General features: G+C 47.9%; 4 protein-coding genes across 8 annotated transcripts in view; 1 reads left to right on the top strand and 3 right to left on the bottom strand.

Annotated features, from left to right (window-relative positions):
- The window catches only part of ripor2 (RHO family interacting cell polarization regulator 2), a 46313-nt gene extending 38570 nt beyond the window's left edge, over positions 1-7743 (bottom strand). Inside the window, 1 exon segment of the mRNA XM_047019609.1 lies at positions 7377-7743. Within this exon segment, the coding sequence (XP_046875565.1) occupies positions 7377-7455 (79 nt within the window). The 5' untranslated portion in view covers positions 7456-7743.
- A 15678-nt stretch (positions 7744-23421) lies between these two features.
- si:dkeyp-120h9.1 (Y+L amino acid transporter 2-like) lies at positions 23422-36485 on the bottom strand. Of its 3 annotated transcripts, none has more exons than XM_047019048.1 (13): positions 36416-36485; positions 33392-33815; positions 32846-33021; positions 32481-32623; positions 29657-29782; positions 29283-29427; positions 29012-29135; positions 27948-28051; positions 27486-27582; positions 27224-27373; positions 26914-27097; positions 26629-26770; positions 23422-26115 (listed from the first exon to the last, which is right to left on the bottom strand). In XM_047019048.1, the coding sequence occupies exons 2-12, from the start codon at positions 33515-33517 to the stop codon at positions 26676-26678; spliced, it is 1470 nt and encodes a 489-aa protein (XP_046875004.1). In that variant the 5' UTR covers positions 33518-33815; positions 36416-36485; the 3' UTR covers positions 23422-26115; positions 26629-26675. The 3 variants fall into 3 exon arrangements, with proteins under 3 accessions (XP_046875004.1, XP_046875005.1, XP_046875003.1); XM_047019049.1 differs by having other exon boundaries at positions 23422-24467; XM_047019047.1 differs by lacking the exon at positions 23422-26115 and having other exon boundaries at positions 26538-26770.
- Positions 36486-38442: 1957 nt separating this feature from the next.
- stmn2b (stathmin 2b) lies at positions 38443-47041 on the top strand. 2 transcript variants are annotated; one of them, XM_047019050.1, is made up of 5 exons: positions 38443-38580; positions 43383-43478; positions 43904-44076; positions 44429-44620; positions 44860-47041. In XM_047019050.1, the coding sequence occupies exons 1-5, from the start codon at positions 38562-38564 to the stop codon at positions 44917-44919; spliced, it is 540 nt and encodes a 179-aa protein (XP_046875006.1). In that variant the 5' UTR covers positions 38443-38561; the 3' UTR covers positions 44920-47041. The 2 variants fall into 2 exon arrangements, with proteins under 2 accessions (XP_046875006.1, XP_046875007.1); XM_047019051.1 differs by lacking the exon at positions 38443-38580 and having other exon boundaries at positions 43396-43478; positions 43901-44076.
- A 1887-nt stretch (positions 47042-48928) lies between these two features.
- Positions 48929-51127, bottom strand: hey1 (hes-related family bHLH transcription factor with YRPW motif 1). 2 transcript variants are annotated; one of them, XM_047019837.1, is made up of 5 exons: positions 50945-51127; positions 50660-50735; positions 50457-50540; positions 50234-50318; positions 48929-49874 (listed from the first exon to the last, which is right to left on the bottom strand). In XM_047019837.1, the coding sequence occupies exons 1-5, from the start codon at positions 51028-51030 to the stop codon at positions 49162-49164; spliced, it is 1044 nt and encodes a 347-aa protein (XP_046875793.1). In that variant the 5' UTR covers positions 51031-51127; the 3' UTR covers positions 48929-49161. The 2 variants fall into 2 exon arrangements, with proteins under 2 accessions (XP_046875793.1, XP_046875794.1); XM_047019838.1 differs by having other exon boundaries at positions 50234-50315.
- Between the last annotated feature and the right edge of the window lie 19854 nt (positions 51128-70981).

Raw genomic sequence — 70981 nt, 5'->3', positions numbered from 1 at the left:
ACTGTCATCAGCAGCCCCCGACCAGCAGCTATATTTACTGGAGAGCCAACAAATGCACGCGCGTGCGCACACACACACACACAGGCATCCAGACACCCACCCACATACACACACACACACACACAAACACACAAACTCACACTTAAAGGAGCCTTAAACCAAATTCGAAAGTACAGGCAGTTCAGCTGAATTTGCAAGTAAACTGATCATGATAGACAAGCGTTGAAAGGATTTTGACTAATCCTGCTGACAGACGTCCTCCAGTCCTGCAGTCAACACCTGTCATTGTCATTTCATACATTCATACATGCGTACATACTGTACACGTATACAGTGTATCTGAGTTGAACAGAAGTTGCCACCACAGTTATGGCCCTGCAATATGAATGGGTTAGCCACAACAAAAATAAACAAGCATGTTTTTCCAGGATCTGTAGCGACACCTGCTAAAAGCCAAACAGTCTATACAGTCCGAATGATGAGGAGGAACACAGGGCGGAACCAGGTTCTGTGTGAGAGATGAAGGTGGAGGGGAACAGAATGAATGCGACCCCGTCTGATGATGTCACTGACCTCCATGAAGTGTCCCCGCCCCTCCAGACCAGCCTCTGGTTGCCATGGCAAGAGTCCTCCTGTTCTTGACGTAACATGGCATTTACTGGATCTCTCCCCGCCCCCCCCCCCCCCTCCTCGTCTTCTCCTCGCAGCTGATTTGCCCAGCAGGACGAGGGTGAGTGGGACACTGTCAGCCAGCAGACAGCTCAGGCCACACCCACTGGGCCCTCTAACCCTTTCCTGCATCTTTGTTCTTGTGGAGCCCTTTTCTGACCACTTACACAGGAAAGGGCCTCTCACAAAGGTCACATGGCTGGGAGGCCGTTAGGTCAGAGGCTTAGTGGACGAACAGGCACAGCTGAGAGCGGGATTGTGGGTGTGTGTGTGACAGAGAGAGAGAGAGAGTAGAGAGAGGTAGAGAGAGAGAATGTGTGTGAGAAAGTGAGATAAAAAAGAAAGAAAGATAAGTGCGGTGTGTGTTTGAGGGTACTAGCTCTTGGTCACAGTGGGGTGTTCAAAAACAATTGATTTAATACGGAGGGGAGAGAAAAAATGAATGTCGTGTCTTACCAGTTCATAATTCGATTGGTATTTCTAAAACCATCATTAGGCTTCTTTATTTATTTTGCAGCGTTGGGGGGTCCAAAACCTTTTTCCTCTCAACATCTCGACCACACAAAGACACACAGGATATATTTTCACTTGTGGGTTGCAGTCAGACAGCTCCTATTAGACGTGAGCCAATTACAGGCTGGCTTCGCCTGTGGCACATTTGCCTCGGTTGTTATTAAAAGACTGCTGCAGGTAAGTTCTGCCTCCAGGCCTTTCTCCCACTCCCTCCCTCTCTCTCTCTTCCCCCCCCCCCCCCTCTCTCTCTCTCTCTCTCTCCCCCCCCCCCCTCTCTCTTTCTCTCTCTTTTTCTCTCTGTCCCTCTCTCTCTCTTGCTCTCTTTCTCTCACACACTTTGGTTCACCTTCTCCACGTGTTTGGCATGATCTCATCACCCACCAGCTGAACACAGTTACACATCCCCAAACACAAAAAGCTGCTCAACTACAGCCCAAAAATGCTGACTACACCGCATGTCTAAGGTTCAACCAAATGAGTCGAGAAAGCAACTCGGCATCGAACAACTCGATGCCGAGTTGTGGTCAGCTAAAGAGTTCACCTAGTCAGTGTTTTTTTTTCGGTGAACATCATATAACAGATAACGAAACAAATGGATTTATCACAAGCGCTTACATCCCAGCGAACGATGTGCTGTTTGGCTTTGTATTCATCTCTTTCCCTGCGTTCTCACTCCTTTAGCAGAAGGGCAAACAGCCTCTAGTTTGCTGGGACACTTGGCTAAAACCAATAGGAAGTAGGTCAATGAATATGACGGTCTTGAGCCGCAAGACAAAAAAGCAGAGTAAGAGACAGGATCCCTGGGGGTTACTACACAGCTCTCCCTTTGCCCTGCGCTCTAACAAACACCGCAGTCACATTCTTCTAAATGCCCTTCATCTGAAAGGAGACTCTGTGTGTGTCTGTGTTGTTTGGACGTGTGAGGAAAAGTAAAGAAGCTGATTGTGTGTGCAGTTTGAATGTGTCAACGTGTGCAGGCGTGAGTGTGCAGGCGTACACGTCAGCAATGTTTGTAGTTTTCTGGTGTGGGAATGGAGTGTGTGCGTGTGTGTGTGTGTGTGTGTGTGTGTAAATGTAGGGGCTCTTATTCTCTTCAGCCTAGGCAGGGAAAGTTTGTCCTGGTTTGAAGTGACCAGATCTTGACCTTCACTCCCACCACATGGCACAAATGTACACACGCACATACACACACCCATATTGTCTTGTTCTCTCATGTCCCCTCTTGTCTCCTCACCATATACGCTCTCCGTTTTTTGTGTTCTACAGAGCGCAAGCCACAGGGAAATCATTATTTTGACTCAGACTCAAAGTATCTTGACTACAGCATGTCGGAATATTGATATAATTAGCTTTTTTTTTACCATCACCATGACAATCATGACACACCATTGACAGGACATTGAGGCACCATTGTTGTGTGGCAGTATCTGGCTAGCACTGGTACTAGCTGTCCCATACACAGAGTGGGTAATTGTTTGACTGGTTGACAGACAGCCCAAACATTGGCCTGATTCTTTCCCTGGGCAGAAGGAGACCCTTGGAAGAGCACATTGTGATGATGGGCCGGGTTTTGTTACACTGGGAGTCAATAGAGTTAACTATCATGGAGCTCCTATTTGAAACGTTCAACGCCGTTAGCTACATTGTATAGTTAGCATCCACGAAATATACAGGCCTTGTTCTGAACTCTTCTAGCCGCTGCTGTGTTGATACGGTTTGTGCAGTCGCTGTATAACATGACATCTTTCAAAACCACTGTTCAACAAACACTTGGCTTTGTTTCCCTGTGTCAGTCAACCTAACACATTTATTTACAGTTTGAATCTCACGTGTTCCACTTTGATAACATTGTCTGTACCACTGTTTTAGATAACAGTCAGTAATTGACATTATACACGGAATGTGTTCTCTTCTTTTATTTGAATGAATACACAAAAAACCCAGCTGTCAAACGGTGGCCCCATGAAGATAAATCATCTTTTACCCCCCCACATCCTTCTGCCCAAAACCCCCCAAATCACTACAGCTGGAGTCTCCCCTCTGCAACACTGTATGCCCGTGGTCTCCATTACGGCTCCAACGAGGATACAGTTTCCTGGGTGGCTGCACGGGGGCATGTCTAGACAAGAGGCAGAGTAAATGGATTTGTGTAACTAGACCTCTCTTCCTGCATTGCATTTTTTTGCCCCCCCCCCCCCCTCATGTTTTGCTGTACTGCTTTAGGCTTGATACAAACTAGCCATTTTGCTTCTTCTGGTTCGGGGGGGGGGGGGGGGGGGCGGAGTTCCATGTCCTTTGTTTCACCCTAGACGCTGGAGATGAAAACAGTTGTTGTGCTGTAGCTAAGATAATATAAGGCACCACCATAGCTTGCAATGGAATAAATGATTTGCCTGTGGGCAAACGTGACAATCTCAACTACAAAGAGACAGTGCCTCGTCTCTCTCCGGCCCGTAAATGTGATTTACTGTACACCTCGGAACTGGAAACCCTAGCCCTTACCTCACCCTGAACCCCTGCCTCACCTGAATGAAAGGCAGATTTAAGATGTCTCGGAACGTGTGGGATTCCTGACATATTGAGCTCATTGTGCCATGGCTGCTGTGCCACACGACTCCATGTACTAGGTGTGGATCTGCTGAGGTTGTGCTGATTGAGTCATGGGCCTCTGGTGAGTGGAGGCCCCTGCAGAGTGGTGGTTTCGGGCCCACATGAACATGCTAAATCAACGCTAAGCTAATCACAGTGGAGCTCAACTGCCTGTGTGTCAGAAGCTCTTCGAGTGAAAGTACTACAGTAAATACTGTTGAATATTGAAAGACTTTCATTTGATAGGTTGATATTTTATTTGGTGTGAGGCCTGAGGAACATTTGGAATTGACAGTGAAAGGTAACTTATTTTAAAGTATATGAAATCTGTAAAGCTGGACTTTGAAAACGCACACAATGCTATTAAAATGATTGCCTGGCAATTGTCCAACTGTGCAAAGTGCCTGTCAAAGGGAGTTTGTTTGTGAAAGCATTTCCCAGCCCAAGTTCTTGTGGCAAGACTGTAGAAGTGACTGAGGCCTGGTGGGTCAAAGCACTTAATGCTTTCAGGAAAATAAGTCTGCCTCATAACCTGTGTTGCAGAAAGACCCACTGTACTGTAATTTGAGAGTCGGTGTTGACTGAAATCATGTTTTGTGAGGGGTGCCTTAAACCCTCCTAGCCAGGTATAGTGGTGTCACTGTACAAGAACGTCTCACAAAGTTTTTAAAGCAGAGGGCCTTCAGTAGGCTCTCAAAACCTACCTGACCCAGTTAGGCAAACACTGGTTTATTTAAACATCTCCTTCAAACACCAAGTCCCCATTCCCAGCATGCCGGCTCGCACTTCTACTCTGCCACTTCCTGACAGTAAACCCTGTCTACAGTCCTCTCTCTCTACACACACATACACACACACACACACACACACACACACACACACACACACACACACACACACACACACACACACACACACACGTACACAGAGAGTGGTAACAGAAAATAAGCCTTTGAATAACTTATCAAGCTCACTTGCAAATGAGTGTAAAAAAAAAACACAGCCCAAGAAAAAATTCTGAAAAAGACTAAAAGAGTCCATTGTGTTTATGTTCGTCTCAATAAAGCTTGTTGTGCGTTTGGTCTTCTCCTGTTTCCAATTCCGTGTTTGGATATGCTTGATTGAATTAGGATAATGATTCATAAGTTTTTTCCTCCAAAAGATTCTTGAGCTCTGAGGAGAGTAGAGGCTATTTTATGGAGCTACTTAATACTGTAAAGGAAGCAAAAAGGAGGCCTGTGAGATTGGAGGGATTTGGCTAGGGTGAGGGGAGGGCGGCTTTTGACTCGGAAGACAAAGACAGAGAACGTTTTTGAAGGAGTTTTTTCTGGTCTGTTCGTTGTGATTATTGCGAAGAATTGCCTTTAAGTTACTTTGACCTTAACCTCCACTGAAGTGTGAATGACACAAACTTGAATTTATCAAATGGGAAATATGATATAAAAAATTCACTGTCATATGAAGGTGGAAACTGTCACACTTCCAAATATAGAAACAAATCGTTTTGCACGCCATTTTGCCCCCAATTATATTGAGTCCAAAACAGCATAAGCGACCTTAAAAAGGTGACAAATCTGTGCGCCCCTCTCTACCCACTACCTGTAGTGTGGCTAACGCCAGTGTTATGCCAATTCTGCAGCATCACAGCATGCTAAGCAAACACACAAGAAAGTACCACCTTAGTCATTATTTAGCTGCTCTCGAAACAACAGAAGCAGCAGGCCAGGCATGATGATTCGAGTGCTGAGAGACTGATCCATCCATCACCTCGGATTGATGAGGTGATCCGACACCACGCCCCCTCATCTCCCCAGGCCCCCCTTCCCTTCTCTCCCTTTGTCACTGTATGCCAGACTTCTCTCCTACACACACCAACACACACCCATACTCACCCACACACACATCACAAACACACCACACAGACAGAAAGGTCTCACTGGTTCTTATATAGCTCCAGGTCATGACATAGAGCATCCCCAGACCTTATACACTCACTTCTCCTTTCAAACAGACAACTTTTAAAGAACCAACAAAACAACAAACTGGACTGTGTGTCAAGGGAGGCAGGGACAGCAATGGGATTCAAGGTTTCCGATATCCAGCTGACAATGATACAGTACAAACTAGACAATGGCTCTATTGGAAAAAGAAGCAAGCACTTTACCAGTAAACAGGTCGATATGAAAATATTATCCTTTGACCCTAAATTAACCAATCAATATCCAAAGTGCTGAACATTCATTCTGAAGAACTAGTGCGCCCTCTAATCCGAAGAACCAATTAAAAATGTCTAGAGCCTCATAAAGAATCCCTACAGAAACCTTCAATGGCGGTTATCTATACTCATAAACACGTTGTGCGCTCTGATTGGTGGTTTTGTTGCAGAGAGAAAGGAAGGCCAGGCACAGGCTTGTACACCACTGGCTGTGGTTCCCTGCCTACTCAGAAGGAAAGGCAAATGACCATGCGCTCATTGGAAATGGGTCAACTGGGATATTACCATACATTACTAACATGGTGCAACATCTAGCTAGTCATACAACAGTATTTCCATAGTTGTAGCTGCTGCACTAGGCCTTGGAGGAGTATATACCATTGTTTTACATATAGTACATAGCACATGAGTACATGGCTTGGTGGTCTTTATTTTGATTTTGTTTCTGCCACTTCATTTTATGAATCATATATACTCTTTGAGCTGCTTTGAATACTGTTTATCAAGTGCTTCAGTTGGAGATATATTTAGTCAAGTCTTCTAGAACGGAAATGATTTCCCAATCCACCAGTCATTTCCCCCTCTCTTTATGAACATTTAAATGCCCTCGGAAATCGTTCTGGTCATAATTCTATTTTGCCGTCACCCAGTAAAAGCCCAGTTGAACCCACTTTATGATTAAATGTTATTTTTTTGGAGTAGCAAAACAGGAAAATGAATTATAAGTTGATCGAATCTCCTGTGGTCCGTAATGTCTGGTTAAACATCTGACTGTTACACAAGAACGCCCACACTAGACCGAGGCGAGGTTCCCTGCCGTTCTAAAAAAGGGTCAAAGTTAGAAATCGATAGAGAAAAAAATGAGACTGAGAAAAGAAACCAAAGGCCACAAATTTCACCAACTGCGTGAAATCGTATTCATGTCAGACAACATTTGGATTTGAAAACATGTCGATTCTAAATGGAAGTCCAATAATAGAAAGTCACCAAAGCTTTCGTTGCTAAAACGTTGCGTGCATGCACACAATGATTGAACTCCACTTAGATTACTGGCACACAACCCGGAGAGGATGTGACCTTGTCAAAAGTAAATGCCTGTTAAATGTCAAAACCCAGAAACCCCTAGCCATTGAATGTGCATGTGTGTGTGTACACCCATAACAAGCCCACCCACTCATGCCCCCCCCCCCCTCCCCATACAGGCAGAGCAGTTGCGCCTTGGGTCCAAATCTAAAATAGCCCTCCCTCTGTCCGCTAAAACCCCAAACAGAACTTCTAAAGAACCACAACCAAACAAGCGGTCTGTCCACACACCTGTCCTCCGCTCCAACCCCACCTCCCCCACCTCCCCCACCCGCCGCCCCGCGTCGCCGCCCCACCCTCTTCCTACCGTCATTGTAGAACACGTCCTCCGCCTCGTCGCGCATCGCTTCATCGAGGTCATCCTCGCCGATGTCGGCCATGGCCATGGCTTCTCTTCCCCGGCCCCCCCTCCGCCCCCTCTAGTTGTGCGGCGCGGCGTGGGGCTAGTCTGAGCGAGGGACTGGGCTGTAAAATGGAACCAGCACTGGCTTCTTCCTCCAGGCACCGGGGCTCCAGCTATCCCTGTCAGCTGAGTGAGTTCCAGCACAGACAGCTTCTCTTCTGCTCACTGCACCAGGGTGAGTGTGTGTACGTGTGTAGGGGGATGGCTATGCGAGGGAGTGTATATGTGTGCGTGTGTGTGTGTGTCGGTCTATGTGCGGACGAGAGTGAGCGAGTGTGTGGGAGAGTGGACTCCAACCAACCACCTCCGGCTACTTTCATCCACAGCGATGATTTCATAATTTCCTGTGTGAAACTGACGAGTGTGTTGGAGCTGGAGTGCTCTTGTGTGAGTGTGGGGTTAGTGCATGGGGGAGGAGTTTTGGGTTAGTGTGTGTGTGTGTGCGCGTGTGCGTGCGCGCGGTCAGGAAAAAATGCTGTCCACAGTGAGTCAGCCCAAGTAGCAGGGTGGTTAACAGGAATAATTAGCTTCTTTATTTTGAGCCAGAGGGACATGAGGAGAGGTGGTATGTGTGTGTGTGTGTGCTGGCGTCTGTGTTTGTGTGTGCGTGAGGTGGTAAGAGGTGTGAGGCTGTCTCTGCTTGGCGTTCCTTCACAGCTCGCTGGGAACCCTGGGATTGCTCGCTCCTCTGTCTCTGTATCCCCTCAGCACAGATAAGATAGCCCGGTGGTGGTGGGTGAACGGAGGCAGCCTTTCCTGTGCCTCAGTCACAAGAGGAACCAACGGGGTTCAAATCCGGTGAGCCGGCACCAGACTACCCACCAAGCTAAAGCTAGTTTTCAGTTTTCAACATCAATGAATTGGACTGAGAAATTGTTCGCCTACCGAAAGTAGAAAGCCTACTGTTTTTAAGTTTGGGGTCCTAACCTTTCAGTTTTAACGAAAGACCATGTGGACCCAACAAGCTAAAGCCTGGGTCTTGGTTCCCTTAACTGAAACCCCCTCCAGGTGTAACATTTACCTAAAGGTTGAACAAGAGAAAGTCAAAAAGGACCCCTGGAGTCTTAAAGATGAGAGCTTCCTCTTCATCCTCTTCCTCTGCTACCTGCAGCTCTCTCCGTGTCAGGTGGTACGTGGACTCCCATGGGGGACTGGTACCCAATCCAATGCCTGACCCAAAATAGAATCTGGGCTCGTTTTTTCCTATCTTTTGCTTTGTCCGACTTTCTGGATCCAGTGAGCACCTTCTAAGGAGGAAACCCAGCGGAATAGTCCCGGTGACAAAACTCATTATCGAGGAGGCCAGCCCAGACAAAACCAAGACGAGAAGCAGGCAATAAACGAAAGTAAAACACGCCCCCGATAAACGGATAAGAATAGATGCACCAAATAAACGCACTCGTTTATTTGAAGTGAAAAGGTCAATGCGTTTTTAGTTTTTTTAGAATCTGTGACGCTAATCCAGCTTTATCATCCATTTTTGGTTTGACGACATCTGTGTATCGGCTGTGAATGTGTGTACATGGAGTGTCTCCCGTTCACTAATCGGATGTTTATCTGTGCAAGTTGGGTGTATGTGTGCTTGTGTTTACGCACTTCACGTTGGGTGGCTACATGTCTGCTCATGGTTCATTGTGTGTGCTCATTGAAGTGTGGACTGCGCCATGTCTTGGTGTGTCCTATGAACAGGACACTGGCCCCTCTTGGTGTGTCCTATGAACAGGACACTGGCCCCTCTTGGTGTGTCCTATGAACAGGACACTGGCCCCTCTTGGTGTGTCCTATGAACAGGACACTGGCCCCTCTTGGTGTGTCCTATGAACAGGACACTGGCCCCTCTTGGTGTGTCCTATGAACAGGACACTGGCCCCTCTTGGTGTGTCCTATGAACAGGACACTGGCCCCTCTTGGTGTGTCCTATGAACAGGACACTGGCCCCTCTTGGTGTGTCCTATGAACAGGACACTGGCCCCTCTTGGTGTGTCCTATGAACAGGACACTGGCCCCTCTTGGTGTGTCCTATGAACAGGACACTGGCCCCTCTTGGTGTGTCCTATGAACAGGACACTGGCCCCTCTTGGTGTGTCCTATGAACAGGACACTGGCCCCTCTTGGTGTGTCCTATGAACAGGACACTGGCCCCTCTTGGTGTGTCCTATGAACAGGACACTGGCCCCTCTTGGTGTGTCCTATGAACAGGACACTGGCCCCTCTTGGTGTGTCCTATGAACAGGACACTGGCCCCTCTTGGTGTGTCCTATGAACAGGACACTGGCCCCTCTTGGTGTGTCCTATGAACAGGACACTGGCCCCTCTTGGTGTGTCCTATGAACAGGACACTGGCCCCTCTTGGTGTGTCCTATGAACAGGACACTGGCCCCTCTTGGTGTGTCCTATGAACAGGACACTGGCCCCTCTTGGTGTGTCCTATGAACAGGACACTGGCCCCTCTTGGTGTGTCCTATGAACAGGACACTGGCCCCTCTTGGTGTGTCCTATGAACAGGACACTGGCCCCTCTTGGTGTGTCCTATGAACAGGACACTGGCCCCTCTTGGTGTGTCCTATGAACAGGACACTGGCCCCTCTTGGTGTGTCCTATGAACAGGACACTGGCCCCTCTTGGTGTGTCCTATGAACAGGACACTGGCCCCTCTTGGTGTGTCCTATGAACAGGACACTGGCCCCTCTTGGTGTGTCCTATGAACAGGACACTGGCCCCTCTTGGTGTGTCCTATGAACAGGACACTGGCCCCTCTTGGTGTGTCCTATGAACAGGACACTGGCCCCTCTTGGTGTGTCCTATGAACAGGACACTGGCCCCTCTTGGTGTGTCCTATGAACAGGACACTGGCCCCTCTTGGTGTGTCCTATGAACAGGACACTGGCCCCTCTTGGTGTGTCCTATGAACAGGACACTGGCCCCTCTTGGTGTGTCCTATGAACAGGACACTGGCCCCTCTTGGTGTGTCCTATGAACAGGACACTGGCCCCTCTTGGTGTGTCCTATGAACAGGACACTGGCCCCTCTTGGTGTGTCCTATGAACAGGACACTGGCCCCTCTTGGTGTGTCCTATGAACAGGACACTGGCCCCTCTTGGTGTGTCCTATGAACAGGACACTGGCCCCTCTTGGTGTGTCCTATGAACAGGACACTGGCCCCTCTTGGTGTGTCCTATGAACAGGACACTGGCCCCTCTTGGTGTGTCCTATGAACAGGACACTGGCCCCTCTTGGTGTGTCCTATGAACAGGACACTGGCCCCTCTTGGTGTGTCCTATGAACAGGACACTGGCCCCTCTTGGTGTGTCCTATGAACAGGACACTGGCCCCTCTTGGTGTGTCCTATGAACAGGACACTGGCCCCTCTTGGTGTGTCCTATGAACAGGACACTGGCCCCTCTTGGTGTGTCCTATGAACAGGACACTGGCCCCTCTTGGTGTGTCCTATGAACAGGACACTGGCCCCTCTTGGTGTGTCCTATGAACAGGACACTGGCCCCTCTTGGTGTGTCCTATGAACAGGACACTGGCCCCTCTTGGTGTGTCCTATGAACAGGACACTGGCCCCTCTTGGTGTGTCCTATGAACAGGACACTGGCCCCTCTTGGTGTGTCCTATGAACAGGACACTGGCCCCTCTTGGTGTGTCCTATGAACAGGACACTGGCCCCTCTTGGTGTGTCCTATGAACAGGACACTGGCCCCTCTTGGTGTGTCCTATGAACAGGACACTGGCCCCTCTTGGTGTGTCCTATGAACAGGACACTGGCCCCTCTTGGTGTGTCCTATGAACAGGACACTGGCCCCTCTTGGTGTGTCCTATGAACAGGACACTGGCCCCTCTTGGTGTGTCCTATGAACAGGACACTGGCCCCTCTTGGTGTGTCCTATGAACAGGACACTGGCCCCTCTTGGTGTGTCCTATGAACAGGACACTGGCCTCTTGGCCTGCGTTCGGGATCCTGGGAGGTGCATCTGGAGTTCCAGACATGAATAATAGAGGTCCTACAGGAAACAGGAGCCTTAAGACACACACACGCACACACACACACAGTCAAAAGGGTCAGTTAGACTGTTTACAACAGCAGACAGCTCAGTAAACTGCTTCAGAGATGAGTGTTGGTGAAGACAAAAGCAGACAGTTGATGTACTGAAATTGTGAAGAACCACAAAATATTCTCCTTTGAAGCTATGAGGGAATATTTATTGCTCCAAAAATCTTTTGGAGATACATATTTGGAAGGTTCCATGAACGATTTGAGTTTCAGGAACCAGCGAGGGAGTCGGCTGGTTGAGAAGAGGTTTAGGCGTGGGCTGTGGTCGTCAAGTGGTTGTCAGGCAATGTAACCACAACGTTGGGTTACTCTTATCATAGAGCCTCGATGGACGCGGTGATTATCAAAGCCATCCTTCAGACAAGACACTTAAACACACGCACACACACACACACAACTACACACACTCTCGCCAACACGTCCTACTCCTCCCATCTGCTTACTGTAATATCACATATCCTGTGTTTTGTTTGTGCGTCCATCAAATATTTTCTGGAATTAAAGACAACATGACAGATGAAGAAGAGTAGGTGTATGACTCACGTCAGAAGTTAAAAAAAAACTCATTTACAAGCTCTGAAGCCAACAAACTAAGGTCATGTTTGCTGTGAATCCACTCTGGAATCTCAATGACTGGATACATTGTTACACAGAGAAAGCCCCCCTACCGTAGGAGACAAAAACACACTTTTACACACTCACATAAACACACACACATTAACACACACACATAAACACAAAGAGGGAATACAAACAGTCACTTGGACATGCACACCCTCACGTAAAACAAATTGTTGCGCCCCCATTAACACGCTGTGCTAGAGTACAAACACGGCACTACTAAACTGCTATGCAACAGTCCAGCAGCTTGCAACAATACTGCCAGAGCACGCACACACACACACACACACACACACAAATAGCACAATTGGACCTGCTCGTACAATAGATTTTTTTGAATGGTCTTCAACAATGGCAGTCTTTGTCATGAAACAAGCCAGACGATAGTGTTCCACACAGCTGAATAGGGGTTTCAGCATCCTACATTTGGCATTCTGTTCCTAACAATGTAGATCAGTGTGCTAGCTGTCACTGCACGCTGAAATATAGCTTATTAGCATGGATGCTAGCACAGCTAATTAGCATGAATGCAAATCTAGGCCTTGTGAATTACTAGCAAGGACGCTACCACAGCTTGTTAACATGAAGTGAATTATTTGCTAGCTTTGTTATGGAAACCATTTATCAACACAGCCACTAATAGGCTTCGGATACATTGCATCTGCACAAATGTGAATGCCGGGAGCACTGTGGAAACACTCGGGGTTAGCGTCATTCCGGAAGGTACTGGAGTTGTGAAAGAACACCACTAATGTAACATGGCAGCACAATCTGTTCACAAGTGAAACACGTGTGAACTTCAAATGAGGAAGGAAGGGCGGAGAAACTTGAAGTTGTCTTGAACGAAAGCTTTCACTCAAGTCAAAGTCTTTTGATGTTCTCAACAGTGAGCTGTACCAAAGAGAGAGGGTTGCCATCTCAGTTCGACGGTCAAAGTTGGGAGGAGGTGCCGGAGAAGTGAGGGAAAAATAGACACGGTGGGAAACAGCCGGAGAGATATGAGAGAGGGGGGATTGAGAGAAAGAGGGAGAGAGAGTCATGTGCCAGCAGTAGGTAAAGTGGGCGACCGCACCTCATTTACTGACTGCCACCTGACCCCACTGCCAAGACACCCCCAGTGAATTTGTCCACAGAGCTTTGTAAAACACACACACAGACATCTCCGTCTTCTACACAATGAGAGATATGATTGCATAAAGGTTTGCCTGGTTTCTGTGGTAACCGTAATGAGGCTATTGCTGGGTTTAAAGCATTTGATTTCCCGCTCTGACTCATTCTGAGGGGTGAGGGTGAAAAGGTGGGAAGCTGTGTGTGTGTGTGTGTGTGTGTGTGTGTGTGTGTGTGTGTGTGTGTGTAGGGGTCAACAAATTGAGTCACGAGACACAGACAGTCATCCTTTAGTGCAGATACCTTTAGGATAGCACTGCTGTACATTCAATTACACATGCATGCACGTCACAGTAGATGTCAAGTGGCACACTAGCCACGGTAGACATAAAACGAGCGACATAATCTGGACCACAGAGAACAGATACTGGTTGCCACTCTCTCTGTTCTTGTTCCTCTCCCCGTGAGGGAACAGAGTGGGGTGGCTGTTAGATGCCAGCTGTGCTGACTGGCCCAGCTCCGGTCAGCACGTGTTGGGGTCCACACCTGGAGAGTCACGTGCAACCAGGGTGCACCGCACCCTCTTCTGTCCCTACATGTTCTCGAGCTTCTGGTTCGATGAAAGACCTCGGAAGATTTATTTGTTGATGAGGTTTTCAAAGGCAGCCGGTTGGTGGACGCTGCTTCGTGAAAGTCATGGCGCACTTTTACAAACATTGCCCCTCGAGATTTGGGGGGAAATTGGTTGAAGGCTATACTTCCACCTCATCAAAAGTCCTTCCACCTTTTCCACCATATTTCTTCAGATTCAGATTATTTCTATTCGGGGGAACAATGTATCATTGATCGATATAAAATGAGGTAGTGACAGAGATTGTCAAAGCCTCTTCTAGGACTCTGCCCCCTGGTAGTGTAGGCTGTATGGGGGGTTTTCCTCCTCCCTAAAGAGGTCCCCACGGTGATATGCAGATCAGGATAGGGTGGGGTGACACCCTAACAGATGTGACGGCCACAACTTCCCCTCTACCAAGCCTCTGCTGATGTTGACACACCTGCTAACTCCAGGGTCAACGCTACCGCTAATGGTGGGCCACCGCTAATGCAACCGCGGATGCGTTTGCTAACCCGACTGCTCATGCTAATGAGACCATGGGTTCAAATGCCAATTGCGATTATGCTATATGCAGTTTATGCTACTGCTAGATATGTGGTTGCTGTGCCACCACGTCCGCAGCTGCCTGGGGAACAAGAAAGTGCATGAGCCATGACAAATGAAAAAGAGGGTGGCTGTGGTACAAAGGTTAAAGAGGGGACAGGAAGGGTAGCATCGAGGGAGACATTCAGGGTGCCTCTCAGTAGTTACAATACCAAATGATTCTTTGTAAATCTGATCATGTTATCGAAACCAGTGTTTTTTTGAATCATGCAGCTAGTTGATCTTGCCTCATCCTGACCCTTGTCACGGGGGAAAGGACACAAGGGAAGGAAGTTTATGTGCACAATTGAGACACACCCATTCTCGATGTTGTATTATTAGCCACAGAAGCACCCTGGAACCGAAACGCGTGTGGGAACCAGGATGTTCTGCAGAGTTCAGTTCCTAGAACAGCTCCAGTGGAACGGAACAGGAGGTTGGGCAACGAGACAGAGATGGGCAGGGCACAGAGATGGCCCCAACCGAGTGGCAAGTGTTGCACCGTGACCAGCATTCAATATCTCTGCTTTAGCGAAGTCGAGGCACCACTTCCACAATTGCAATAACGGATGTCTCAATGAGCATAGGGGTGGGGAACATATTGGGTGCCTGAGGATGACAGAACTGTGGTTCCTGTCACACTCCAGGTGATGCTCCACTGCTCCCCCTACTACTGTCTCCATCGCCTCTCCCCAACCCAGAAGCCTGATGAATGAATCACAGTAGCAAGAGACAGCTTGTGTGTGTGTGTGTGGTTTGGCAGGGTGTGGAGGTCTGCGGTACACGCGTGTGTGTGTTCTTATAGGGTGTGTATGGCTGTCTTGATATATGCGTGTTTGATTGGGCCTTTGTGTGTGGGTGTATGTGTGTGGTCTAGTAGGGTGTGTGTTGCCCTACGTCTGTGTTGGGGATTGTGTGGTTGTGTGTGGTGCGTGTGTCCATGTGGGAGTATGGATATCATTTGGGGGGGTGTCACAGTGCTTTCTCTGTCTGCCCACCAGTCAAGAAAGATCACATCTGGTTTAGCTGCTCAACTATCCCCAGTTCACCCACGGTGACCCACATTTGAGCCATGTTTCAATGCGACTGTCGATATCCATTTGACATCATAAAAGCTCACTCCACTGAGTCCAGAAATGTTAGTCTGGTGGAAACCTGGACAGGGTTTGCTTTTCCAAAGGTTCACCAAAGGCTGCTCACTTTCTCTTTTTCATGGTTTTCCCAGAATGGAGAGCGAGAGAGAGAGAGAGAGAGAGAGAGAGAGAGAGAGAGAGAGAGAGAGAGAGAGAGAGAGAGAGAGAGAGAGAGAGAGAGAGAGAGAGAGAGAGAGAGAGAGAGAGAGAGAAAGAGGTTCTCACACAGAGTTCCAGAGTTTGAGACAAGGAGTATTTTCCGGTTCATCAGCATGTGAATGTTTCTTCCCACTGGTGGTGTGTGGGATTCACCCTCGACTCATTCACCAGTGTGCTTACAAACACACACATACACATGCATGCGCGCACACACACACACACACACTGCATGGGCAGCTTGGCAGTCAGTCTGAAGGGAACCACTCCATAAAGCCACATCCTGTCTGTCATGAAGACCATGAGGCCTAAGTCCTCCAAAGAAGCCGTCAATGAGAGCTACCAAGCAAAACCTGGCAACCCGGCCTAGATTCTGGCAAACCAGACTAAACCCACTGACATGAAACCATGAGAGCCCACCTTTTAGAAAAAGAAAGAAAACGTTATTCTACTCTGAAGCTACAATGCCAGATGAACCCCTTGAATTTATGTTCACCTGCCAATATGAGTGATACTACACAGGAAGAAATCCAAATGAACCGAAAGGATTAAAATGTTTAATTAATGGACTTTTATTTTGTTAAGGGCCTAGAACTTGGCTTCGGAAGTAGTGTGGTCAAACATGTCCGCTCTGTTGGAAGCTGTCAACATTGAAAACCACAAAAGCAGAGCGGTGGAGAAACATCCTAGTTTCAACATGACAGGAAGGGTAACTGGGAGAGCCATGAACCAATGGGTATTTCTTTTCTGGCTGTATTCCATTAAAAACTCGTAATAGGAATGCAAAACACAATCACTCACAAGTGAAAAGCCAGTTCAGAGCTGATGTCGTGCCATTGTTGTCAGATGTTTGCCTGTACTGATAATTATGTGTAATGACAATGTATTATCTATATCAAAGACACTATATAGCGTGTGTGCACGTGTTGGTTGGCAGTCTTGGCACAATCACAATGACTCCTCTTTGCTGACATTTGACTGGGAAATCTGACAGAAATGCCAGCAAGAAATGACTCAAGCATGACGACTCTCACAAAGTGGATTTAACATCTGAAGGCTTTGACCCTGCTGTGTAAGACAGACAGTGTAAGACAGACAGAAAGAAAGATAGAAAAGAGAGTGAATGTTGTGAGAGTAAATGTGAAAAAGAGAAAGGAACAGAGAGAGAAAGAGAGAGAGACTGAATAAGAATATAGATATAAATGAACAAAGTGTGGAGCTATGTGTACACGAGGTGAGAGGCACAGAGTGAGAGAGAGAAAGAGAGAGAGAAAAGTTGAGAAGGCAGTGTTCAGAGAGCGGGTGACTCAGAGACAATCTGCAACGATGATGATGATGTTGTTGTTCTAGAACTGTTGACTGCTCTATGAGCTCCACTTGGAAAACAGAGGGAGAGAGACAGAGAGAGAGAGACAGAGAGAGAGGCGTGTTGCCATGGAGTGGGAGGATGTTCCTCACTGTGAAAACCATTACAAATCACATCATGGCTATAATGCAGAGAGACAGAGAGGGAGACGGACGAAAGCTAGGGAAAGTAGGGAAAATGAGGCCGATGAAGGATGGAGGTTTGAGACAAAGACGGGGGGAGGAAGAAAGGAGGAAGGAAAGTGGAGAGGACGGGACGAGAAGAAACGGGGAGAGGGGGGGGGTGACCAGAGTGGAGAGTGGGAGGGAGGAGAGGGCTGAGGGGCGGGGGGGGGATGGCGGAGGGCAAGACAGAAGGGAAAGGAGAGACAGCAGGGAGAAGGCCTGGAAGGAAATCTAGAGGAAAGGGTCGATGGAGCCCAAAAAAGATTAAGAAAGAGGGATGGAGGAAAAAGAGAGGTGGACACAGGACAATGGACTGCCCGGATGACTCAGTGAGGACACAGACATAGCAACAATGCAATGTGGTTAGCTGGCAGTATCAAGGTCTGAAATGGCACTTCACCCTGATAAGCTTTCCAGGAAGAGTCTGACGACTTCACATCGACTTGCAGCAGACAAACAGGTCCCTCATGGTCAATAACACGGTGGACGTGCTCCCACAGAGTGAAGATGTTTCACATTTCTCTTCTATTCGTTCAATAATGACTTTTTGTGGAAATTCCACGGTGGTGTTGTGTTAATGGCATTCACAACAGTTAGTCTTTTCACCACCATTTGCCTACCGTCTACCTTTTTGTCCAAGGAATTGCCTGTCAGGGGGAAGACAAGATGAGTGACAAGGCTTTTGCGATTGCCTCAAACTTGGAGACGGAAAATAAAACTGCAAAATTCTGCTTGCTAAACCAGTTTATAGAAGTCAAATGCAACCTCAAAGGTTAAGCAAACGCAGGAAACAAGCAGATAAAAAAGGGTGTGGTGGAGAAAGTATATTTCAGTGTGAGCAAGATGAGTGTGTGTGTGTGTGTGTAAAATTGGACAGTTGACATGGCCAATTATATTTGTCGCTAACAATAAATTCACATTACTGTAGGCCCTCAAACTTAAGCCCCCTTGTGGTCACTGTGGGAGTCTCCCCGAGGGTCATTTCAAAAGGAAAGAATCCCTCTTACATCTCATGATGTCATGTATGTCATATATAACATGTCCACACACAGATAAGCTCACTTTGCCTTCATAACAAAGTTTTGAAGAACTAGGGATCAAGGATTTAGGAACAAAGTACAATAGTAGGACTCTAGAAACAAAATATGATGTAAGCGTAGAGACTGTATGAGTGTTTAGGGAACAAAGGAATAACATAGAAACTAGTGTTCGAGAGTTGTCTGATTGACAACACACGTCACCATTGGCAACTAATAATAGCATCTTCCCTCTTCAGAGAGAGCAGGCAGTAGGGAACTGGGTTATCAAAAGGAAGGCAAATATCTATTTCTGGCTGCTCCTAATCAGTGTTTCATGCATGTGTGTCGTCCCATGCATTTTCCATACGGAAACTCCATTCCATTTATCGGAAATGAGGCTTTGAGCATGTCATGTTTCAATTTTTTATTTTTTTTTGCTGATGTCTAGGTAAATGTTTGGAAATGAGCCATTCTCAATATAAGCTGAAAATAAATTCAGATTAAAAAGATTTATTTAAAAATATTAAAAAATCTAGTTTTATAGAGAATTCTTCAGCAGACCCATGTTTGATTGCTCACAGAAGATGTCAACAACAACATGTTCTGTCATTTCAAGCCAGCTCTGTGCCTGTCACACACACACGCACTCACACACACACTGCTTGGGGACCTGTGCTCTCTCTGACACAGCCCCACCGAGTACAGAGAGACACAGAGAGAGACAGAGAGACTGATCAAGAGTACCTCATGCCACCTCCATCCTCTTGTCTTACTTGTTAAAATACAAACCATCAAAAACATGGCTTTCAGTCTGATAGGAGTCAGACAGGGAGCTAGTCCCCAATGACATGAAAGGAGCTTTGAAATTAAATGAGCCCCACAAAGCCCTTTGGGCCCTTTGGTGTTAGTGTGTGTGTGTGTGTGTGTGTGTGAAAGACAGGGAGAGGGAGAGAGAGAGAGACAGAGAGAAAGACACACAGAGAGAGAGAGATAGACAGAGAGAGAGACAGAGAGAGAGAGAGAGAGAGAGAGAGAGAGAGAGAGAGAGAGAGAGAGAGAGAGAGAGACAGAGAGAGAGAGAGACAGAGAGAGAGAGATACAGAGAGAGAGAGAGAGAGAGAGAGAGACAGAGAGAGAGAGAGAGAGAGAGAGAGAGAAGTAGGGTGTGTGTGTGTGTTGGAGGGCTCTGACTCTTGATCGCTGTGTTGTGTTCAGAAACAATTTCTTTCATATGGAAAGGGAGGGGTTTGAGACATGTTCCTTGGGATGATCTTTTTAGCCCTTGTCTCCTGTGCATGGCTTCCCCTTGTACAAAAGGCTGATGGCAGACACAAGGACACTTACTATACACTGAAAATCCTCTGATGCCATTTGGTATAATGGCATTATAGACTGGCATTTGACAGAAAAATGCACATTGCTTTGGGGATTTACAGCAATAAAATAGAGATAACCGTATTTCTGGACTTTTAAAACCCATCATTCACACTTCTAAAGAGTTTGTGGTCTGTGTGTGTGCACCTGCATGTGTGTGCCTGCATGAGTGTGTGTGTGTGTGTGATGTGTGTCTTGCTGCTCAACCAACCAAAAATAGTTGGTTATAAGCTGAGTCTGTGTGTGTGCCCGTGTGTGTGCCCGTGTGTGTGTGTGTGTGTGTGTGTGTAAAATCCAGAATGCCATCCTAAGTTAAACCCATGCACAAGCCCTGTTTGTGTCATTCTAGCAGAACCATCATTAATGAACTGTGCCATGAAATGGTGTGTGTGTGTGTGTGTGTTGCAAATTGTCTCCCTGCTGTCACTAGCTGTTGAACATGGCATTCAGCTGATAAGCCTGAACTAAATTCTCTCTGTCACACATGCAACACGATTGCCCCCTCTCTCATCCTTCCTCTCCTCTCTTCTTCATTTGCATCGGGAGTAGCATTTAGGCAGCTCTATTTTTTCCCTCCCTCCCTCCCTCCCTCCCTCCCTCCCTCCCTCCCTCCCTCCCTCCCTTCCTCCCTCCCTCCCTCCCTCCCTCCCTCCCTCCCCTCCCTCCCTCCCTCCCTCCCTCCCTCCCTCCCTCTCTCCCTCTCTCTCTCTCTCTCTCTCTCTCTCTCTCTCTCTCTCTCTCTCTCTCTCTCTCTCTCTCTCTCTCCCTCCAAGTCTCCCACACTCCTCTTTTTCTATCCTTCTCTCTCCCTCATTTGCATGTTGCACTTAATCTTTATCTATCTCTCCTCCACTTTTATTCATTTTTTACCTATCTCCGTCTCTTGTCCATCCTTCCTTCTGTCTACGTTCCCTCCCTTTGGTGGGAGGGTTAGTGAATCCAACCCTGAGTTCTGTGCCCTAGCCTACAATGGACACATCTACAAGCTTACGTATGTCCATGGTGCGGCCCCCGTACTACTGCTTAACACACACACACACGCAGCATTCACTATGTACATAGGCTGCTGTCACATGTTGAGCCGTGCCTGGAGCATGGCCTCATGAGAACCAGGACCGGATGGACGACAGGCAGGAGAAAATGGACCCAGGATCAACCCCAGCCCTCTCAGCTGCAAGGGGAAATGGAGCGTCTGCAGAAACGTCCATGACCACTGACCTACCTCCCTTCTTTCACTGTAGATAGTATACACTGTAGATGGTATACACTGTAGATGATACACTGTAGATAGTATACACTGTAGATAGTATACACTGTAGATAGTATACACTGTAAATAGTATACACTGTAGATGATACACTGTAGATGGTATACACTGTAGATAGTATACACTAGTGTAGATAGTATACACTGTAGATGGTATACACTGGGCATGTGCGCACACCCATGGACAAGCAGACGCCTGCATACCAACACAGCCATTGAGTGGAGCTTTTAAGACGAAACCGCTCAATAAAAGGAGACACTCAAAGAGGGGAAGGGTAAGACAGACCTCCACCACTCAGGAAAAGTTGCAGAGTAATTAGTTTTTTCTGGACGGGTCAGCAACACTAACCGTTCTGGAGTGATTTGAGGTCTCTAAAATGGAGGCCCTACTGTCTTAATACACTCTGTTAGCACGATCATAATCTGCCATTGAACCATTTTATCAGGGGACTGTCGCGTGAAAAGCTTGTAATTAAATCGATGCCCGATTTACAAGTATGTCTTGTGTGCGTGGGTTTATCGTGCCACTGTTTATCGTCATCTCTGTATAGTGTGCCCTTGTGCAAACACATGAATTAAGTGAAGGAAGTAATCACAGTATCATGTGTGTTGACCGGCACATACTCCACGGATCAGATCAGCATGTCGTCATTTATTCTGTCGGGCCTGATCTCTTACACTAGCGACCGTGTGGTTTCTTAATGACATCTTCCGATCAACCCACCCCAGACAACAAGATTAAATAGCACCGCAATTAAGTCAGCTGACACGACAATGAATTCTGAAGTAAGGACACTGGTTTTAAGCAGATTTTTGGGATTGGGGACATCTACTGGACTGGACATACATGCATAGAGGACACACACATTCCGACATCACACACACACACACACACACCCTGACGTTTAGAGAAGAGCCATTTCACTCAGGCCATTAGCAACCCTGACTCAAGTGATGGGAGACTTGGCTGGCTGGTGACTTCATAGGTGAGCTTCTCCATTTCACAGGACGTGCATACACAATCATGCACAGGGTTAAAAGCCACTCTCGGACAATGGACGCACTAATGGAGTCTGTACACACATAAAACACACACACACACAAATGCTGCATACGCACAAACACACACACATCCGTATGGAAAAACGTTTCCACGGGCACCAAACTACAAACACACCAACTGAAAATCCATCCATCCACACACACACACGCAGAACAATACTCACGGTTGAAGTCTCGGTGGCGGGCCCTGGCCCTCCAGGGTCTGTTGTGTATCCAGTGCAGCCGTCTGTGCAGCTCCATGGCTGGGGGCCAGTCTCTGGTGCTGTGGGCCTCTCATCCAAGGGCCTCACCCACTCCTCCGACCTACCTCACCCCCAAGAAGGGGCCTCATCCCCGGGCATCAGCACTGTCCGTCCCCCCTACCCTTCCCTTGGGCCGTCTTGGATCTCGAGAGCGAAAGGTTGCCAACAAACGGGTTCCGTACTGGTGTCCGCTGAGGCTGTATAGCATCGGCTACTGCACCTTGTTGGCTTGGTCGTGCAGGCTGGCTCGTCTCCGCTCTAATCTTTTATGCATGAGTCAGTGGAACCCAACTCCCAGGGAGGGAGAGGGAAGATGAGGCCTCAACCCAGGCCAGAGCACCTATCCCTGGGCAGCATCAGAGAGGAGGACTGCACACCCCTGGTGAAACGTGATCCACGCACAATGCTGACGGGACTGGGAGGGGCTGGTTGGAGAGTCATTAGAAAATGCTGGTAAGTGCACCAGCCTCTCATTAGCCCAGTGAAGTCTTTTATGTACGCCACAAACTCACTTTATTCAACACACAGCGTTCGCACTGACAAGCGCACGCACACACACTCGTTTTACACACTCACGGGTCACACGAAGGGCCGTAATTCCCACTTAGTACACACTGGACTCACTAACTGCATGCTCCAACATGCTGGTCACACTCCCTTACATATAAATTGAGCTGTCTGGTTGGTAAGGAGATCAATTCATTTATTCCACCAACATACTAAAACGCATGTGATCCCACATTTACCTTAGGTGAACCAATAACATTCTCCCTTTACTTACATACAAGAGCTCTTAAGAGTTTTCATTGGGAAAAGGGACCCACCTAGTGGAGAGTCCTGTAAATGCAGGATGTGAGGTGGCCCAAAACAGAGCAGGGTCTCTGTAACACAGAGCAAGGTGAATGAATTACATTTAGTCACTGGCAGGGTAGACCAGAATCCAACTATACAGTATATAATTGGTTTTATTTTTATAAATGTAATATTGGGATCACTACTCATGGGTTTACATAGCTTTAACTAAAACTATGAGCACTTTCAAATTTCTCTTCTTGGGGGTCCCCCAACTTTTGTGAGGGGTCATTTCAGACAGGGTTCTTTACCCGGAACCAATATCCACTATGAGATGAAGGTTTGAATAGATCTGACAAAACAACATTGTGAGGAGCCAGGACCAACATGCATTCTGTTGATTATTTTTATTTATTTTTATCCACATTCCAGTCAGTCAGGGATTCCACCAAGCTTTCCTTTACATTCTAAAGCTCGTCATTAATTGTTCCCTGTATATAGAACATTTCTTTGACAAAAAAATTATGAATAAAACAGGAGAGCAATATGACAGTGGAATCTCAATCCTTAACACCTATTTAAAATTGCAGTCAGACGGCCCAATTGAAAGACTGGGCTTCACGACCGGACCTAAACCGTCCCACAACACAATGGATAACAGAGTACAGAACTCCACCGACTTTGTAGGAATGACAGACCTTTTCTCTAGGTACCTAATTTATTTCAATGGATTAGAAATGAAAGTCAACAAACTTTCTCCACACAATTTTTGGGGTGGGGGGGGAAAACTCCAAAATGTGTGCATGCATGACTCAGATGCTGGTGGCACAAGAAACAGTGGAAAGGGTCGTCTAATTGTCCTTCACATCCTCTAAATAAGCACAGTACATGATGAAGTTGGTGAGGCAATTGAACGCTGATGCGATAAAGAAACCCCTAGAACACGGACATTCCAGAATCCTCTTTTATTAAGGAGGAAACGCTCCAACGCTCCTCCATAGCTTCACGGCAAATGTCTGACGCAGAAACACAACACAGTACACAAAAGGTTTGCATAACAATATCAACCATCAAGGCTATTTGGTCCAGGAGTGATGAAGGCACAACTGAGGACACTACAGCACACTTACATGGTAAACACACACACACACAAAATGTTCTTCAAAACATCAGAGAACGGACATTTCACATATGCATATATTTTTTTTTTTCTTCCTATAAAAGGCAACTTTCATCTACTAAGACTGAGGGTTGGGATGGAAATGGGTCTCCTGCTTTGCTCTGGACACGGTGGTCCTTCACCGAGGAGTGTAGGAGCTGCAGCTTCTGAGCTGGCGTCAAAGCCTCCGTCTAAAGCACGCAGTACATGACACGATGCAGGAGGACAGAACTGGCATCGAGTCTGGCAGCTGACCTCATCAGTTAAAACATCACAGCTCATCTGGAATACAAAACCAGGCAGTAGAAAAGAAGATGACTAGATCACGTCAAAACGTAAAGTTTGTATACGTGGTTACACACACTGCAATCAGAGACCTCCCAGCACAGACGGATGCTTTACAACATGATCACAGACGGATGCATTACAACATGATCACAGACTGATGCATTACAACATGATATATGAGTGATTGAGAAAATGGAACCTTTAGGTGTCTAAAACACCCCAAAGAGTGGAAAAACGTATAGCATAGCTGACATATAGTACCATTCACCTAACAAACAATCAGACAATATGGTGAGTCTTAAGATTAAAAGAAAGCAGCAAGGCATTTTATTCATAGCATAGTTTCCAAATATAACAATGTTCAACTGAAGGCCTTCAAATGGACACAAAAAAGGTACCATTGCAAACTGCCACAAACAAGAAAGGAGATAGCATGCTACACTTAAAGCTACATTTAGGCAAGAGTCAGGTTTGGCATTGAGAAAGGGTCAAACAAAAGAAACTTTGGATGGCATCAAACGTCAGACCTGAGAGAGCTCAGTAACTCATTTCTACAGCCCGTCCCTGGCTCTAGGAACTAACATCACAGTCCCTCAACTGCAGTTTTCTAAAACCTACCACTAGAGGGTGCATAGGAACCGTCTTGTGAGCCCCTGGTTTGGCTGAAGGGTTCAGAAGCATTGCACGGTAAAGAATAATCTGGCATTCCTTGTGAGGCCAGAAGGCAGGATAATCATCCTATGTTGGTTATATGGAAGCGCACATGGCTAAGTCCTTAAACCTCCTTATACATCCAGCGGATTAAGAACATTCCAAGATACACGTACACCAAGGCAACCCTGCTAGCCTATCAGCAGGCCTTTTCAATTGCAAGCACATTAGCCAAGCAGTGTGTCGAGTACCACCCCCAATCATTGTACAGGACTCAGACAATGGATAGCCTGTCTAGATAAGGAACTTCACACAACGGAATTCCATTCATGTCTTTCTTACATTCGACACCAGAAAGGAACTGTCACCCTACCAGAAACAGTAGTTTCCTCTGGTTTGTCTCTCCTTAAAGATCATACTGGAGGATTTGCATTGAAACATAGATGGGGGGAGGAGGGGGGGGGGGGGGGGGGAGTGACCTGATTGGATCAGGCCAGTGGGAACTGTGGGAAGTCTTCAATGCTGCTGTTGGTGACTGGACGTGATAAAGCTAAAGGAAATCAAGCTCTGCACAGATCTGGTAGAGTGAAAAACACATGAGCAACTTCGGCGAAAAACAAACAGCAGCAGCTCTTAAAGCAACACTTAGCAAAGCAGACAAGCGTGTGATTTTGGGGTGAGCTTGGTGCCAAACTGGGATTTAACAGGCAACCATGTGACAGAGAACAGAAAAAGAACAAACAAAAAAGTGTGAATACAAATAAAACAATAAGTGAACTTAATAAGTGTCTTTTTTTCCAGTCCAGTTTGCCTCACATCCTATTCACGTTTCCTATAAGTGTGTGATGTTTCTAAAGGGCTCAGAGCTGCCATGAAGCTGGTTCTAAGTATAGAGAAGCAGACACACTTGGCTCGACGGACACGGTGTCCAATCTGGCCTCTGGAAATTAACATGGGGATAGAACAAGCATCCTTGGACCGACTTTAAAACCTGGAACGAAACAAAGGGGTCAAAAAACATTTTTTTAATTCTAAGTGAACAGACTTCAAAAGAGTGATTTTCAGTCATCTTCAAAGCGCCTTTCCTACGTGTTTGGATCTTCAGAATCAAGGCAGCTCAGTGATGCTGAGGGGCTATACTTTGACAGGTGTCAACAAGCGGTGAGCTGCATTCGTGCTTGCGTGCGCGCTGGTGAATTCCACCCACAAGTCACCTCTGTGCTTAACACGCACAGGAACTGCACGGTACTGTACACCAAATAGCTTTGCTCATAAATGTAGTTTTGTTCAAATCCCGCAAGGCTCTGCAAGGCTCAATTCTCGTTAGGAGGGAAGGAGGGGTGTTTGAGTGCGAGGTCCACCTTCCGCTCAGTCTCTCCTCCTCCTCCTCCTCTTCTCATCCCTTTCTCCTCCCTGTCCACTTCCTGGTTGTCCACCGCCATCCGTTTCTGCCCCTCCATTGCTCGCTGTGCCCCGTAAAGCGTCGGCTTGATTCATTCCATACCTCTCCTCGGTCACTCATTCATCCGTCCATTCCCTCCCGTCTGGCCGTCACTGCATCTTGTCTGGGTCGATGTTGTCCAGGTCGATGTCAGGCGACGCCACGCAACACAGGCACACCTTCTGGGTGTTGAGGGAGATCACATCTGCGGACGGCCAAACGGGAAGTGAGATCGACGAAAGATTCAACTATACAAGGCTCCCAATCTAAAAGGAACACAGGACAGATACAAAAGACCACCCGGGGGGAATGTGAGTACATGAGTGTGTGTGTGTGACCAGTCCTCACCCAGCATCCTGCTCAGGAAGGCGGGCCTGGAGCTGGGCGGCAGGTGGATGCAGACATAGTAGACGGGGGCGCCCGACAGCGCCACGCCGATGCCCACCAGGGAGTTGATGGTGTCGCTGTACAGGGGCACTATCACCAGGAACAGGGTGCAGATGCAGTACACCACGGGGAAGAACAGGCTCAGCTGGGGGAGGGGGGGGGGAGGGACAATGATAAAAAAAAGGAGATATTAGAGGAGGCAGAGAGATGGAGAGATCAGGTAGAGAGAACGAGACGGCGATCGTGAAAAAGAGATTGCGGCTTGCGTTACCTTGACGGGGCGGTGCATGTCGGGGAACTTGACCCTCAGGTAGATCTGGCTGGCAATGGACAGGCCAATGAACAGCCAGTAATTGAAGCTGAAGTAGTTAATGAGCTGGAAGACGTCCCTCACACACAGGTAGATGAGAGACATGCCGCCCTGGAGAGGAACAACACACACACACACACGATAAGCAACACACCCTACTGATCCCTTCTGCGTACACACATGAACACAAGTACACACACTTTAGTGAAAGTGCCACACTTACGTTAAAGAGCAGGGCTGGGATTGGGGTGTAACGTTTGACATGGATCATGCAGAGGACATTAGGCAGGTGTCCCTCTCTGGAACCCACGAAGAACAGTCTACAGGTGGAGGAGAGAGAACTACCGGTCAACAACAACAACGCTCGCCTGAGATGACTTCTATCCATTTCCTAAAGAAGCTTTAGTCTTTAACCATATAGTCAACAAATACAACAATTATATCCATTTTGTATGCCCGGTTTCAGATCCTCCACTTTGCTCAGTCTCGGTCTCTATCGTTCTTACAGATTCCCCGAGCAGGACGCTTCGAGGTTGACCCACAACAGAAAGCGTACCATGGCGATGGCAAAACACCAAGGAAAGTAAACAAGGGTGTTCGCAGCTCATTGCTCGTCTGTGTAACACTGTGTGTTTACACCTTCAACAACGTGCTCTGAGATGGGGGGGGGCGGGGGGTTGCTGACCTGGAGGCAGCGATGATGGAGGAGTTGAGGCCGCCGTAGCAGGATATGGCCACCGACAGGGGGATCAGCCAGCGGGCCCAGCCCAGGACTTCGTCCGCAAACGTCTGAGGCGCAAGAAAGACAATGAACACCCGGTTTGTGCGTCTCGTTGGACTAGTCCCTTCGGACCAACCGTCAGGAAACGCGTCTGATTTTCTTCCGACATCAGATGGCACCGGCCCCAACTCATCACACTAGTGTACCGTCAGCAAATCTTTAGTATAAACATCTATATTTACCCCTTCAGTTGGGTTGCATCTATATAAGAAATACATCAATTTCAGTAAAGATGGGCTTCATGTTGACACAACTACCCCCCCCCCCCCCCCCGGTTCTGCCCATTTTTATTTATTTTGTTAATTACATTTAGTCTTGATGAGCCTCGTTCAAAGCCTTCTCTAACTGCATCAGGAGATAACTTTGTAAGCAAGCTAAAGTCCCGGTTGACATCGTCAAAGGGAGCCCGTTAGGAATTCAGTTACCGGCAGTGGCTTCCAGGGCAGACCAGACGAGAGAAGAACAGAGATCAGTTAATGGTCTTTGAGGCTGAACAGATGCTGCTAATGAGGACAGAGCCTCATGACTTGCTAATAAGGTTGATGGTTTAATCAGGGTGCATGTGCATTCTTTTTTACTGGACTGTCCTGTGTGCAGCATTGCCTCAGAACCTTTGTTTCTAGTGAATAGAGCAGATCTTTTCCATCGCAGATCTAACCGTGCGATACAGCTGGATTGGCCAGATCAAGACCACGGGAGAATCTAAGTGGGCGGTTCACGGTTTGTTTGTGGTTCACGGAGGTTCAGACCAATGTTCAGTCGTATGAGGAACTACTGGCAGCTACAGAAGGTGTTGAAGTTGGCCTGCGATAGAGAGATGGATTCACTTGTTAAGTGTTTTTTGAAAGCGCCTGCCCTTTTCCAAGCAGATTCCAAAGAGTCAGGTTTTTGCTACCTTTCTACAGCATTTTTACGTCGCTACACACCCCTCAACACAGCTAACGGCTAGTCAAACAACACCTGCTCACCACGGCTACAGCCTCGCTGGCCAACACAGTGTCCGCGTCCATGACTACGTAATAAGCGATGTTAGTCAGGATGTAGATCACCGTGACGATGGGCATGGAGATGGCTATGGATAACGGGAGGTTCCTGTTATTGGATGAAGGGTAAAAAAAAATTATAATAATAATATTAAAATAAATATCAAGCCACAGCATAAAGATGTTAGACAACAGAAAAGAAAATTGCGCCGATGCTAACGGCCAGACGTCCAATGTGTGCGCATGCGTCATGCACCTCTCTGGGTTCTTGATCTCCTCGGTGATGAAGTTGAGCGTGTCCCAGCCAGAGTAGGAGTAGAGCGCTGCGTACAGGGCCAGGGCAATGTCCCCGGGGTTCCACTTGGAGCCCTTGAACGAGTCCTCAAAGTTCTCCGTCTTGCCTGTGGAGAACACAAGGCCAAGACATCACAGAGGGTCTCCTGGTTAAAAAAAAAAAGCTCAACGCTACGGAAAACCCTTTTCATACCCATTCAAATCACACTGTGCAGTACACGGGTCATATACTGTATGTGGCGTGTACAAATGTACAGAAAAAGGTTCTCCAGTGAAAGGGACGGCATGTCTTTGTATGTGTAAGTGTAAAGGTGTGTGTAGGTGTTTGGGACGTACCTTGTCCTAGTCTCACCATCCCGGCGATGATGATGACGATGAGGGCCAGCACCTTGGCAAAGGTGGAGACCACCTGGAGGATGGCTCCCCACTTCACCTTCATACAGTTGATGCACGTCAGAAGACCTGGGGACGAGGGACAGTGCAGTCTGTCGTCAGGCTTTTCACACGGGAAAGGAAGAGGAGTTGGACCAGGAATGAAAGAGGACGACGACAAGGAGGAGGTGAAAGGGCAGGAAGTGAGGTAACATGTGGCAAATGTCACTTCCCCCCCGCCCCCCCCCCCCCCCCCCAAAAAAAAAAGTATGGTTCAATGGTTCAAACCAGGCTTGTGGTCATTTCAAGAAACCTTCTTGTTTTTAAATCTTGACCAAAGAAGCACTTTCAACTCCTACAGAATATTAAATTGTAGGTTATCCCGTCTTATCTTCTTCGACCAAACATTGGAATACATGAGAGATAATGTGCAACGACCAGCCACCAGTACACAGACTGGCTCCGATAAAGCTAACTGCCTGGGAATGGCTTCAGATAAAGAGGCAGATAAACAGCGTCTCTCCCTCTACGCAGAATGACCGACAGCTGACGAGCAGAGGAAGGATAGGCCACGTCAGACTTTTATATGCGATCGATTGAGCTCGCCTGTCACTATAGAGCTCGACAGAAGGAGGAAATATATTAGCAAAAGTGTATAGAGGCACTTCTGTCGCGTCTGGCAAACGATCAACGTGCTTGAAAGTACGAAATCGGAAAATCGGTATCTCATCTATTCAAACATTCCTTAAATGTAGTCAGATGGCTGAGCGGTGAGGGAGTCGGGCTGGAAATCAGAAGGTTGCCTGATCGATTCCCCGCTGTGCCAAATGACGTTGTGTCCTTGGGCAAGGCACTTCACCCTACTTGCCTCGGGGGAATGTCCCTGTACTTACTGTAAGTCGCTCTGGATAAGAGCGTCTGCTAAATGACTAAATGTAAATCTCACAATTGAGTCTTCGAACCAAATAGAGAATGAGACATTCCCGACACAGAAAAACTGACATGACCAATGAAGTAACTTCATTTGAAAACACTACATTCCTACTGTTCACTACTGTTCACTACTGTTCACTACTGTTCCTGGAGAGCTACCAGCCTCTAGGTTTTTGCTCAATCCCTAATCTAGCACACCTGATTGATCAGGTAACTGGTGTTGAATCTGGTCAAACGAGTGTGGTTGGACAAAGCCAACAGGCCGGTAAGCTCTCCAGGAGCAAGGCTGGAGCCCCTGCTTTAACATCTATTCATAAGATGGAGGGCTGGATATCACGAGAACGGGCTCCGAGTCACACCAAAGGCTTTTTGCGTGTGGCATGTGGCAGGAAGTCAGGCCCCAGAGGTGAACCGCATGCTTGGATGGTGGCTGCGTGGACTCAGCAGACGCTTATTTGCAGGTCTGAACAGGGCCAGGATAACAAAGGATAACAAAAGGGGTTACAGTGCTCGCTGAGGTAATCTTTCAAATGGCCCTGACTTTAAAAGCACATGACGCTGGATTTACATTCTAAAGCACTCATGAGAAAAATACATCCATGAATGAAGCATTGCCTAGGCTACATGGCAAACATGTTTCGGGTCATTTCACAACTCACTCTTAGGAGCACTGAAATTGTTGGCAGTAGGTCGTTACACCAGTGTTCTCTTGGTATTTTACAGTGGTAGATGGGCTGGATAAGTCTTAGAACACAGCAGTTTAGTGAAAAGTGCACTGTGCTTCAAGATCCCTGCAGCTCTTACTGGTGGAGGAGGAAGTGTCAACATTGACATAGTGGGTGTATATCAGAGGTGCATTTAGATTCATTTCTCAAGCACATTGTGCAGAAATATTATAGGAAAACACGCCGAAATGGACTAAGTCTGTTTTTCCAAACGATATAATGTACTCTGACTCAGAGCTTTTCTAACAGTGGCCACAGAGCTGGATGGTAGTAGATCATCTCTGCACGTTAGGTACTGACAGTATTCGCAAGAATATGGACCTATGACAATACAAAATTGTATTAACCATTAGTCTGAGTGAAAAGGTCATAAACATACAAGAATACTTAGTTGACTGTGTTTAACAAAGTACACCTCGATTTGTTCAAATACACATTTTGGACCACTAATCAAAATCTCATCTCCATGCTTTTCTGCATTCATCCGATTTCCTTTTTAATGCATGGATTCCATGACTCCAGGGCACGCGTCTCTCCTAAGGCTATCATGCACGCACAAAAACGCACAAAGGGGAACTTCTCACCAAAATACGTCATTCACAACCTAGTGTAAACATGCCCAAAGATACAAAGTAGGAAGTCTAGGGTAAGGAGAAAAAAAAAACTGACTACTGAATTGCACGCTCTCTAGTAAGGCTCATGTGTGTCTATAGCTCAGTGGTAGCTTGTGTGTGAGAATGTGTGTAACACGTAACATTGTACAAATGTTCTCTCAATACACACTGGTGACACTCCAACCCGGTCAAGAAACAGCGGAAGCTTCCATGTGCAGTGACACGGAAGACATGAACCCGAAGCACGACTAGATATTGAATGTCACGAAAGCAAGCTTTCCAGAAAATCCACATTCCTTTGCTCATGCTCACTATAAAAACATGGAGTGCGAGATCAAGATACACACTTAAACCTGTATTCCACATGGGAGTGGATCAGCAGGCATTGAGAAGGAAAACGGTTCGGGAGGAGTTAGAGAGACTAAACTGAAATCGGAGCACTTCCTGGAGGTACAAATGAAAAGTCCGACCTGGCCTCAGAAACGGCCCAGTGGCTGACTGAGGTACTCCTCCTACCGATGATGGCTGCGGCTATGAGCCGGACGGCATCGTAGGGGGCGGAGCAGGTGGGATAGAAGGGCTGGACCAGGTAGGTGGAGAAGGTCAGGGCTATGACCGCCTGGCACGCCGGCTCCACGATCATCAGCGACGTCCACAACCTTTACAGATTCAATCATCCAGAACTTGAATTATGAGCCTCAGGCAAGCATGATGCAAAACACATGAAGCAAAACATAACATAAATAAACATGGGGATCAAGATAAATAATTGATACGGGTCGGAACTAAGATACTTTCCTTCCGCAACTTTTGCCTTTTCCTCAGTCCCTACAAACCATAACATTTAGTTCAGACTGTAACACACACACACACGCACGCACCTGATGAAGGCCAGGAAGCCACCAAAGGACTCCAGAATGTAGGCGTAGCTGGCCCCGGACTTGCGGATTGTGGTTCCCAGCTCAGCGTAGCACAGGGCGCCGAACACAGAAAAGACGCCTCCAATGGCCCAGACCACGAGGGACAGGCCAAACGACCCAGTGTAGAACAACACACCCTGTGTAGAGACGGGTGCAAGACATTACCAACAGGTAGCCAAGTCCCCATGTTCAGTCCCTAAAACATGCTTACAAAATCTTCCATAGCATACTGCCATCAGGATGTGTCTGATAGTATAACTCTGAAAATGTGTAGAGAAAATACTGTACTTTATGCTACAACTGATAGACATAGCCAGGAGTTGCCCTGATGTCCCAACATGGGTCTAAAACAGCTTGTAAGAAATACTTTGATTTTGTCTTGAACTTGGATTTGGCAACTGCCTTCATTGACTCGCCTGGCTTTAAAATGGACCGCTACATAACAACGGGCAAACCCCGCCTTTAATAAAAGACACGCTACATAACGACAGGCGAACACAGCCGTACTATTGGCGAGACAAAGATGCCCGAGCCGATCATGTTGCCCACGATGAGGCAGACGCCGTGCAGCAGGGAGATCTCCTGCTTCAGACGCATCGACTCCACCGACGTGGCGTCCCCTTCGGCCGTCATGGCGGCTGGGCGAGCGCGCGGCCCGGAGGAAGAGCGGGAAGCCCCAAGGGGGAGGGGCTAGATGGACGGGTGGACGGAGAGAGACGGAGGGGCGAAGGACGAAGCCGGGAGGCAGAGAAGGAGCCGTCTAGGCCGGGCGGAGGGCGGAGGGCTGGACGAGAGGGTGTGGAGACCAAGGGAGGGGGCTTGGCTCAGGGCAGGATCAGGAACCAAGTCAGGATTGGGGAAGCCAAGTTGGGAAACCTCAGCTTGCAGTCACAGCATCTCCCTTCACCGGTTGTCCTTTGAGGGGAACAATCTGAAAAGAGACAAACTTTAAAGAGTCAGTGTGGCCACAGGGTCCCCAAACTTGTTAGTAGGTAAATGAATGACTACTTTCTGCTATCTAGCCAGCAGCATATCTTCCAACTAATCAAGACAGTTGTAGCCTTTTTGTCATCCATTGAGAAACCATGGAAAATGCTTGACAGAAGCAGAATGCCACAGTATTGACTGTGCTGGCAAAGTCAGCACCCCTTCTAAAAGGGAGGGTCGCTGAGTTTCTATGGCCCAAACGCAGTGCGTCAGGCCTACTGATGCACCAGGCGGCAAGCTAGTCTTGTGATGAGTGTTTCTGGCCTCTTTTCATTAGCACATTGCTGGACCCAGCTGAACCTGTTAATTGGCTTTAGGAGTTAGAGCCTATGTGTTCAAAAAAACAAATACCTTTAGGTTTATTACTATACAATACATTATACTCTGGTATACAGGGTTGAGTGTGCCTCACTTTTTCCAACCCATGCTTGGTGGGCAGTTGGAAACAAGTGACGACAAAGAACTCCTTGGCTCCTTGTGGGATTACTGGGAACACAGCAGATTTCTCAAGGTCCTTTGTCTTGGAACAGAGAAGAATTCCTCTCTGAATCTTCAAATGTTTCTGGTGCTGTCAGAGGATTTACTATGTCGGGCAGTTGTTACATCAAAGTAACTGTGGAACAGGCCCTTTAGATTCAGCACATCGATCTGGCATAATATCAACGGGAGATTTTGACGTTTCACAAAGTGATCCATCTTATAATATTACTCGATATATACACTACCGGTCAAAAGTTTTAGAACTTGACATTTGTGGAATAAATACATTGATTTTGTCTTGAACTCATCTTAACTATTCCTTTCATTGACTTGGTACTTCCAGAGCAATTAATTATTATCTAATACGTCTTCATAAGCGCTAAACTGCCAGAGGTTGAAAAAATAGTTTAGATTTGTCTTCCTTTGTTAATTGAAAAACCTCAACTTGATGGTTGAAAGTGATGGTTTGGGGCTCTTTGACTGGATCCAGTTGGCCACTTCCACATAGTGAGTGGCACCCTGAACCAAAAATGCTACCACAGCATTTTGCAGCATTTCAACCATCAACTTCGGTACTTCGACCAGTGTTAAGCTGTGCTTGAAGCTGTTGTCCTGTGAGCCGCCTATCACGCAAACTGTTGACTCTCAGAAACTTGTCTTCTGATTCTGTTGTTGTGGCTTTGGGTCTGGCAGACCTCTTACAGCTTAATACCTATGTACCATTTCAGGTTATTCACTGAACTGTGTAAAATTCAATACATATTTTAAAAATGGGGGTGTTCTAAAACTTTTGACCGGTAGTGTAATTCAAATAGTGGCCTGACCTTGTACGTAGACTTAACTTTAACTATGAGAAATGTACATTGAATGAGATCTCATTCAATGTACATTCACGTGCTGCTGTATAACTTGAATAGCCTAGTCGGCTATTCGAGTTATACAGCAGCAGTTTGTCAAATATTGGGGGTAAAGAACACCTGCAAAGACTTTGCATAAAGGCCTCCAATTTATACGTTTAAAGCTGATATTTACACTAACAGTGTACTGACAAATGGGCAGGAAGTAAGGGAGTACAACCATCAAGATGTTGAGGCATTGGTCCCCAACCTAAAAAGCATCAAGCAATTATCCCCATCAGGAGCAATAAAAGGTCATTGGAGGGGCAGAAGACAATAATATAATTCGATTTTGGTAGCATCTGGTTTGAATGCTTCTTTAGTTCAGAAATTAGGCTACAGATTGCTGTTGGGTTACGGATTATTTAGTTGTACCTTTGCTAACTGTATGGTTGTGTCCTGTAGTCATCCATTTAAATGTGGAAGACATGAATCATGAAATACCATGCGAATCCCATTCTGTTCTTGGAGATGTAGGCTACTTCATTCATCTTCCGCCACAGCAATAACATGAAACGTGGACACTGCTCTACCGGCACTAGCTAAAAATACTTCATGTAATAACCGGCATTGCTTCTAAATCTGGATTAAGGCTTCCTATCGCGATGCATTTTCAGTTCTCGTAAAAGGTGATTCGTTTAGTTACGTACTTCTATGTATAACGTATTAATAGTATAATTTACCTAAAAGTCAACGTTGAATATTAGTAGCTAGCTACCATAGCTGGTTAGCTCGCTACCGACTATCCTAAAAAGCAGATCTACTATACTGTAGCTCGTTTTAGGCTACGTCACCCGTAGTAATAATTGGCGCTGCTTTCATCATCTCCACATCTGGTTGTAGGCATGCTAGGAAATGTAATAAGAAATTGTTTCCAAAACACCCCACTTAAAACATGTACTACAGCAACCGCCTTCAGCAATTACTTAATAAAAATTACAAACCGCTATCTAACTGGAGGACACATGGATGCTGGGCATGTGAGAAGCTAGCTAGTTATGCTAGCTCAACAACAGCTAGAAAACAACAATCAATTAGATCGTTAATGCTAAATACGTTTTGTACGGTTCCTTTAGTAAAAGTAAGTAATGACTCATTTTAGGTGGTATATACGAGAAACAAACATTAGCGGTATCAAATATGATATAGTAAATAATTCACCACAAACCTTCACTCAGCTCCTCAACTTCCTTCTCTGAGCTTGCTAACAAGAAACCCATGTGTCTGACCTGATTGACTTTTAGAAAGGAGGCACAGCTGGCTCACTACATCGTGTCGTCATCATGACGGGTACTCATGACCCCGCCTCCTTGAGACTTGGTGCTGAGGAGAACTGGTGAATGTTAGAAGTAGCCTCGAACCAAGATTTGTTTTAGTCGTCTGTTGTTACCCTTGATGATCTGTTTGTATGTTTTACATCTTTGTTATCCTTTTCCATTTCTTTTGTCTTTTATATGTAGTGTATGATATATGCAGTGCTGTTATCTTTCTCCTTATGGCAAAAAAAAACATTGTATATTTCTAGGCTACTTCATTTTATTATAATATCAGGTTGCAAAAAGAAAAAATATGAGTTGAATACTGAATAGCACTTTAAAGAGTCGCCGTTACTGTGTGGCAGGTTAAAACATTCATTCTACTGAGGTACATTTACCCACTGCTAAATGATTCCATTATGGTTAATCAGTGACTTGAGTGAGAGGTTTCTTGCTCTGCACTTGACATTTGTTTATCATTCACTCCAAACAGTGGCAAAGCAATAACATTGATTGAATTTGTCCACAAATTGTTCACACAAACATTCATTGTCTTATTTCAATGAGAAGAATAAAAGGCTAGAGCAAGCTAACATTTCAAAGTGCTTTTTTATACCTGTGACCGTCTGTGTCTGCCATGATTGACCAACTCTACCACTGAATGTACGATTTATGGCGAGTCTTGAACCCTATTATAAAATGTATATAATAGTCCAGTGTTTGCCCAGAGACACCATGGCACACAGGCCTACATAATAAGCTACACTTATTACACTTATTGAATTCAATAGACCGTGTGGACAGACTGGTAAGTATAGGTTACTATGTGTAGGCTATTAGAGGTTTAGTGTACTGTATTTAATATTGTATATTATATTGTATATTTAGGAGGTTTATTATATTTTAGCTTATCACAGATGTAATCTATGTACTGTGTACTTATGTGTTATGTTATGTTATGTCAGGTTGCTCTGCGTTGTCTTGTCCCAAGAATTTTAGTGCCCATTCTGACCTTGTGTTGTTCTGTGCATCTGACAATAACATATTTTAACTTGTACTTGAACTACATGTAAAAAAATAAGTTTGACCAGGAATTGACGCATGGCTATTTGCTTCCCTCTACCGGTTTAAAATTGAAGTCTTTCTGCATTCAACTATATCTTTTTCAAGCAATTCGGCCTACATTATAAGCCCATCGGCAGCGAAATCTGGAAAACTGCAGGGACAAATAACTTCGGCTAATGTCGACCTGTCTAACCTACCTCAGACTAGATCATAAAAAATTTCGTGTGCTCAAACTTTGCAATTCAATGACGCGTCTTCAGCGGGCCTAGTAGGCCTATCCAAAATGGTCAAAACATTTTATTTTTCACTTTCGTAGCCTACCTTTAGTATAAGTACTGAATATTATTATTATTTCTTTACAGTAGCCTGTATTGAGTATAGCCAGACCGCCATTGTCAAGTTCCTGTGAATTATTTTTTAAATGTAGCTCCCCTAATATTGGTGATATCGATATGGCTGATTTGTTGCAGCCTACTTAGGTTATTTGTTTCAATATATAAACGTGTTGTTAAGTCGCTATTAATGATTAAATTGTGATCTGTCCCCCTTTAAAGTTGAATTGCCTCAACCTGCTGATGAATTTCAGAACCATGGACAGGTATAGTTATCAGTTACTAGCCTATATGAAACGTAATTTCTTGAAGAGGTCGCACCATTAATGAGTGGTAACACCCTCTCCCTCACCTTTACACAGCGGTCGCTTGTGGACTCTCTAATATAGCAACACAACAAAATAGGCGATACTGGAGAGCAACACTCCCTTGCTCAGAGATACGCGTCAGGGGTCCTCGGCAGCCAATCTGCTCGAGCACGTAGACGCTCGTAACTCACCAGCCCCCTGTCTCGCGTTCTCATTCCCCACAAAGCAGTGATCTGCTGACTCAGTGCCTTATACAGCAAGCCAGTCCCTTCTCCCGCGCCACCGAAGAGAACTGCGACCGACGCACGCTCCGGTATAGCTCCTCTTCAAGCACCACCGCACAGACTACAGACATGGCTAAAACGTCAATCGGTAAGATGACGGTTTCTGTATTTTCTCAGATTTGTGTGGGTGAATCTATAGGCTAGTTGAGCTTTTACGTGTTATGGATGCTGCGATGTGTAGCGGCAACACCCATGGTACAAAAGGATGCTCGGCATCAGTGGGGAGCGGTCAAGTCTGTCGCATGCCTATAAAGATGTTTCACTTGATTAAAATAAGTAGGCCATGGCCCAGTGATTTGTTTGTTTATTCCCAGGTTACGGCACCAGACATATATAATTGTATTAGGCTAATTAAAAAAGGGCGGATTGTAGTGAGCCCATATATGATTGAATAAAGCGAATGTAGGATTGCGCTATATTGTCAAAAACATGTTCGTACCTTCTTCAGATCATTAGACATAGGAACACGCAGGAATATTGGCAAGGGATTTTTGTGCAACTATTGGCACTTTTATTGATACTGCGCCGCACCTGCCACTGTGGGCCGACACATGCACACTCGTGCAGCATAATGCAGACCGGCCCCACCCAACATCCTCTGCTCCTTCATCGCAAACCAACCTCTCAAGGGTGTGAATGGATTTACTGTGCCGAATCTTGCCATGCAAACGGGGCCATCCTTTATAGGTATTACAATGGATGCAGGCAAAATAAAACAATACGAAGTGACCTCTAATGGGGGAAAAGAAAATGAATCTTCACGAGTGCACTTTTTATTTACCAAGCTAGCAAGTCTGGAGTATGTCTCCGATTGATATTGAAAAAGGTGATGCCTTTTGCAGAATGCATTCGTTGCAATCCAAACTGACGATGATGTGACATTTATTCACGACTTGTATGCGTCATATTGCCTACACCATTATGATCACTGAAATCGGTAATATAATGATATTTGATGGCCTATAGCATGTGATTACTTAAATATTTCCATATTCTGTCTGCACATTTTGTATGATCTGGGTCTTATGATACGAGTAAAATGACTGCGTCAAACTCTAACGTTAAATCATTTTGGGAGGAAAAGATTGAGGCCTCGGTGAAGAGTACGTGTCTACACATTTGACGCTGCGTAGCGGAGCGTATTGACGCGCACTATAAATCCTTCTTGGACATTGGAGACAATCTTTTTCTTCTGTCTGGGGACTTCCTCGTTTCCAGATGAATTGACTGGTGATAGATGGTGGCGCGTGCAGACAGACAGCAATAAAGAATGTCTTGATGTCTGTACCCACAAAATGTGTTTTTTTCTCCTTGGATTGACTTTAGGGCCACATGGGTTTGGCCAGACACTCTAGTAATAAGTATGATTTAATCATGGACAGTAGGAGCAGCTGTTGTGCTGTTGGACAGGTTTATCAAACAACATTGTATGTCTCACTCCTGGAAATGGAGATGTTCTGATTGTTGAGACAAAATCTTTTTATACTATTTTTTTCTTTGGCACACACCCTACATACACCATAGAGTCAGACCAACATTTGCTCATGTGCACTACAACTCTGTCTGATAAGGAATGAAATACTCTAATCATGATCCCAGGAGGACCATCATTCTCAGCTAGGCGTGGCTGTTTGTCATTACCTATTGTAACCCTTTTTTACATACTTGGTCTTCAGCCCCCAAGTCGTTCTGAGACTATGGTGGGTCCAAGGGGTGATGAACAATTTGTATCTCATTTTCCTCTCCGACAAAAAACCCACTTCCGCTGATGAGTTGCTCGAAAGGAAATTAACTACAATCCACACTGAAAGCCAAATGTTGAAATGGAAAAGGAACTGCATTTGTCCACCATGACAAATGACAATCCCAGCTCATAAACTGGCTTTGCATGATGCTGTGATCTCATACAAACCGATTCTGAGGTGGAAGCTATGTCCGAATCCCTACCTGTGCAGGATCTAACCCGTGACTCAGTACAACAGCTGTTCAATTTACCACCAGGCAACACGTTTGCTTCGGCAATTTCCAGTTGAGCTTTGTCCCTTTGCCAAACTCCAGCTCATTACAAGGCTGATTAAACATGAAACACTGGGTGTGGTTCTGGCTGAAAATAACTTATCTTTCCTTTTTTTTTTTGTCAAACATGCTGTGCTGTGTCCATTTATTGAGTTTGACAGTGCACAGTGACACAGCCCATGAATTCTAGACCCTCACCCCTACAGTTATACTTTACTAGCCAATGTTGTACTGTAAAGCCTCATCATAGAGCAGTAATGATAGATCCTGCCTGTCCAGAGGGAGTGTGCTGTAAATGGTGGACTGTCTCTATCTGTTAGACAGCTACCTTTGGTGTTTATGGAGCCTTGGGGAAGCATATATGTTGCTGAGAGAAAGCGGTTCAAGCAATGGGGCAGAGGGGAGATTATGAGAGTGTGTGAGTGTGGGGGGGGGTTCTCAGGTTTATGAGAACGGATGCAGATCTTGGACGGGGGTTCTGGGGGGGGGGGGCAGGAAGTGAGTGGCAGCACAGAGAGGCGGCGGGGGGGGGGAGGGGACGCATTCTGAGGGGTGAGGCAGGAGAAAGGGGGGGGGGTATGGGGGTGGGGGAGCGGTGAGGTTATTGATTGTCTGTGATGGCACGTTGATGGATTACTGCAGGATGGGTAGTCACTGTGGTGAGTAACTTTCCACACGATTGCATGCAGATGGGGAGATGCTGAGTTGATGAGGTGGGCCGTTTGACGAGTCCTTCCTAACTGAAAATGCGTGGCTTCCCTCTTCCAAAATAGTGTGCAGATAGCTGATAGATATTATGTTTTCCGTTCTGTTGTGCAGAATAGCGTGCATGCATTTGTATGAAAATTGAATGTCAGGGGTTTTCTAATGCGGTAAAAAAAAAATTGACATGAGCTATAGTAGAACACAAATAACAATCACCACAAACTTTGGAAAGAATGATGTCAGCAACTAAACACTGCTGACAATTTCAGACTCAGAAGTATTTCATTATAAATGTCAAATTGCAACATGGTTGTCTTCCCGCTCTAGAAAGTTCTCATCTTGGAACTTGCAACATCCCTGCTGTCTGTCTAAATGAGGAGCTAAATACCAACCGCGTGCTTCCGCTTGAAGAGCTGACAACCGCAGACTGAGAATCTCTTCAGACCTGACCAGAAGCCATTTAACCTGAATTATCTGCTCCACTGAATTGTCAATTGCCGACATCCATGCCTCTCGAGTGACTGTGAAAATGGCTGCCCAGGTGTTGCCACACACAGGTTTTAATAAGCCTGTGACAGCTAACCGCCCACATCTCTTGTCCCCCACCACCACCACCGTGGTATGGTAATTAGAAATGTAAATCTCCACAGAGATGACTGCTTCCATTAAACCGCTTTAGGGTATGTGGTCTCAGTGGAGTTTTTCAGCTCCGTTTTTTTCCCTCACTGTTGTTTTCCACAATCCCTCTTTTACCTCGGCCAAAGAGTTCAAGCCCCTTTCCATCACTGTTTCCCCCTCCGCTTTCTCTCCTCGCCTCTTGGGGAGGTGCTTAACAGGCCCCTCAGAGAGGCTGCGGTCCTACAGGAGAGCTGATGACATTAGGGTGGCGTCTGTCGGTCTGGTGGAGTCTGGCTAAAGTGGCAGGGGGATTTGGATGGGGGCTGAGTTAGCAGCATGGCCACCGACACTGTATCCACTATGGATTATAGGTTCATTTTCATTTCATTTGTTGTCCTCTCCATTGATCAAAATGGGCTGGATCCAGTTACATGAGTTTGACTAACAGAAAGTCATCCTTTAACCCATTGTATCCGCCCTACATTGTCATTTCTTTTGAAGATTGATGTGTTGCAGAGTTTGGATAGGGGCTCCCGCAGGTGAACTTGTCTCACAGGAAGAGAAATGTGGCCCGGTTCAGCCTTGAGGGCTGAACGTGATTGATCATGCCTGGCACCTGCGTTCTGGGCGTGATTGTCCCCCTGTGGGTCTCTGTACCCACAATACCAAAAGTATCTGAGCAGAAACACTGCAGTCAGAACTAGTTCCTTTCCTCTCTCTCTTCCTTTGGGACTGTTCTAGAACATTGAGGCACTGTAGTGCCTCATTTCAATGAAGGTGCCAAATATGTACAGAAGGGAAGAAAAGCAAGGGTAAGCAAGGTTACTTTAGACTTTTTTTTTTCGTTACTTTTTTCATTTTCCCAGGATCCCCCTCATTCCCTTTTAGTGCACTTTTGTTCCTCCTCTTGCCTTGACCAATGCCAAATGCATATTAAACAGCTTCCAGATTGGAGCTGGCTCCACCATTTGTCGACAGTTTTAGATCCGGTGGCCCGGTGAATCGCACCGTGGATTTGGCTCATATTAAAGAGAAAGTCTTTTCTCAAAAAACTCTTAATGAATTCATTATTTGCTTCAGTAGCCAAGGAAAGATAATGATGTTGAAATTAGACTGTACTGCAGAAGCAAGAAATCTGGAGTTTGTCCACCCAGCTGAAACCAGAGTCCCAAACAGACTAGGTCAGGGGGGCAAAATAGCACAGGCTATGTAAATCAATTATAAGGTGAAACAAAATGCATTGCTAATGATGCATGAGGATTACTGTGGGGTATAAGGTTGTTAAGGAAACAAGTCCTTTCAAGGACAGCCCCACCCCACTTCCTGCTTCCATGCACCACGCCCACAGAGACCCGAAAAAAACTACAAAGCCCATGATAATTCATCCGAATCATGATGATGTTTTATTTGTTGTCGTATTTTTAGGTTTTGCTGAATATTTATTTTCCCCAAAACATCTAACGCGGCTGTTTGAACGATCCCTCGTAGGGGTTGGAGAAAGTGGCTTAATGTGTCTTTGATGTGGGGTTTTGTCTGATTGTTGATTCACAGCCTACAAAGAGAAGATGAAGGAGATTTCGGTCCTCTCTCTCATCTGCTCCTGTCTGTACCCCGAGGCTCGTAAGAACCTCATGGGCGAGTTTGAAGGTAGGCAACAGGATCGACTGCTTTGTCTTTGCAGTCGGATCTCTCTTCTGAAGGCGTTGGAAAACGCGTCCTCTTTGTTGAAGCGAAAAGCCATATCAGGAACGTGGAGTTCCTCTCTGTCTCTTTAGTTTTGTTCCGTGTGCTCATCATCTTTCTTTCTTCTTCTCACCCTCTCCCCACCTCCCACACACATCATCAACATGCAACCCCCCTCCTTTTCTCTCCATGTCACTCTCTCTCCTCCTTCCTCTTTCTCTCTCACTCTCTCCATCTGACCGCGCACCCACGCACCCACGTGCGCACGCACACATCATGCACTATCTCACTATCTATCTATCTATGTATCTATCTATCTATGTATCTATTTATCCCCCCCATCACACACACACACACACTCAAACACACACTTCCCCACCTTCCAGCAGACATGGAGGTCAAGCCCATCAACAAGCGGGCCTCAGGCCAGGCCTTCGAGGTGATCCTCAAGCCCCCCTCCCCGGTGTCCGACGCCGCCCATACCATCACCAACCCCCCGAAGAAGGAGGTCTCTCTGGAGGACATCCAGAAGAAGCTGGAAGCCGCCGAGGACCGCCGGAGAGTGAGTCTTCCCCCCTCGTCCTCGTCTTCCTCCCCAGGCTCGACCAGGCGGACGAGAGCCGGTCCTGTCCGCCTCTAAATCCATGAATCGATTGGACCGATCGGTCATGCCGTCGATCCATCTATATATTGATTGAGCAGTGGATTGCTGGAATCAGCGACGCAATTATGTATTGGAACATATGGTCTCTCGGGGGACGGGGGGGGACGTTCTTGAGAAACGACGCGACACTAACGAGCTGTTTCCTGTTTCCTTCCCACTCCACCACATCCCACTTCTCAAATGCACCCTTGCGCTTTCACCGCACACACACACGTTCACACTCACACACACGCACACACACACACCCCAGTCCCAGGAGGCGTTGGTGCTGCGGGCCCTGGCCGAGAAGAGGGAGCACGAGCGCGACGTGCTGCTCAAGGCCATGGAGGAGAACAGCAACTTCAGCCGCATGGCCGAGGAGAAGCTCACCATGAAGATGGAGCAGATCAAGGAGAACCGCCAGGCCTACCTGGCCTCCATCATGGAGCGCCTGCAGGAGAAGGTGAGGAGCGGAGAGGGAGGGGGGGGGAGGGAGGGAGAGAAGGGAGGGAGGGAGGGAGGGAGGGAGAGGGGGAGGGAGGGAGGGAGAGACGGGAGGTTGGGGTTTCGAAGGGAGAAAGAAGAAAGGAGCGAGGGACATTTCCAGAAAGTGGCTGCAAGGGAAGCTTATGTTTATCTGTGCTGATGACTTCGTTTTTTTATCATTTTTTTACAAATGTACATATTTGTGTGTGTGTTCAGGAGAAGCATGCCCAGATGGTGCGCAGGAACAAGGAGTTGAGAGAAGAGATCACAGCGTGAGCGGGGCCCTCTCTCACCCACCTCCCCACACCCTCCGAGTCTCCCTTGTAACCTACCATGTCCCCTCTCCCATCCGTCTCCCTACCCCACACCACGACCCCCCCCCCCCCAACCACCTCCGCTGCAACATCCCCCCCCCCCACACATTACCACCACCGCCCTGTGTCAGAAGTCGTGGAGAACACCTGTGAGGAGGGTTCAAATCCTAGTCTCAACACCTCGAACAGACAGGGGTGAAGTGAATAAAAATTAAAATAGACAAAAAAAAAACGCCAATCCTCCCAGTCCTCTAAAAGGAATGTTTTTGCTCGATTTCAATTATGAAAAAACTTGTAAAAGTGGGTATCGTTTATTTATTGTTTTTTTTTGTAAATACTTCTTTTTTTGTTATATCCAGTACAATACAGAAGCAAGTATTCATTGCAAGTGTGCCATTCTGTTCTCCATCTCTCTATTTGTGGATGTGATTGTTTGATTATCCTTTAATCCCAGACACTCCTGTTTGCGGTTCCTATTGTTATCAAGCTTAGGTGTTTGTCGTGAGTTTGCCAGCTGGTGACCGTTTGCAGTATCTGGTCATGTCTGCCTTACTCTGCGTCACAAATCTCACACAGTTTGAGTCCGAGTGTGCACCGGTGAAGGCTTCCGATCCCTAATGGATCAAACCAACGTCTCATTGATGTAACAGAGAGCCCCAAGGGAGAGGCCCCAACTATACGTGTTAGCATTCACTTCCTGTGTAATCAACGGAGAAGCACGCTCGTGTGCACTTGGCGCCCCCCAAAAAGTGTCGGAAGAGAATTGGGACCCAGCCCATCTGTGTCTGTGTCGAGAACGCAAGCAGTCACTGCACACTGACTCCAGCGACAGTGCTTCAGGAGAATACTATAGCATTTATGAGCCCATTCTCTCGTCTGTCTGCCTCGCGCCCCTTTCTCAAGCCCCTCCCCAACCACCCCACACCCCCCTCCCCCCACCTCCCCCCCCCCCTCTTCCTCCCCGTCAGCCCATGCACATGTCCGCGACACACATACATGCCCGCACACACGCACACACACTGTGGACACACACAAAGGGAGAACAGTCGGTAAGCATAGTCGTAGTTCAAGGTCCTCTATGACCAACATGTTGGCCCGCCTGTAATTTCAACTGCCATTTCCTAGACCCAATGGTAGACCACAGAGTAATGTCTCGCTTCTCAAGATTAGCCGAATGACCTGTCAATCATCTATTAGCATTCACAATCTCCGAGTGCACAGGTGCCATGACTGTAGAAGTTCCAGAAATGCTGCTGTGACATCACGTCAATTGTGAGGTTCCTAAGCGTGGCCGGAACTAGGATCAGTCAGACTTCCCGAGTATTCACTTAAACCAACAAAGGCGGGGAAACACCAACCTGATCTACAAATCTGCATAAACTATCCATTGTAAACAGACTCGTCCCATCTTCTCCTTATCCAATAGGACATCCTAGGATTAGGACTCAAGAAAACTATATAGCACCATGCTAGACTGTGTCAGTCTCGTACCGCTAACGTCCAAACAGACAGAGGACCATCGACTGCCAAACATCAGTATGGTTGAAACCCACTCATTCCTTCCAAGTACTAAAGAACACCAAACTGCAAATGAAGGAAGGAGTGTGTTAAGAGTAAAGGGGAGTCTAAGACGTAGTGAACGTGTAAGCCATAAGAGTGACAAGCCCTTAAAGAATGTTGGGGGGGGGTTCAGTGAGCCTCTGGATCCTCTAAGCTAAAGCCTATAGGATAGCGTTGCCTAGCATTGGTCTGCTGGATGATTTAGCAAAAAGGACAATGTTAAAGCCCTGTTGGTCACATATACAGGCGTGTGTGTTTTTGTGTGTGTGTGTGTATATATACAGTATGTGTGAGTGTGTGTTTCAGGATAGGTGGGTAGCCTAGGATTTGACCTTGGAAAGGAACTTTGTAGTAGGGACAGTTGCATAATGATCACTTACTGTTAACCTTTTCATCGGTGTGTCACAACTTCCTGTTGTGGCCCTAACTACCTGCCTACCTGACTTCCTCTCCCTGTTTGTGTGTTTCCCCCTTCCACATATATCTTTGTGAGCAAGCTGTGGTTAATAAAGTTTGGGGTTCAGTCAAAGAAGCATGACTTGGGTGTATTTTTTGCATTGCAACCAAAAACTGTTGTAAAGTGCAGCATGTTTGCACACATAATTTTTCAAACTTGGGCTTCCTTATTGTCACAAACTGAATTCTAAATTGTATTTCAAGTTCAAACCTCAAGTGGCACTATAGGACCAGAGTTGTAATATTAATTGTAACCAGGAGGTGGAGACAAATCATATGTTTTTATCCAACATCTTCGAGTCATTGCTCAGTTAAGCCACACGAAACCTTGTCACACGTTGCTGAGTCATACTTCAGTGTGAGCAAACCTTTCAGTGGGAGGAAGGGTGTGTGAAATAGGGAGGAAGGGTGGTTAAAAGAAGGGAGGTCGAAGGAGAAAAAGGAGTTGTTTTGTCACTGTTTTAAGGCGGCGGCCAACATGTGGACAGAGTGTGAGATGAAGGAACTGGAAGAAGGACAAGGTCCAGTAATGGCTGGGACCCCACCACACAGCTCACGCTATCTCTCCTCCCCCTCTCCCCCTCTCCCCCTTCTTTCTGTGTCTCTCCCTCGCCTCTTTCTCTCCCTCTTTCGGTCTCCCTTTTTCCTCCCCAGCTCTTTTCCTCTCTCTCTACTTCTCCTTCGCTCACTCTTTCCCTCTCCCTTTCGCTTCAACCTCCTCCTCTCCCTCTCCTTTAGTTCTCGCTCTTTCTCTCTTCCCTCTCTTTCCTTCATCTCCCTCTCCTCGTCCTCCCTCTCTTCTTCCTCCATCCCTCTTTCACAAGTTCCCACGCACAGGGGCCAGGCAGGCTGCTATTGTCCAGGATATCCCCTCCTTGTTAATGGTTTCCTGTACACACACACACACACACACACGCAAATAAACGAACACTCACAAACACCCACAGACATTCACATGCCTTAACCCTAAAAATAACTTTTCTATTTTAGTCCCAGGCATTCTAAAATACATAGACAGCTCTCTTTACTAATAGGTCTTTTATTACAGGGAAATTGAAATCAACTTGGTAAAGCCAAGAAATGTGATTTGTCATCGCTTTTCTACATCACAAAAACGGAACGTCCAAAACTACTTTCTATGGTACGGTGACACACACCGAGCAAACATGGTCTTGACGGATGTTGGTAACGCCATGGAAACCACTGGGGTCCAGTGTTTCATACGTAGAAACAAAACTACTTCTCTGCATTCTATTTTACACAGTATCTGTATCATTACAATTTTGTTTTTATCTGTTTTGGCCTTACAAGCGCATCGTCGAACTCACTTTAGGGGGCTGTACGGTGGAATGTGATTCTACAGTACGAAAATGATGTGATAGCTGAATTCAAATGTCCTGCATAACTCTATACAAACCCTACAGCCATCAGGTCTCAACTGGGACATGGAACCAGGGATCTGAACTTGGAGAAGCTTATCATTCCTATTGTCTGTTTGGTGAACAGTTGACATGCCTTAATTTGTGGGTTTCTATCAGGGGATGGGAGGTTAAATCAGGGGAAGCTTAAGTTAAAAACAAACAGACCTCAGTGACCATATGATGGTGCAGATAAATCCCAATTTAGACTGTGGACAGTGTACCATAAACTACCGTGAAATGGGGGGTGACCCTGCACCACCTCAATGGCCCTGACACACACACACGCACACACACCCTGCGTGACTATTTGCTGTACTCTTTTTCTCTTTCTAACATAAGCATATGCACACACCCAGCCATAGTGTCTGGGGGAGGTACCGATACATTGTGAAACAAAGAGGACAGTTTGACTGAGACCTTGATGGGCGACTGACTGCCTGACCATCTGGAAATCGCTCTCTTGGCTAACACCTCCGAACTTCTAAAGGAGGGGGTGGACAGGGTCTTCCAGGAAAACAACACACAGATCCAATCAACACTGTAAAACACTTTTTACTGTCATTTTTTCCTCTTTTTTAACATAAGAAATCACAATTCTCTAGAGGAAATACAAATCCTATAGCTATCTCCTTTACAGGATGCCAGTATTATAGAAAACCCAAAACTTTTTTGTAACTTTTTTTTTGTAAAAGTCAAATCTTGTTTTGTGTAGGTCCAGCTCAGCCGGATTGAGTTCAGTCCAGGAAGAAGGGGTTGGGGTTACACGTTCAGAAGGCACCTATTTCCATGCCCCAGGGTCTGTAGGGTTTTCCTAGGCTGGCGGCAGGGGCGGGGGGGCTGAGGGTGGTGGAGGAAGAGGGGGCGAGAAGGGGGAAAGCACTGAAGGGGAAGGGAAAGGCAGAGAGGGAGGACAGGAGAGGGGGGGAGAGCTTGGACACGGCCGAAGAAGGGCTCATCCCCAGGGAGTGGGCTGCCGCGCTGGCTGAGGCGGCCGAGGGGGGGATGCGGATCGGCCCCTGGGCGTGCTCCGAATGGGACGTCCCGCCGCCCAGCCTGCTGGGAACGTGAGTCTCGGTGGATGAGGACGGGGAGGACGAGGAGGGCGTGGAGGAGGAGGAGGAGGAGGAGCTGGAGGACGAGGTGGATGGGCTATTGGTGGCACTACGGGGCAGCGACGCTAACGATGCTATCGTGGCTAGCGCGGCCCCTTGCTGCTGCTGGTGCTGGTGCTGGAGCATGAGGTGGTGAGCCAGGTGAGCAGGGGGGGAACCGAAGGCGGACCCCCAGGCCAAGTGACCTAGACCGGAGTGGGCCTCCCTCTGGGTTGCATAGCTGTTGAGGTGGGACACAAGGCGGATGCGCAGTGGGTCGGTACTGTCCAGTCCCTCAATGATACTCAGGTAGCGGGCTGTCTCGGCCAAGCACTCCCTGAACCCCAGCCCCCGGTAGTCCATGGCCAGGGCGTGGGCATCAAAGTAACCTGCAAGGGAGAGGGAGAAACCTGTTTAGTCAGAAAATCACCTAGAAGCAAACTTCCAAAACAAGTCTATCAGGAGAGTGGATTTCTTTACCAAGAATACATCTCTTGCAATGTATATGGAAGAGAAAAAAAACGAAGACAGTTCTTTCAGAACGATTCCGTTTGTTTGACCGCGAGGTCTAATCTGAATTATTAATTAATTTGACAAAACATGCCGACGTTGACTAATGCTTGACATTTTTTCTTTTGTACAATAACGTAATCTTATTTGTGGAAATGATTCCACAAAATACGATAACCAATCGATTGTGTGATTCAATTCATTCATTACATTTTTAATAACTATAAATTGATTGTACCTTTGCCTCCAGCAGCGTGAAGCATCTTCAAATGATCCACCGTCATCTGCAGAATCTCTGCTTTCTCCAGTTTAGCTGAACCCTGCTTGATAAAAAAAAGTTAAATGGTAAATTTCGATGAGCATCAAACATACTCATATTTACACATCAGCGATGATAGCCACTAACCAAAATTCCTAAGCAAACCCGACTTAGCATTTTACGCATGACGCGCAAGCCGTACCTGCTTTTCAAATGCGCTGGGAACCAGTCTTCGAAGCTCGGAGAGGCTGTTGTTAATCCGGTCACGGCGACGCTTCTCAATGATCTGAAGGCAGAATTGATTTGTTGAGTCATGGCTTCAATAAAATAGGAACGAAAAACAATCCTTCAACATACATTGGGCTTTTACGCACGTTTCAGAGCTAACTAGAAATATGTACTCACTCCTCGGCGACGCTTCCGTGCTTGCACCTGCGTTGTTGTCGGTGGAGACATCGACCCAAGAGGCGAACTGAGATTCCTTTTCGTGGGAAAGAAGAAATACAAGCGTTACAATGTTTTGCGTAATTTGAGATACAAGACACGTATCCCAGAATGCATGCTTTGACTTTATTGCCATATGCGGGAATTATTTTTCCATCCACAGCATATCAACAGTCAAGGGGTGATTTTAACGCAAAAGTTGTAAAAAAAACTTTGAACATTTACACATATATTAAGCTAACTTACCCATTTTCGTCACCACTCTCCTTCTCAACTTCGATATTTTCATCAAGCTCGCTGTCCGAGGAACTGAAATCGTGATTCCTTTTCATTTTATCCGCTGTTTCTTCTTGATTGGGGATAGTCCTTCTGTGCGCTTCTCTCAGACTTGTGTCTACTCGGTATGCCTAGATCTAGTCCGTTTGAAGCATTCTCTTTCCCACGGTATCATTTCTACGCTGCAGCTAGCCAAGAGAGGCGGGGCTTGGAAGAGAACTAGCCAATTAAGAAGCGGCCGTGGGTTTAAATGACAGCGCAGTTGGCCTAAAGACGCCCCGGCTCTTTGAATAATTTTGACAGCGGTCCAATAGGCTTTCGGTCCGTGACTGTCGCACTCCGCCCCTATGTGTCCGCGAGCACTGTGGCTGTCTGTCCCGGTTGTGATGAGGGGTGGCTGGCCGGCTGTCAGCACGCGCTAGCCGTGGGAAAGTTTCTCAGCCCAACGCTGATAACCAATCAGGGGCGACGGCCGTCTCCGACATTGGAATGAATGGGCCAATTGGTTGGGGCGACGGGCGGTCTGCGAGTGAGCGTGTGAACCTGTAATCTAATACTAACTCATCCAAAGGCGAAGTAGTGTACAAGAGGAAGCTATGAAGTCTAATCTTACCCCTCAGACCGACATCATGCACGGCAAAGATGCTTAAAAGACCGCGAAGACTGTGGATGTGTTCACTCACAAACACAACAAAAGGCATAATGAAATTAAAAGGGGTTCCCTAACTTCCCTCTCTGGTGACTTTGACACACACAAACACACACACACACAACACATAGCACATACACACACAGACAGACTACGTCATTTAAAAAGGCATTGTTGTACTTGTTTGTACATAGGGTTGACTCATGTGACAAACTGTCGGAGCCCCTGCTGATCCACTTAGAGTGCTTTGATAGGAGTAGCTTTAGTCAAGGGTCCCCAAGGAGTCGTCTTTTGCAGGGACCCAATGGAGGAACATTTGCATACACACAGACACACACACACACAAACACTTACATAAACACACACACACACCCATCGTAGGCACACTCGTAAACACACGTACATACACAGCAACACACGCACACTGCTTTGCCCACAGCGCTAGTACAAACAGTTTCCCCAAATACTGTATCCTGCACACTCGCTCAAATCCATATCCTGAATGAGAAACAGCACACGACTTAACGATAGAAGACCTCACACTACGTCAGCATCTGTCAGCAAGGACCCAGAGACACGGGTTCAGAAAATCAATCTCTTTGATGTTTCTGCAAAACACTAATTTCCACCGATGGGCAAGGTAAGCCCAGGTATACCCGGTCTGTGACAGAAAATGGCTGAACCGAGGTTCTTCCCCCGGGTGAGGCCGCCCTCAGTGACAGGGACGGTGGCTGCCTTGATGGTCACCCACCAGGGCCAGTGAGAGGGGCTGCCTCTCTCTCTCCAGCTCGGTCGTCGTGGTGAAGAAGAGGAGGCCCTCATCTGTCGTGGTCTTCCTCCTGCCCGGGGGCCTAGCACCGTGAACACCGCAGACATCTGGACTACAACTCCCACGTTCCCCCAGGCTGGTGGTCGCTGTCGGTGGGTGAGGGTGCAAAGGGGGGTTTGGGTGGGGTGTGTGTGTGTGTCTGTGAGAGAGAGCGTGTGTGTGTATCGGTGTGTTTGCGTGTCCGTGCGTCGGTCTGCGCGCGTGTGTGTGTGTTTGTTGGCAATGCATGTGTGTCTCCCGGGGTTTGACTGCACGTGTGTGTGTATTTGTCTGCATGCGTGTGTGTGTGTGTGTGTGTGAGAGAGGTGGGCGGGCCAGGGCGCCTGTTGTATTTCAAGTTCATCGAGAGTTCCCACGCTGTTATTTGCTTTGTTCCTTTGCGTCTCATCACATGTTGTGATTAGTGCCTTTCAGAGGCCAGCCTTTGAAGGTGCGCGCCCTGCAACACAACATCGTTTCCTGCCCCCTGCGAGCGAATCAGACCGGACCTCCAGCCCCGGGGCTTACGGACGATGGCTTCTCCTGCTGTGCTCTCGCTCAGTTCCTCCCTGTTTTCAGAAACACATCTTCACACTTGACGTTCCGCGCTGAAGTCAAGAAGCAGATGCTTTCATCAAAGCGACGTCATGCACGTGGAATGCGCAGCGGAAAAGCATGTGCATAGTTCTAGGCCTCAGGCGCGGTGTGAAATAACCACATCACAGCTTCCAAGCACGGCAATAAGGTCTCAGCTCCAACGTGACATGGTGTCGTGCAGCAAAAACAACGTGCTGAATAAGCAAATGTCTACAGTGTCTTGCCTCCAACCCTTTCGGTCACCTCATGCACACTTTGTTTCATTTCAAAAGAAATGCAATTTTTGAATCCATCGCCACACAATATGTTCTATTGACACAGTTCAAACATTGCAATTGTATTTTCGAATCAAATGCAGAAACATCTCACTTCAAATATATCTCAGTGATTGAACCCCACCAGCACTCCATAACCACTGGTTCCTCCTCCATGTTGACACTGGAAACACTTTGCATGTATTTGTTTATCTGAAAGGTTAAATGGCAACAAGTCACTAAGGGTCTAAGGTACAATAGCAAAACATCCTGATACTGTAACATGACACTACTGCTGCATGACAATACTGATACATTACTGAAATGACCAGGTCAATAGGAAAATATCAGGACAAACAAAGGCAGTTGGTGAAATACAACATCCAGTGTAGTCCTCAGGGAGCAGCTGGATGGCGGTTCAATGCTTTAACGTTTTCGACCTGAGAATCTTGATGACATGCCAGTCATCTCGTCAACTCGTTTGTTCCACAGCCTGTTCCAGAGTCGTCAGGAGCAGAGCAGGTCCACAGCTGGTTTCTCATTGAGAAACATTCACATGCTGTTTGTTTGTTTGTCGTGTCCACTTGGAGCAGGGACTGATGATACTGAGGGCTGCTGGGACTGATGATACTGAGGGCTGCTGGGACTGATGATACTGAGGGCTGCTGGGAATGATGATACTGAGGGCTGCTGGGACTGATGATACTGAGGGCTGCTGGGACTGATGATACTGAGGGCTGCAGGGATGGATGATACTGAGGGCTGCTGGGACTGATGATATTGAGGGCTGCTGGGACTGATGATATTGATGGCTGCTGGGACTGATGATACTGAGGGCTGCAGGGACTGATGATACTGAGGGCTGCTGGGACTGATGATACTGAGGGCTGCAGGGACTGATGATACTGAGGGCTGCAGGGATGGATGATACTGAGGGCTGCTGGGACTGATGATATTGAGGGCTGCTGGGACTGATGATATTGATGGCTGCTGGGACTGATGATACTGAGGGCTGCAGGGACTGATGATACTGAGGGCTGCTGGGACTGATGATACTGAGGGCTGCAGGGACTGATGATACTGAGGGCTGCTGGGACTGATGATATTGAGGGCTGCTGGGACTGATGATACTGAGGGCTGCAGGGACTGATGATACTGAGGGCTGCTGGGACTGATGATATTGAGGGCTGCTGGGACTGATGATACTGAGGGCTGCTGGGACTGATGATATTGAGGGCTGCTGGGACTGATGATACTGAGGGCTGCAGGGACTGATGCTACTGAGGGCTGCTGGGACTGATGATACTGAGGGCTGCAGGGACTGATGATACTGAGGGCTGCTGGGACTAATGATACTGAGGGCTGCAGGGACTGATGATACTGAGGGCTGCTGGGACTGATGATATTGAGGGCTGCTGGGACTGATGATATTGAGGGCTGCTGGGACTGATGATACTGAGGGCTGCAGGGACTGATGATACTGAGGGCTGCTGGGACTGATGCTACTGAGGGCTGCTGGGACTGATGATACTGAGGGCTGCTGGGACTGATGATACTGAGGGCTGCTGGGACTGCATCTCTCAGACCACGCTGGTGGGTCGCAAGTGTTCAACAGCTCGAAGCGGGCAAACGTTGGATCAAGGTCGAAACATGACTACTTTGTCGTTGAAGCCGTCAGGAGGATGTTGTCGCACGTGATGCGCTCCCGCTTGCCCCTCGAACGGCTCTCATCGGAGAGGGTCGTTCCAAGGCCCTGAACTGCACGCAACTGTGTCGGAGTGTGTATGCAAGCGCACAAGCTCGTGACCCACTGCTCCGGTGCTGACACAGGACGTCCGCCAACCCACACACTGTCCCCACTGCAAAGAATGCACCCAGCAATCACAACCGTCCCCCGAGGAGGACCTCCTAGGGCCGTGGGGAGGGAGTGGATGGGGGTCTTATGATGGACGGGGCTAGTGGAGGAGGGGGAGGGGGGAGTGCATGTTATTGTTTATAAATAGAGGCAGCCATTGAGTGCTAAACACTTGGAGGAAGGCTAGCTTTGTCTCCGCGACTGGGAGAGGAAGTGCACGCTAATTCTCTTTGAGACGTGTGCGACACCCTGGCATTGTACACAGACTGGGGGGGGGGGGGGGTCACAAGCACACACACCCCCCACCGCACACAAACTCACACACATTGTGTTGTGTGTTTATCAATGTGCGTGCGCGCGCGCGCGTGTGTGTTCTTGTGAGACACACGCATTGTGCAGAGTAAGAGTGCGTTTGTGTGTGCGTGTGACACTCTCATTGTCCCAAGGAGATGAGGGGTGGCATTGTGTGTCCTGGTCGTCAGACACAGTCAGTTTCCCCCCCATGGACTTCTGGGGTCTGTTTTGGGGGGTCTTTCTCCACCCCTTCAGACTCCATTCTCCTGTCCAGTCCAAAACGGATCACACATCACGTGTGTATTGTATCCATAATACACGTTTGCGTGTGTGTGTGTGTGTGTGTGCTTGTATGCAGATACAGGAAGTGTAGGATGTGTCAACATGTTGACCCATTGACACCCGGTGTCGCCCTCCCTCCTTCTCTTCCCAAGGGAAACGGTTTCGGGGCGCGCCCCTCTCTCTTTCTCCCTTTCTTTCTCCTCGCTGCTCTCCCCCCTCTCTCTCTCTCTCTTTCTCACCACACCCCATCCCTCTCAATCGCTTTCGATTTTGATGGACTCCTTTTTGAGGGAGGATATCCACCCTTGCCAATCTACTCTCAATGAGCTCTCATTCTATTCAGTATCTGTAAAGAGACTGGGGTACTTACTTATTGGACAGAGAGGGATGGACTCAACCGTTTCCCACCATGGAGCCCACAGGAAGTGATGTTGAATGATGACCAGCGGCCTAGAATATATGCCCCCAAAAAAAGGGGGGCAGGAGGAAGCTCACGACCAGAAAGAGGACTGCGTCCCTGAAAACCGTTTTCAGTCGTTCGAAGAACTCAACGCACCAGTCTGCATGCCCGCTGATGCGCTCACGAGTCCTCGCAGTATGTCCTCAACCAAATACGCAGAGAGGTGTTTTCACTTGTTTGACTTTTGCAATAAAAAACGTTGTGGATTGCCGTGGGCTGCCTGTCGAAGAACTCCTCCCCCCCCACCCCTCCCCACCTCCCTCCTCCTTCCTCCAGTGCATGTTCTGTATGTAAACTGTGGTTGGACTGAGACTGACTCTTTAGGTGTGTGTGTGTGCGGGGGGTGGGGGTGAGGGTGGGGTAACAGGGGGGTGGTGGGCAGGCAGGCAGGCAGGCCTGGGTGTGGGGACTCACGGCGAGGGGAGGGGGACGTCTGGTGGGTGGTCGTTTCGAGGTGTGTAGCCCGCGGGGGTTGTCTGTTTCATGTTACGTGTGTGTGTAGAGGTGGTGGTGCTGGGGGGGGGGGAGGGGGGGGGGGTGTTACACATTATCACCCTCTGAGAGGGAAAAGAGTGTGGGTACGTGGGTGTGTGTTTGCGCGCGTGTGATAGTTTGGGGGCGGGGGCAGGGGCGGGGGTGGCAGGGGTGAATACTATTGCATTTCAGTTCCAAGCAGTTAGACTGGAGTGTGCCCAGGGGCCAAGGAAATGAGATATTGTTCATGTCAACACCTGGACTGACAGGCCATCAGGCACTGTTGGCAGTTGAAACTCTTCCCAGTTTCTCACCGTGTTGATAAACACTTCCAGATATGTACGAGACGCCGCGGGACATGCATAAAAAGCTTTCCTCCGTCCCGTGTTCACCTGCACATACGGTAGCGGATAGAACAGCAACCAAAGCACCAAAGTCTGACGTCTTCCGTCACACAGACCTAACCACACTCGCATGCCGACGCTGCCTGATTCGCTAACGAGCACACCGCCGCCGCCGTCATCACACTGGTGATTGACCCTTGACCTGGCAAGGCGGCCAGGCCCTTGCCCCCCCCCCCCCCCCCATGAGATTGAAGTCTGGAGGGCTCCCCCCTCTCCCCCCTCCTCCCCCCACCTCTCTCCCCATGCACAAGGCCATGACCTACTGACCCAGGGTAATGGCTGAGGGGGTCAAATGCCAGGTTGTGTGAGAGACTACCCCCACCCTCCCCCACCTCCCTTCCCCTTCCCTCCCCCCCAGCCCCCACCTCATCTGACGGGTCTTGCAGGCTGGGAACCAGAGCCGACTCTGTGATCCTGTGAAACCGATCCTGAAGGGTGTGTGTGTGTCTGTGAGTGTGTGTGTCAGTGAGTGACTGTGTGTGTGTGTGTGTTTCTGTAAGTGTGTGTGTGACCGAGACGGGAAGGAGACGCTCCCGGAAACAGACCTGGGGTGAAACGTGCAGCTGCATGACTTGAGTCTGTCTAGTCTGGTCTGGGTGGAGACAGAGAGACAGGGAGAGAGAGAGAGAGAGAGAGAGAGATGGGGGGAGGGGAAAGACAGAGGAAGAGGGAGAAAACGAGGACATGGAACAAGAGAAAAAGAGTATGAGAAGTGAGACAGTGAGAAAGAACAACAGAACAAAAGAGAGAGAGTGACAAATAGAGAGAGATTCAAATTATAAGATAGCGAGAGAGAGCGAGGGGGGGAGAGAGAGAGAAAGAGAGAGGGAGAGAGAGGGGCAGAGAGAGACAGAGAGAGAGAGAGCGAGAGAGAGAAAGAGAGAGAGAGAGACAGAGAGAGAGAGAGAGAGAGAGAGAGAGAGAGAGAGAGAGAGAGAGAGAGAGAGAGAGAGAGAGAGAGAGAGAGATAGAGAGAGAGAGAGAGAGAGAGAGAGAGAGAGAGAGAGAGAGAGAGAGAGAGAGAGAGAGAGAGAGAGAGAGAGAGAGAGAGAGAGAGAGAGAGAGAGAGAGAGAGAGAGGAGAGAGAGAGAGAGAGGAGGAGAGAGGAGAGAGAGAGCAGAGAGAGAGAGAGAGAGAGAGAGAGAGAGAGGAGAGAGAGAGAGAGGGAGAGGACAGGGAGTAGGGAGCCTGGAGCAGGTCTCCGCTCTCCTGTCTGGTGCTCGCTCAGCGTTCCCGCCCTGACCCCTCGTCCGTCTGCCGTCTTGATGAAACCACTTCAATCCCATCTGACCGTAATGAAGGGAACCCCAAACCCCCATCTCTCCTCACTGGGCTCAATCACCGTGGGAGTCTGACTTAAGCTCCCTAAACTGTCCCCAGCGTGGAGACTTTGATGAAACATTCTGAAGCAATCAAAATGTAGTATTAGGTATTAGCCCGCTATGTATGATCTGCCTTAAAGTGATCCCTGGTCCGACTTGCCTACAGCTTAATATTGTTAGCTGTGGTTTCTCCTGTTGGCCGCATTTCCTGTGAATGTTGTCAGGCAGTTCTCTTTTCCTTTCTCTTCTCTCTGGTTCTCCTCGACGCCAGACAGAAACTCTCTGAAGACCAGTAAAGGCGTTAGATGAGAACATAGAGATATTCTGATTTGAAAAAAATATGCTCCACAGTCTTTGTATTGTATACATACCCACATAAGCAAATACACCGCCGGTGATCAAAGTCAATTTGACAGCTGCTTCGACCTCCCTGCCGGTGGTTTTGCCTTTGGTTAACCTGTTGTCCCAGCTAGATAAACAAGCACGGCTGTTCGCTTTGCGTCACCCGACAACTATCTGCGGCCCGCTTCAACCTGCACATGATTTACAGACTTAGAGTAATGACATGGGACAGTTAACACAGGCACACAAACACACACTTACACACGCACTTATACCTACTCCTTCAGAATGGGCAGAACTCTAAATTCATACTGTCGAATAAAACTGATGAAATTCCATGACGCACAAAAGCCAAAGTGCTTGTCTCTCCTCATGCTTGTGCATGTTTGACAGAGAATCCTGGCCAAAGTCTGAAAGAAATGTGCTCGTTCTTTGTAACAGATTAATTTGTTGTTGATAATCCTGATAATCTGGGTTTTTTTGTTCAAAGTTCAGCAGAGGTCAAACCTTGTGGGAATTAATGCTTCGAGCCACATGAAACCGTTTCACACACAAATACACTGCACTCATTCCTGGTTTGTCAGGGTTGTGAGTACATGTTGTAATTATCTTATTTAGAGGTCTTGTCACTGAACATCAATTAGGCTGTCTGGTCTGGTTTGTTTGCATTCAGTCTATGAGTGACGTGTGTGTGTGTGTGGCGTGTGTTTATGTGTGTCTCATCTCACGCACGATGGGTGTATGCTATGTGCGTGTGGCTGTCTGGGTCTAAACATGTCTGTGGGTGTGAACTCTTTACTGATGTTAGTGTGTGTGTGTGTGTGTGTGAATTCTTTACTGATGTTAGTGTGTGTGTGTGTGTGTGAATTCTTTACTGATGTTAGTGTGTGTGTGTGTGTGTGTGAATTCTTTACTGATGTTAGTGTGTGTGTGTGTATGTGTGGTGTGTGTGTGTGTGTGTGCGTGTGTGTGTGAACTCTTTACTGATGTTAGTGTGTGTGTGAATTCTTTACTGATGTTAGTGTGTGTGTGTGTGTGTGTGTGTGCGGTGTGTGTGTGTGTGTGTGTGTGTGTGTGTGTGTGTGTGTGTGTGGAGAGTCACAGTGTGGGGCTTGTACAGGCTGATTAGTGTTTATTTGATCGCTCGTCTGACACTGAGCACAGCGGTCTTGAGTAGCGCTGACAACACTGTTTGGAGAAGGTCCCCACAGCGTAGCAACACAAACAGAGAGGTCACACTCTCACCCCTGTCACCAGAGCTACTACACTTCCAAAGTCCCCCAGCAGCGTCATACATGCACCCCCCTCCCCGAGCAGGCTCTGGGAACTTTGGAGTGATACGATAAATGTTTGCCTTTTTTGTCCAGACATGTAAGACCCATGTACATTTCAAGTCTGACGTCCACTTGTGATTTGTTTATTTGAGATAGGATTACATTGATAGAAGACTAGATAGTATGAATAGGTTTGTCTCGATCGAAAGTAAGCGTTGTGGATGAATAAATGATAAATGTGTAAGTGACTTGGAAATGGAGGAGACTTTTAGGGGCTGTTCAAGTCAAACAGTGACACACACATGCGCCCAAAGATCACACACACACACACGCACACACACCATGTGCAAGATGGCACCTCGGCAACAACTCAACCGCATGACAAGATTTTGTGTCCTCCGACTAGACACATGGAAAAGCTCTCTCTCTCTCTCTCTCTCTCTCTCTCTCTCTCTCTCTCTCTCTCTCTCTCTCTCTCTCTCCTCTCTCTCTCTCTCTCTCTCTCTCTCTCTCTCTCTCTCTTTCTCTCTCACACACACACTCCTAGGAGGGGGTCAGCGCTGTCCCAACTGGTGACCCCCTCCCTTGTCCCTACCCCCGACCCCCCCCGACCCCCCGGCTCATCTTATTCCCATACTGTCCCTTCTGCCCCTACGAGCCCTTCACAAAGCACCCCTCCCCCTCCCCACTCCCTCCTGTCTGGTCCCTGGCCCCCGACCCCCTTTCCCCCCCTACCACTCCTCACCCTGTCCACTCTGCCCAAACCCCAGAAAACTCCCCCCCTTCAGTACACCATGCCCCCACCCCCACCCCCCAGCCCTGCAGTAACGGCTGCTAGCAGGGCCCGTCTACACAGCTGTCTGCCAAAGTTACTGGAGCCCTCCCCCTGGCTGGGAGCTTGGACCCCTCCCCCCCACCCCCCTCCTGCTGCTTCCCAGGCCCAAGGAGTGGGGGCTGGGGGCGGGGGCGCTGGTGGGTGATGAGAGAGGACACATACTACTGGGTCACTTGTAGTGCACCCCAGTCTTATTATTATGATGAAAAATGAATGACACAGTCACACACATTTGAATTTAAATAGAATTTGATCTTGAATCAGTGTTTCAGCAAAACACCATGGGTCAAAATATTTCTTCTATCTGTAGTGAATTCATGAATATTTTCAATATTTATTTCTGTTTTGCACAGAGATTGTTCTGTTGGAGTCTCAATACCTCCACTATCATGTTTTTGTGAATGTTACTGTTTTGTTCTTGCTGGATGACTATTGCAATGTTACACACACACGCATGCACACACAAACACCCTTACCTGATCCGTATCTCTCTCTTTACCACTCCTACTGTTACTGCTGCATAAACACCAATTATGCACACACACACTTGGAAAACATTCATTGTGTGCAACTTTTTGGAGTGGATTTGTTTCCACAGTGACTGTTCTGCTGCTTAGTCCCTCCACCAGCACATCAGGTGTGTGACAAGGAGACGAGGAAGAAGACAGGGGTGGGTCTCAACCATCCCCGTCTCCAGGAAGTTGTTCACGGCTCACAGGAAGTGGTCTTTAAACTCCAGAGGAAAACAAATGTATGGATAAAAACAAGCGGAGCTGGTTCATGCAGGGGGACGCGAGACATAGCGCCTCATTAGCAGCGCGTCACTGGCAGCGCGTCATCACTCAGTAGGTGCACACCTTCTTAGCAGGGCGGGCTATTTAATCAGGATATCGCTGCACTCTGCTTTGCTAGTGCGACACAGGTTGCTTTCTGTTAATCTGCTGCCTCCGCCTCCCCGGCCTCCACCCTTGGTTCTGTGTTTCCTGTTGTCGGGGGAATGCGTCGCTGCTCTCTGCTCGGAGGTCGAGACGGTGTCTCTGTTGGGTGCGGCAGGGAGCCGATGCAAGCAGAACCATAATGCCAAATCAATTGTTACAACGATGTGTTGTACCGTGTGAATAAAGTATCAAGTAAATACTATTCTGAGTCCTCCTGCCTTAACCATATGGTAAACGTGGTACAATTTGAGAGTTAACTCGTTTGAGAAAGGAGAAAGGGAGTCTACAGAACGGGAGGTGGGGGGGGGGGGGGAAAGAAAATGTTTTCGTTCTGAAGAACTTTGGGATGTGATTATTTGCCGAGAGACAACTTTTTTTTTTTCACCGACTCATGCCTTTTGGAAACAGAGAAGCCGTGATTCTGGAACATTCTTCTGCCAGTGTTTAAACCTGCACTCTCGGCTGTATTTGTTTTCTCTTGTGATGAAATAAGACGTGAGCGCAGTTTCACAGACGTGGAGAAGTCTATTTTGGCAGCTGCGCGGTGGCCCTCATCTCCCAACGTTATCGTTAGGCCATCCACAACAAACAAAAACAAACTTTGAGCTCCCGACCTCATTCAGCTAGCCTGCCTGTTAGTGTGAGCCTCTGCTATAGCAACTGACCATCTCATGTGAACGGCAGCATAGAAAGACTATTTGGAAAAAAAACAGACTGTTATTACATTTTAAATAGTGTAACAGTATTGCCACATTTCCCTCCATGGCTCCCCCCCCACCCCTTTGCCCCCCCGAACCCTCTGTTTGTAATGTTTGGTGTCGACCACACATACTTGCTTTGTTGTTGTGGAGAGATGCTTCTCATGGCTGCCTCTATGCCGCCTTGGAGTGGGTGGGTCTCCGTCTGACCACTTTTAGCTGGTTTGCTGGTATCAATGGATTGTTTTCCTAGGGCCTGGTTTGGGGATGGATGAGAGGAAAGAGGGTTGTGAGTGAGTGAGTGAGTGAGAGAGAGAGAGAGAGAGAGAGAGAGAGAGAGAGAGAGAGAGAGAGAGAGAGAGAAAGAGAAAGAGAAAGAGAAAGAGAGAGAGAAAAGAAAAGAGAAAGGGACAGAGAGAGAATTAACAAGACAAAAAGGACACGGACGAAAATTGGGGAAAACAACAAGAAAACCGCCAAAAGAAAGTAAGACAGGAGAAAAAACGAGAGAAAGACGGATCGAAGCGTGGAAAGAGAGGAGGTAGGGAAGGAGAGGAAGAAAGTGAGGGAGGCTCCAGGCCCCCCGGGTGTTTTGTCTGGGCGCTGCGGTGTCGCGTAGACACACACAAACACACACACGCAGCTCGGTTTTGGTGTGGCGTGTCGTGGTGGCAACCCTATCCTGTGGGAACCCTGCGAGACTGTCATGAAGCCATAAACAGAACAACAGGAAGGGAGGACAATCACTGTCTGAGCCGGAATGGAGCCCCTGGCCTCCCCAGAGCCGGGCCACCAGCCCTGGGTGTGCACACACACACACACACACGCACACACACACGCGCACACACACACATGCGTGCAGCACGCACCAAGCGCAGACACACACAGGCACATCTGTCGTCCCCCAACACGGACACATAACGTGTTATTATGAAACATTAAAAAAAACGGTGACAGATATATTGTTCTGACTTCATGTGCCAGCCAGCTCTCTCGATAAATTTCGACTGCAACGCCCGCCGGTCTCCATACTGTGTGTGTGTGTGTGTGTGTGTGTGTGTGTGTGTGTGAGTGTGAGTGTGTGTGTGTGTGTGTGAGTGTGTGTGACTGTGTGTGTGTTCTGGATTCTGGAGGCTCTCCACAGCAGCTGTTGTATCAAGCTGGCCTGATGTGTCCCCAACGTCCCTCCGTCACTGTCATCATACTTCCTTTATTTTGGCCATGAGTGAATGATGTCACTTCCTGTGTTGGGAGTGTGTGGGCGGCGGCCAGAACGGCGCCTGGCTGTGTTGTTTTTCCCCCCCGACCAGCTGGGTGCGATTGAGTGCGACACTTTTCAGGTGATGCTTTTAAAACAACATCAAATCACGATTTGAGTTTAGTACATTATGACGAATTACGTTTGTTCAACAATTATAATAAAAGGCCTCATAGACACTCCCTAAAACGTTTCCAAATCTGAAAACACTAGAAATATTTGCCCGGTTGACACATTTAGGGCTCACTCAAGTCAAAGACTTTATTTGTGAGAACGGTCTCTCTCACAGTTGACATCACAGTATCTCCTTGGGATAAAGCCACCCATTTATCCTCTCCCTCTCTCTTTCTCTCTCTCCCTCTCTCTCTTTCTCTCTATGTGATTTCCGATGTCTCTCTCTCTCCCTGTCTTTGACCCTTCTCCTCTCTGTGTGGTTGGCATCCGTGGACACATTGGCTGGGCTGGTGGGACACGTGTTTCATTGACTGGGAGAGGACTGGGAAAAAACGCTCTATCACGGAACCTTTTATCCTCCCCGATTTGGGGTCCTGGGAAGTCTTGCTTACACACACATATGTGCATAGGCACACAATTGACACACAGACATGGACACTTCCACACACACACACACACACAAACACGCCAAAACCCTTTCTCACCCCACGCCCTTGACCCCCCACACAAATACTCTCACTCTCTCGCTCTCTCTCACACACACACGCGCACACACACACACGTACACACACAAACGCTACCGGGGTCCCTCAGCAGAGTCACACAGATGTTCTTCTTGGCACCTCGGCAGGTTGGGCGGGTGGGGGTCCTCCGGGGGGCCGACGGGGGCCGACGGGGCCCCCGAGTCTGTGTGAGAGCTTCCTTTGTGGGACACAAAGCATTGTCTGTGCTGGGAAAGGGAGTATGGATGGGAACATGTCCCGGAGCTGGACACAGAGCATGGTTTCTCTCTTGCTGTATGTGAGTGTGTTTGTGTGTTTGTGTGTGTGTGTGTGTGTGTGCAAGGGGGGAGGGGGTTAGGGGGAGGGGGCGTTGGGGCAGAGAGAATGTGAGGGGAAATTAGAGAAAGAGAGAGAGAGGAGAAGAGAGAGCAACCGAGAGTACTAGTGTGTGTGTGTGTGTGTGTGTTCGCGTGTGCGACCAACGGTGTGTACGGAAAGGACGAGGGCCTGTTCAGACTGCCCACATTTCATTTCATGCACTTTTCTTTGCATTTCACGGAACCCGCCTTCATCAGGCTTCTTTGGGGATTGACCCTGGATGGGATCCATCCAAACTCCCCAAGAGAGATGATCCACTGCAGGCTTGACGTGTGGTGAGGTCACTGAGGTGTGGCTCTGGCTGTCAGGACCTGGCCATGGTGCTGAAACGTCAATCTCCTGCCCTGTCAGGTGTCGGTCTGCAGGTGAGCAAGACTAACTTGGGGGGGATCTGTCCTTGGTGCTGAACGACAAGACTGAGGGACATGGGCGTGGCCGCACCCGGGGTGACCATCTGATGCAGCATGAACGGCTCCAATAATTGATTGATTGATTGTGTTTGTATTGAAGGGATTGCCCCCCTAATTACAAAAGGTTTTTAGCTGTAGTCACCATTGCAAGGGGCACTCAAAGGCAGCCCCTCCTTGCCCCCCCCCCCACCCCCCCTTTTTGAGCATGATTAGATATAGTGCCGCTGAAGGATCAGGAAGCTTGAATCTATTTTAGGAAACTGAGCGCAAAAGCTACTTCCCAAAGTCAGAAGAATTGTCATGGGCCCCAAAGGTTTTTCTGAGAGAGAGAGAGAGGGGGGGGGGGGGTTGCCCAGAGAAGAATGTCAGAAAGCGCCCCAAAAAAGAAGGGAAAGAAAGGAGAAAAACAACACAAGTGGTTTCGAACTGTGCCCAGTGAACAAAGCTGGAGGCTGAGGAGGGGCTCTAATTGGCTTCTTCCTCACGGTCCCAGACTGAGAGACTCAGGGCAGGAGTCAGAGGGAGAGGGGCACCGAGGATCACACGCACACGCACATGCTCTCTCACACGCTCTCTCTCTCTCTCTGCCTCTCTCTCTCTCTCTCTCTCTCTCTCTCTCTCTCTCTCGCTCTCTCCGACTCTCGGACGCACACGCGCACACGCTGCCTCCCTCTCTGGCACACACACACACGCTCGACCTGGCGCGCACTCTCGCTGGCACGCACACGCATTCTCACGCGCGCTCTCTCTCTCTCTCGCTGACGCTCACACAATTGTGCACACTAGGCATATGTTCAGTATGGGACCATTACACACACACACACACACACACACCACAAAGGCGATCTAGAGAATCCCAGGGCCAGACGGCGACAGACACGAGGAGACTGGGGTACAGTGGAGAAGTCTATTGAAGTGATGCAGGAACCACTGTCCCCCTCTAAATGATCACTGTCTACTCTGCCGTCGCCACCACTGCTCCACTGGCCAACCACATCACACACAAACACACACACACACACACAGACGCCACGCAAATAGACACTGCACCGCACTGCTGCACCACACCAAAGACTTGGACCCTTTGTGCGAAAACGTATCTACAAGCACGCATACAAACACACACACACGCGCGTATAGAGTGCATTATGATACGTTATTGTTGCGACTGCTTTTGTACGTATGCGTGTGTGTGTGTGTGTCCAAACCACAACATAAATATGTGTGTCCCTTCTGGAAACCCCCTAGTCTTACTGTCTGAAATGGAGCCTTTCAAACTCCAAACAGCTCTGCAGCCAACAAGACAGGCCAACCGAGTCTTAGCCAGCTCTTGTTATGTAGCTGGTTCTGAATCTCAGTGTTTCCCCAACATTTGCACATTTCATAGAACATTCTCAATGACCCAGGTCACCACCACACACAGATCTCGCCCGCCACCACACACGCAACCTTGCACGGACAGACTGACACACACAGACACACACACACACACACAACCTTGCACAGACACCCGTGCACACGCACACACACCCCTGCAGAGAAAGGATCCAGCAGCCGGACCGGTAGCAGTGTTTTGTTTCACATGATTAAGAGGTAATCCTGGGCAGGTTCCTGCGAGCGGCTCTGTTTTACAGTCTCCATGAGTCATCTCCTGACACCAGGACAGAGAGAGAGAGAGAGAGAGAGAGAGAGAGAGAGAGAGAGAGAGAGAGAGAGAGAGAGAGAGAGAGAGAGAGAGAGAGAGACAGGGCATGTCTGTGTCATAACAGGTTTACTGTCTGACACACACACACACCACGTACACACACACACACACCACGTACACACACCATGTACTCACACACACACACACCACGTACGCACACACACACATTCATCCCAAACACACACACGTACTGTGATCCTTCCACTGATGACAAGCAGCAGAGGGACTGTCTCCGGGTTCCTCGCCCTCCCTGTCCTCTTCTTCTATGGTTTATGTCCAGGATTCCCACAGGCAACCTGACACCTGGGTTTGGCCTGAGTCCTGGACTGTTGGGTCACCACGAAGTGTGTCCCCAAAACCTCTGGGGCCAATCGCCTCGGCGGGACTTGCTCTGACCTGGTGTTTAGGTGACTTTATGGGGCCTCTATTGGGGTATAGGAGAGAATGCACTCCTCTCATGTCATACAGTGTGGCTGATTGACACTTGCCCCCTGTTTTATCTGTAATGTTGATCTTATTATCTTAAGACAACATGGAAATATCAGGTTTCCAATGTCTAGTCTATATATACATCTGTCTATATATATATATACTGTGTATATCAAGCATCTTCAAGCAGGAGCATTGCCAAGTGAAAGGTATTTCCCACGGCAAACTTTGAAGCGCGACGTGAAGGATTCGTATGCCGGTGCAGCGAAAAGTGGTCAGATGTTCGGCTCAAACTCTGGGAGTTGAAGGTCCTAACCCTTTGTATCAGGACACATTCACCACCTCATCCGGCACCAAGGTGAACAGCAGTCACCTGCAGGTGCAGGCTTCAGGTGACTTCATCCACACCTGAGGTGACTTATCTTCAGCCGGGGGCAGCTTGAAAACACCCTCCTGTTTGATCTTCAAGTGTCCTCGTCAAGAACTTGACAAATGGTCTGGGGTCTTTGTTTTCTCAGCCTTGGGCTGGAAGATCTGAGCTTCTCGTCAACAATAAGGAGGGAATCGCGTTCCGTTTGGATGTGTGGTGCGTGGTGTGTGGGTGAGTGAGTGATGTGTGTGTGTGTAGTGGCTGTGCTGCGTGGAGAGGTGTTATTTGCAAACTTGGTGGGGTGGGGGTGGGCTTGAAAGAAAATATCAAGAGAATGACAGAGGAAAGAGCTAAAGGAGGACAAAATAATCATTATAAAATGGATACCACAAAACAAAACTGGATTTGACAGAAGAAGGAAGAAGCTAGGGTGGGTTGAGTCATGGACAACAAACACCAACAGGACAACTACATGGGATTAGCCAAATATCAAAGAATGCAAACTCCTTGTCACGTGCCCTGCCTTCACCTAGATCCAGGCTGGCTCGAGAGGTGATGCGTGGCTGGGTTTGTGGAAGCTGGTGCATTCTGACGTGGGTCTGGATGCCTGCCAACGACCCCAAGCAGGCCCCCACACACTCCCATCCATACACACACATGTTCAGACCACCCTAACACACTCCCAGGCATACACACACATGGTCTGACCTGCTCCCCTCACTCCCACTCACACATGGTCCACTACCCAAACACACACACACACCCCCACTAACACACACACACACATGCGTAGCAAAGAACAATCACAATAAACAGGGGGCCTCGATGGGGCTTCTTGTGTAATCAAGCCAGGGTCTCCACACACACACACGCGCACACTCACACACACCTCGTGGTGGAGAACGTCCACCCCCTGCCTACTCGTTCTCCTCTACCAGGCCCTTCGCCACCTTCGCCGTTCTACAGGAGAATCCTCGCCTGTGGGGGGGGGGGGAACAACTGCAGAGGAGGGCTGTGCATTGACCCCCTCCACCCCCCCCCCCTCCACCCCATGACCCCTGAGCATGGGAAAGTGGGTCCCCTCAGCTGTTGGACCCACGGTGGCCCTCAGACCTCGGCCTCAACCTGCTACAGATCCCAGTTGCTGGGCTAATTGGACGGGCATGTGTATGTGTGTGTGTGGCACGGTAGGAAGGTTTGTGTGTGCCGTCTATTTGTGTGTGTGGGGGGGTCTGTATGTGTGTGTTTGTCTGTGAGAGTCTTCGGCGTTATCGTGACCTAACCAGCACTACTGTACTGCAGTGTGGGACAACGCGACCAAGGTCGCTGTTACTGTGTGTGTGTGTGTGTGTGTGTGTGTCTGTGTCCGTCCCTGTGTGTGCGTTGAGGGAGTGGCCACATGCATTTTGAGCAAACACACGCATGCCTGCCAAACCACACACACACACACACACTTGTGTTCATCTCAGCCTCTGTAAGGACATTGAATATTTTTGCTGTTGCTGTGGGTTCTCACAGTCCCTATGTAGGAATTCCAGCTACCTGGGACCCCCCCGAGTCTGTGTGTGTGTGAAAGGGCGGGGGGGGGGAGTCTGAGATTTGGAGCACGACAGCTCCTTCCCATGTCACACACTGAAGGGGGCATGTCGAGCGAGGAGCCAGGACTGCCACAGTCATGGTTTAATATGGTCACATGTGGTTATCTATAGTCAAATGTTGCATGTGGTCGCACAGTCGCCTCACAAAGAGGGGAATTTAGCAGGCCTGTCGTTCTCAGGGCCACGTTAGGCACTGACAGAGCACAGGCAGCCAACCCCCTAGCAAACTGGGAATCATCTGTCTCCTCGCTCTCTCTCTCTCTCACACACACACACACACAGGAAAGAACTTCTGAGGTCTGTTCCGAAACTCTCCAAAGACGCGTCATGCCTTTGCTTATCTTCACTCTGTGCAGACCTGCACCATCCCCAAGGACTCGGGCTGTCTCCGCATGATGTGAAACCCAAACAGATATGGAAGACAGAGTTACCTTGACGGCTTTGGTAAACAGCCCTGCAAACATCCTCGCCGCTGCCTGTCTCCCCTCCTCATTAGAGCGCTGAGCGCCAGTGGCCTACACAAGCACTGTGGTGTTCTGTAAACTAAGATATGGCTTCAGACACAATGAGCACTGTCTCTCCCTGTACATGGGTCGACAAGTACAGGGGGAGACTTATTCAACTAAAAACAGGAAGAATAGGCATGAAGCCTCTAAAAACTGGATGAATAGGTATGAAGCTGTATACATTTTGGTAAAGAAGTGTGAATATTTCAAGAAGTACAAGAATGCTAAAAAAAAAAGTAAAGTACTGCTCACAGAGATAGAAATATAATATAAGTCACATCAAATAAGTAGATGTAGTCATTGATTATCAAATGATACGAACACGTCCAACTGGGCCGCCGTGATAGAGGGGCCTTGGGGTTTGAATCGTTCCTCTGATTTCACGTCTGAATCGACAAACACCCACGTGACAGGAAAAAACGCTTCAGCTGATGGCACAGCTCATGTTCAGCAGGTTACTGATTCGACCCATAAACCCTCCTTCCCACACACACACACACACACACACACACACATCCCCTCAGGGGAATCCCAGACATGGACTCACAGATGTACAAGCAGAGAGAGATGGGGAGGAAGGGAAAGAGGGGGAGAGAGGGATTAGGATTAGAAGATACAGGAGGAGAAAGGGGAGAAGACAGAGGGAGAGATGGGATGCCATTGATTGGACTGAGCGTGTGTGTGTGTGTATCTGTGTGTGTGTGTGTGTGAGTGAGTGTGTGTGCCCACCCCCTCACCCGTCTCTCACATGTCAGCAGCTGACCGTGGTTAATATTTCATTAACAACAAATGGGGGCCACCTTTGCCCCTGGTGGAGGGTGTGCGGGGGGGGGGGGGGGGTTTGGGGGGGGGTGCACAGTGTCGAGAGAGGGTTGCAATTACGCCAATTACACTGCTGTCACAGCTTGGGTTGCACGCACATACACAGTCACACACATGCAAACACGCAGACATGCACACACACTCTCCACAGTGGCCCGCAACCCACCCTCCAACCCTGCTTCCTGAACACACAACACACGGGTCAACGTATTCTGACTATTGACAAAGCTATTGTGTGAGCTCAGCTACAGGTCGTCATGTCCTCATTATTCCTCTATGGTTGGAGAAGGTCAGATGTGATAACTACATGCAATCCTAATGAAATGAGTTGAAATCATCCATCCAGTGTATGTGTTTTCTGTACTACA

Source organism: Hypomesus transpacificus, chromosome 4, assembly GCF_021917145.1.
Source record: "Hypomesus transpacificus isolate Combined female chromosome 4, fHypTra1, whole genome shotgun sequence".
NCBI classification, from domain to species: domain Eukaryota; kingdom Metazoa; phylum Chordata; class Actinopteri; order Osmeriformes; family Osmeridae; genus Hypomesus; species Hypomesus transpacificus.
This window is presented reverse-complemented; position numbering and strand designations above follow the sequence as displayed.

Coding starts and splice junctions, on each gene's coding strand:
- si:dkeyp-120h9.1 (XM_047019048.1), bottom strand. CDS start 33,517: ATGACGGCCGAAGGGGACGCCACGTCGGTGGAGTCGATGCGTCTGAAG. Junction 28,052..29,011: donor CCAGCGAGGCTGTAGCCGTG/GTGAGCAGGTGT, acceptor CTTGCGCCTCAG/ACGTTTGCGGACGAAGTCCT. Junction 26,771..26,913: donor CTTCCTGAGCAGGATGCTGG/GTGAGGACTGGT, acceptor GGCCGTCCGCAG/ATGTGATCTCCCTCAACACC.
- stmn2b (XM_047019050.1), top strand. Junction 44,077..44,428: donor CCGCCGAGGACCGCCGGAGA/GTGAGTCTTCCC, acceptor CACACACCCCAG/TCCCAGGAGGCGTTGGTGCT. Junction 44,621..44,859: donor TGGAGCGCCTGCAGGAGAAG/GTGAGGAGCGGA, acceptor GTGTGTGTTCAG/GAGAAGCATGCCCAGATGGT.
- hey1 (XM_047019837.1), bottom strand. CDS start 51,030: ATGAAAAGGAATCACGATTTCAGTTCCTCGGACAGCGAGCTTGATGAA. Junction 50,736..50,944: donor GAGAGTGGTGACGAAAATGG/GTAAGTTAGCTT, acceptor TCCCACGAAAAG/GAATCTCAGTTCGCCTCTTG. Junction 50,319..50,456: donor CCAGCGCATTTGAAAAGCAG/GTACGGCTTGCG, acceptor TTTTTTATCAAG/CAGGGTTCAGCTAAACTGGA.